At 41.0% G+C, this 65,248-nt stretch overlaps 5 protein-coding genes across 5 annotated transcripts; 1 reads left to right on the top strand and 4 right to left on the bottom strand.

Moving 5' to 3' along the window:
• Positions 1–8,323: 8,323 nt before the first annotated feature.
• On the top strand, positions 8,324–15,491 carry adra1aa (adrenoceptor alpha 1Aa; the record flags this gene model as incomplete). Its single annotated transcript, XM_080043810.1, has 2 exons — positions 8,324–9,221; positions 14,938–15,491. The coding sequence occupies 2 exons, from the start codon at positions 8,324–8,326 to the stop codon at positions 15,489–15,491; spliced, it is 1,452 nt and encodes a 483-aa protein (XP_079899936.1).
• Positions 15,492–20,553: 5,062 nt separating this feature from the next.
• dpysl2a (dihydropyrimidinase like 2a) lies at positions 20,554–29,695 on the bottom strand. The gene is made up of 14 exons (XM_080048085.1): positions 29,621–29,695; positions 26,295–26,383; positions 25,942–26,126; positions 25,603–25,767; positions 24,864–24,925; positions 24,656–24,736; positions 24,496–24,564; positions 24,270–24,390; positions 24,016–24,172; positions 23,570–23,711; positions 23,292–23,462; positions 22,934–23,113; positions 21,871–22,057; positions 20,554–20,893 (listed from the first exon to the last, which is right to left on the bottom strand). The coding sequence occupies exons 1-14, from the start codon at positions 29,660–29,662 to the stop codon at positions 20,802–20,804; spliced, it is 1,743 nt and encodes a 580-aa protein (XP_079904211.1). The 5' UTR covers positions 29,663–29,695; the 3' UTR covers positions 20,554–20,801.
• A 1,338-nt stretch (positions 29,696–31,033) lies between these two features.
• bnip3la (BCL2 interacting protein 3 like a) lies at positions 31,034–35,390 on the bottom strand. Its single transcript, XM_080039627.1, has 6 exons — positions 35,277–35,390; positions 33,967–34,237; positions 33,792–33,876; positions 33,592–33,698; positions 33,089–33,238; positions 31,034–32,490 (listed from the first exon to the last, which is right to left on the bottom strand). Exons 1-6 carry the CDS (start codon positions 35,338–35,340, stop codon positions 32,442–32,444), a joined length of 726 nt encoding a protein of 241 aa, XP_079895753.1. The 5' UTR covers positions 35,341–35,390; the 3' UTR covers positions 31,034–32,441.
• Positions 35,391–35,910: 520 nt separating this feature from the next.
• On the bottom strand, positions 35,911–48,934 carry ppp2r2aa (protein phosphatase 2, regulatory subunit B, alpha a). Its single transcript, XM_080047870.1, has 10 exons — positions 48,672–48,934; positions 48,207–48,284; positions 45,434–45,531; positions 45,059–45,224; positions 44,770–44,882; positions 43,860–44,037; positions 41,911–42,075; positions 41,064–41,233; positions 40,846–40,937; positions 35,911–39,918 (listed from the first exon to the last, which is right to left on the bottom strand). The coding sequence occupies exons 1-10, from the start codon at positions 48,676–48,678 to the stop codon at positions 39,639–39,641; spliced, it is 1,347 nt and encodes a 448-aa protein (XP_079903996.1). The 5' UTR covers positions 48,679–48,934; the 3' UTR covers positions 35,911–39,638.
• A 4,022-nt stretch (positions 48,935–52,956) lies between these two features.
• On the bottom strand, positions 52,957–59,022 carry vps33a (VPS33A core subunit of CORVET and HOPS complexes). Its single transcript, XM_080051781.1, has 13 exons — positions 58,920–59,022; positions 58,491–58,556; positions 58,195–58,322; positions 57,866–58,052; positions 57,002–57,118; positions 56,694–56,868; positions 56,279–56,472; positions 55,379–55,505; positions 55,162–55,229; positions 54,856–54,993; positions 54,592–54,729; positions 54,338–54,506; positions 52,957–53,515 (listed from the first exon to the last, which is right to left on the bottom strand). Exons 1-13 carry the CDS (start codon positions 59,019–59,021, stop codon positions 53,322–53,324), a joined length of 1,803 nt encoding a protein of 600 aa, XP_079907907.1. The 5' UTR covers position 59,022; the 3' UTR covers positions 52,957–53,321.
• Positions 59,023–65,248: the final 6,226 nt, after the last annotated feature.

Consider the following 65,248-nt stretch of genomic DNA (forward strand, 5'->3'; position numbering starts at 1 on the left):
ATGGACATTCCCCGTCGATGGATGAATCCTTATGAATTCTTTCCTCAAGCGCCGCCAGGATGTCGACATTTGTGGTTTTGGGTGAAATATCTCAACAGCTATTGGTTTGATTGCAACAAAACTTGCCAAATCTATTCATGTCCCTCAGGATAAATTGTAACAACTATTTGTGGTACCACATTTTCATCTAGCGCCATCGTCTGGTCAGAGTTTAAATGTGTCCAGTATATGGTAACTTAATTCTTCTCTGTACTGTAAGGCATACATGATGGTTGACAATTATATGTCTTTTAACTCCTTCTATCGCCACTCATCAGTCAAGTGTTTTTTTTCTCTTAAATGTGTACTTGAGGCTCAGGTTCGCTGAGTTTGTGTGTGGGTGGAGAGCCGACTGCCGGAGGAATACTCAACATGAGAGATTCATCAAGGACGACAAAGACTAACACCTTTATTTCACAGTGCCAACTCACTTCATTCCTTCGGCTTATATATAAAAATAGCTTCAAGAATATGATCACAACATCATGCTTGAGGTAGCTGTTTCCATTTTGAATTTGCCTGTGAAGTTGAAACTGATTCATAGTAATTTTTCTTCTTAAGCTATATGTGCCATTTCCCTGTTACACAAACAAATCAATGCCCTGCAGCATAACGCTCGCTGTTTGAATTGACCTGCTCTGTCGATTAAAATCTTTTATCAAAAGTCAGAACCAGAAGTAGCAAAAGGAAATCTCTTGATGTGCAATTATGGTAAATATCACTGTAAATGCCAAAGTTAGTGTGTGGATGCTTTGCTCAGGTCCGTCGCCCCCAGGACATACAATGTTTCCTCCAGTGCAGAGATATTGATTGCAGTATCTTCCAAACTCTGCAGATCACCACACTACATGCATGGGCGGCTCAGACCGGTAATTGCTTTTCCACCAGATAAGCATGACAGACCCTCACAGGATGCAAATACACAGTATACAAGCACAGAAGAAACATACTGTGGTGGGAAAATCAAGCAGAGTGATACGTGTGTAGTAGCAAAAGGTTTATTTTCAATCAATATAGCAAGAAAACTCCGCTTCAGTGGTCACTAGTTCCAACACGTGAGCATAGCAAAGAGTGACCACGTTTTCTTAAAGTCATGACATATTTAAGGACATTTGGGAGGCGTCTAACAGTGGTTTTGGAGGGGAGACAGGCTGAGAGGCAGACAGTTCTAATATACATTGTTATTGTAAAACATGGGAGGGGTCAGGTTGATCTGAGTTGGAGGAACAGGCAGGGGGGGGTAGGAGACAGGTAAGCTGGGTGGGAGAAAGGAGGGGGAGACGGTTGGGAGACAGACAGGTTTAAGATACAACAATGGCTTCAGTTCACCATAACAACAATGCAATGTTCTCAATTTGGCCAGTCATGTGAGGGGGAATGGTGGGGGGGACAGTTTGAAGATGGCACCGGGGGAGTTCTGAGCATAGTACAATAGGAGAGGTGTGGCCCGTCTGAGTGGTTTGTTGGATACGCATTTGAGGAATCTACATTTCAGTTTACAATTAAACAACATTCAATATATTTCATTACACTTACAAGTCTATACAAGATAATAACAAATGTTTCCTATTGCATTAATAAGTATTCCAACATTTGAGTCCAGAGATATATCATATGCAAAAACTGCCACTACACATACTATGAGCATCATGTCACTGCCTCATTACTCCTGTATTTAAAAAAAAAAAAAAAAAAAGTATTGGTTTGTTCCACTGACTTGATTCATAATGCAAACATAATGACACAATAATCCGTTCTTGCAGCAAATGCTTTTATTTGGAACGTGGTCTGTCTTTGTCAGTGCAAGCACAGTCATGCGTGTACAATAATGAGACACACTCGCTTTAAATGTTATGATAATTGGAACCGAAATTACTGTGAGAATTGCTTTTTTTACTTTCAAAGATGCTTCATCTTTGACATTTGCTTTTATGAAATAATTTATTTACTTCACATAGAGATTTCTTTTATTTCACTCTGTGCCATTTGCTGATGTGATCGTACTTGGTAGAGAGTTCAGAGGGTGCTTGTGGGTTTTGCTTTTGTCAAAAGGAAGTAGTTAAGTCTCAAGGATGTAACAGCAGGTACAAGGAAATGGAGCTCTGTGCAATGAAAGTCTCAATCAATGGTCAAACGTTTACTTCACAGATGGGCTAAAAATCTCTTGCTGAGATACCAGCAGCAGCCCAATTTATAGCCTCCATATATCTGGACCCAACTAGAAAACACAGAATACACTAACTGGTAACAACAAAGATTAGTCCACAGTGAGGGTGGGAGAAATCTGTCAAAAAATAGCCCAGATAAACCAACGTCCATTTGTTTTCCATTCCTGTGTTCCCACGGGTGTGTGTTAGTGTGCCTGTTTCAGCCTAATCTCTTCATCTTGTTTTTATCGAGAGAAAAAAAAGAGGGAAAGTGCAAGCGCAGGCGTTGAATAATAAAGTCCCTGGTGAAATTGCATGCCAGATAAATTGCAATTGACTGTCACGCCGCAGGCATTAGCAAATGTGTATTGACTAAGTTGTGCAACAGATGTTGATGTTGAGCAAAGAGTCTCATAGCCTTTATATAAATAAACACTGCATATTGTGTCTTTATAATAGTTCTTAATTATGTTAAGAAAGGCACCCAATGACAAGTTTACACCATGTAACACTAGAAATAATGTGCATATCAAATCACCTGTGCTCACAATATATATTTAATATTGCACCAACCAGGACAGAAGGTCACTGCAGTAATATTTTAAAAAAATAAAAAAATAAAGGGTACAGTTATAGAATATTGATACTATAATGGAAGGATACATACTTTTTGTTCACGTTATTGTTTTGGCTGGGGAACAAAATGTCAAGTCCAGGCCAAGTCTTGGTGTACTTTAATAACTGATGAATAAATGATGATAAAAAGTAGACTAGAGAAGAACCTGTGCCAATTCCTGTGCCCATTATTCTTAAGTAGAATGGAATAACACTAAATGTGGGAGAGAGCTCCTTTATCATAGCATAACTTGAGGGTTCAATGTGTGGTGGTTAGATCACTCTTAATAAGAAGAAACAGCAGGATGGAGACAGATAACCTTCGTAAGCCACACTTAACTGTTCCTTCCACTTAATCATCTTCACAACAACGGTTCTTCGTTTCCCATTCACATGACACTCAACCGACCAATAAGAAGCCAAGAGGTAGATTTATCCGATTATTGTAACTGTTTTAAAGATGCTGATAAGAAAATGTAACATGAAATACTAGACATTGTAAATATATTTTTAGTGAATTAACTCAGATATATGAATGAACTTAACTTACAAGAATAGGCTATAATGTAGGCCTATTTTAAGTTATAAACAAAGTGTAGTTTCCAGTTAGTATTTTATTGATATTCCGAATGTACCAAATATTTGATTTGTGCATTACCACAGACACTGAAATGATAAACAAACTTTTCCACTGGTGTTTCCCCGCTCTTGCACTTGGCAAAGTGAGGGGACCGCTCGTTACTGAAACATTTCTGAATGAAAAGTCAATAGACAGTGACAGTGATGTTGATGACGCAGCAGAGGCAGTGATGCTAAAGGGGGAGAGGTGATGTGAGGATGAGGACGGGGTTGGGTGGGGTGAGGGAGGATGAGTAGTTAGAAGAGAACGCTGCGACTCATTTGGTGGGCAACACCATCTGAAGAGACTTGGAGCACCTGAAGGTCGCGGGCGTTTCTTCGCGCGTCGGCGAGGACTCACCTCCGTGCCGGGCGCACTTGGCGCTCTCTCTCTTCCCCGTCTCCCCCGAGTCAGCAATCAGAGCCGTCTCCAAATGTGGCTCCGAAAAGCTGTCAGGATGTGAAAATCAAACTCAAGTTGGGTGAGTGCTGGAATTTCTTACTTTGAGTATTTATTTAGAGCATTTGGGATGGATAGTTTATTATTAGTTTATTATTAAGCTATAGTCCATTATTTCCCATTAAATTCACGCGTGTACTCATTTGCTCTGTGTGCCGGTGTTATGCAGATGTTGGATGAATCTCATTGTTTCTGACCACAGGAGCGGACTTTTGATGAAGGCTAAATAGGCTATAAATAACCTATACATGAAAAAGAGAAAAGACCTCCCGAATTGTAATATAATCATATTGTGCAGAGTTAGCCATAGATACTGATGATTTACATTCATGTTTGAATTTAATTTTAGGCTGTAATTTGTCAAGTGCTTAAGCGTGTGATTTATCTCTGTCTGAATATTAATAGAAGTCTTTCCAACCTGCGGGAGTTGCCGGTCTAAAATAGTAAGGCTGGGTCGCACTCGCACTCATCTATAGGCTAAATAGTTCAATTATAAGATTCATTTTCTAATTTAGCATGGAGAGATAGTGTATTTTATAGGCTATTAGGCTACCAATAATTTTTTTATTTTTATTAAAGTGGATGTCTCTGTCAGGTGTCAGCCACACTGTCTTCAGCTTTTAGAGCTGGGGAATTACCCAGCACGCTATTGAAGAGGTTGAGATGATATCTCAGCCAAGATTGATGTTTAGCCTCTCCTGACCAATTAGAATAACTGCAGACATGGACAGGCTGCGAGGTCTCGAGCTGTCCTCGACATTATTGTGGATTCCTGTCCTAGCTTTTAGCAGCAGCCAATTCAAAACACTGTCTGTCTGGAAAATAGCCAAGACTACTATATAACAGACTAATATGTGGGGGGCGGGGAAAACACGCCTGTAACAGGGAGAACATTTTTACGTAAACCAATGTAAAGGCAAATAACTACTAAATACCCTTGAGCAAGGCATCTCCCCTCCAGCTACTCCAATGTGGAGCTGCTATGAGCCCTCTCATCTTAACACCTGCTCTATCACTGGGTGACACCTGCTATAGATGTGTTACTCTGTATGAATATTAATCATAATCATGCTGGAAAAGAGCTGAACCATGTGTGTACTGCACCCAAAATGAAATCCCACACTCCTCAAAGGAACAAAGAAACCAACAGGTCTTTTTGGAGCCTGGTGCGACATAAGACTGGTCATTATATATTTATCTCAAAATCTTTACTTTTAATCAAAATAAGTTTTAAGATTGTATTGAAAATAGGTTTGTGAGGCTCATTGAAATCCTTCCAGCATGTAATTGGCTGCGCTTTCAAGAAATAAGTCTTTCTTCCAGTTTGAAAAAATGGTCTATAGTAAAAATACGATAAAAAGAAAGATTTCATAGAAGAAGAACAGCGAATAATCCCAGAACTTGTTTTACAACAAATCCAACAAGTTAATTTCACCCAATTCATTGTAACACTGTGTTCAATGTTAAAGTAGCAAACCGATAGCAAATAGAGACACTTATTTTAAGTGGAGCTAATCTTTCCAAAAGTGCAAAGTGATGGCGGTGTAATAAGCTCTTGCAAGTCTCCTGTGGATAAACATATAACTCTTGCTTCCATAATTTCATAAAACGCACAAGCACACACACACGCACACACACACACACACACACACACACACACACACACACACACACACACACACACACACACACACACACACACACACACACACACACCCCACCCCTGTCTACTTGAGTGGGTGGGAGAAGCTCTCAGGTGTTGCCTCATATGATGGATTCAGGCCTTGCTACAATGTGTCGTCAGAGGTCTATCAGAAAATGTTTAACAACTGTATGTCCAGTCTCGAGCAGAGGTTTGTGGGGCGCAGAAGAAAAGGTCAGCCAGTGGTTAATGTTGTGGGGAGGAGCAATGGAGGAGGAGGGGGCTGAAGACTTGAGGGGACTGCACAATGCCTCCGCCCTTAACCGTCTTTCTGTCTGCATTCGCTTTAAGCATGTTTGACCTCAGCATCGTCATGAAAAATGAGGGGGAAGCTGAGATAGATAGATACAAAGATAGATGGATAGATAGATAGATAGATAGATAGATAGATAGATAGATAGATAGATAGATAGATAGATAGATAGATAGATAGATAGATAGATAGATAGATAGATAGATAGATAGATAGATAGATAGATAGATAGATAGATAGATAGATAGATAGATAGATAGATAGATAGATAGATAGATAGATAGATAGATAGATAGATAGATAGATAGATAGATAGATAGATAGATAGATAGATAGATAGATGGAAAGATGGAAAGATAGACAGGCAAGAAACCCTCAGTGAAGAGTGTAACTCAAATGAACTTTTCATTTTGTATCAAATAAAGCAGCTTAACGAAATCCTCAAATCGCCAATGTGCCCACACTACTTTTTGCGGGTGACAACTAATCTACGAGTAGACCGATGTCATTAATCTGCTCGGACAAGATTAATTTCACATCTGTCAATGTGGAGGAGTGTGGGTGGTACCAAGGCATTGTTTCGCAGTGAAAGGATATTACACTCAAAACGAGATTATTTCATTGTCAGTGTGAGCGATTCAGGCTAAAAGCCAGAATTGCCGGAGGAGTAGAGCACAAAAACGTCATTTATCATCTTGCTTATCTTATATAAATAGATTGCAACAATGGAGAAGTATTCTGGCTTGGAACTGAAATTATTTGGATTTTTAGTCCTTCTTGAAATGTTGACAAGATTGTAGGTCTGAATAGCAAAGCATTAAAAACAAACACAAAGTACACGCACGTGTACACTCTTAATATGTTTATTTTATTTTCCTTTGTCTCATGTCTGTTTGTTCCAAAACTGCGCATCAACTATGCAGCTTAAAGCCAGCAAATAATAAGCCTAGCGTAGTAGGAGGAAACAACTAGCTAGGATTTGTCCAAATATAAAACCATTATCTGTCTACAGTGCTTTTTAAAGCGCCCAGATTTAATATTATTCTTATTTTTTAATACCAAAAAGGAGAATGTAAAAATAACCATTTGAGATTGTATTTAGCGGATTGTGCTACGGATATTTCTCAGTCAGTGACTTCCTGGACATCCTGATAGCCAGATATTTTTACCTTTTTGTAGCCTATGTTAAGCTAAGTTAATTGCCTGCTTGCTGAAGCTTCACATTTAGCCTACATGTAGTGTACATATGTGAGACTAGTATCACAAAGTGAAGTAAGCATGTTTCCCAAAATGTAAAACAATTCCTTTAAACCATTCATGAGTGTAGGCTCACTATAATACTTGAACCGACACAAATCAAATGGGAAATTGTAACATGTGTATTGTTTTGATCCTACCTGGTGATAGTGTAATATAGATCTTTTAAGAGGGATTAAGAGCAAGGTTAGGAGGTAAGGTAAGGTGTCAGTCAGTTTAAGATCAGGTAGGCCGCACAAAAACTGCAATAAAACAGACAGCAGTTGACTCTCTAGCTATTCTGGTCTGGCTCAATGCCATCTAGAGTAGTAATTGTCTGATGTTTCCCAGACGATTCAGGGAAACAGGCAACTTGTCAGTCCTAGTATCAGTTTCTGTAATCCTAAACATCACATTGTGTCTAGTCCATGAGCACAAGATGAGGCTATATGGTCACATTGATCTGACAGCAACACAAGCTCAGACAATGTCTCTCGCCCACAGCCTTGATATATCCAAGCCGTGGAAAAGAAAGAAAAAATAACAAGCAATAAAGAAAGGCAAACTAGGATAAATGATATTGTGTTTTACTCTATGTGATGGATGTGTCAATTCTCTCAAAGCAGACTCTTCTGCCTTTCTTTTCAAAGGCACTGGATACCGCTGCAGGAGCGCCCCTGCACCCAACAAGAAGAGCCCAGTTGTTGACTAATGCTCAACAGTCATCTCAGCCCAAGGAAAAACTAAAAATGTGTTTCCTCTCTCCAATATGGACATGAATAGCATTCACAAACTGCAGTTCTTTGTTCAGAGCAGAGAATAAGCAAAGCTTTGACTACACGTGTGTACTCATCTGTGTAACCCATCCATAACGCATTTCCAACAGTGTTTTTGTAACAACTGCATAATAGCAGTCAGTTTTAATATCTGTCGCATTTTCAAGATGGATTACCCAATTGCAGCGCAGTAGCTTTTCGTCTGCATATATTACACATCTGTCTCACTGTTTCCGTATGCATCCCCTGTAGTTTTATTTTTCTTGATGCGTTGCCAACATAATGGCTCATTTACTAGAGGCATCATTGTTCAAATTATGTTTTGACAAGCCTGACTTAATTTGATCATTACTCTAATGGCTGTTAAGAGAATGCCGTGATGTCCTCTCTCGCCTTTGGTGAGCTCTTCTAGATGTGCGTTTCAATCAACCTTTGCTGCGCAGGACGGTGTGGAGCATCAGCTTGGTATGGGAACAGATGGACCCTGTGCTGGACAATATGACCCCAGCTCCTCTGACACAGAACTGCTCCAACTGCAGCCAGTTTGTAGTCCCAGAGCTCAACGTGGTCAAAGCTGTGGTGTTGGGCCCGTTGCTTGGGTCCTTCATTGTGTTTGGAGTTGTGGGAAACATCCTGGTAATCCTCTCAGTAGTGTGTCACCGACACCTGCGGACGAGCACACATTATTTCATAGTGAACCTGGCAGTGGCGGATTTGCTGCTGAGCTCCACCGTCCTCCCCTTCTCTGCCATTTTAGAGATTGTGGATCGTTGGATGTTTGGACGGGTCTTTTGCAACGTTTGGGCAGCTGTGGATGTGCTCTGCTGCACTGCTTCCATCATGAGCCTCTGTGTGATCTCTGTTGACCGCTACATTGGGGTCAGCTACCCTCTGCGTTACCCAACTATAATGACAAAACGCAGGGCACTGCTGGCAGTGATGCTGCTGTGGGTGCTGTCTATCATCATATCTATTGGACCTTTGTTTGGCTGGAAAGAGCCAGCACCTAAGGACGATTCTATCTGTATGATCACAGAGGAGCCAGCCTACGCCATCTTCTCCGCTGTGGGCTCTTTCTACCTCCCTCTGGCCATCATACTGGTCATGTACTGTCGGGTTTATGTGGTAGCTCACAGAGAGAGCCAGGGTGTCAGGGAGGGCTACAAGACAGAGAAGTCCGATTCAGAGTGGGTGACACTCAGGATACACAGAGGCAACACAACTGTAACAGAAGACGAGGCCCTTCGCAACCGCACACACTTCGCCCTTCGACTGCTCAAGTTTTCACGTGAGAAGAAGGCCGCTAAGACCTTGGGCATTGTGGTTGGCTGCTTCGTGTTGTGCTGGCTGCCCTTTTTCCTGGTGCTACCCCTCAGTGAGTATTGTAGCGCTTACTTTGTCCGTTGTTCTTGATTCAGTGCAAGTCCGAGACCTGTGTTGCATTTGTCTTGGCTAAACAATCAGCATATAAAAAAATATGTCATTTGTTTACAAGATGGATGGATGGAAAATATGCTTATTTGGTTTCTTGCTCAGAGTATGGTAAGAAGATTGATATCAAGCCTCTACAGTAAATATGAATGAACAGACAGTAGCTAGTTGGTCAGGTTAGCTTAGCTTAGCATTACGACAGGAAACAGGAAGAAACAGATAATGGCTCCGTCAAAAGGTAAAAAAAAAATCTGCCCACCACCTATACTCACCTCCTCACAGAAGAGTAAAAATGTCAAATTGGTATTTTATATGGGGGGTCATTTGCCAGGTTACATCTTGGGATGGTGCAGTAACCTTTTACACTCCATAGTGACCTTTAGAGGTGCTTCATTAGCCTAGAGCCTAGAGACTCACTTCATCACAATTCCAGTCTAGGAATGACAAATAAAGCCACCCCATGGGTCTCAGACCTTATATGAGGCTCCCTTCAACACCTCACCTTTATGAACCCAAAAGCTTGTATATGCTGGTGTCAATATGGAGGGAATGTGAGAAGGAAATCCAAACCAAGCGGATATGAGATATATAAGCTCACAGTAATCCTTCAGTGTTTTTTTTGATTATTTATTCCATGCTCTCATGCTTGTAAATATAGCTGCTAACATTTGGCTTAAGCCTTTCCTGACTGGAAAATGAGGAAAAACCTCAGTTTACCAACGCTCCCTTACTAATGCTGGCATCAGGCTGTATACCAGTGTCACATAAGTCAATTACAATGAAAGACAATGAAAGATTTATCAGTGAATTACTAAGCAATGGTCTAGTTTTTGACATGCAGAGCTGGATAACTTGTCATTGTTTGATTTTGTTCATTCAAGTAAGCATTAGTTTGTCTTTGGAGAAAAACAAACTGTGGGAATGAGATCATGTCAGAGATATTTGAAGGTGAGCTCTGTGTTTATTTGTAGATTGTCCTTCTCGCTCCTTGACATTTCTGCCAGAAGTCCTTCTCATGTACTAGAAGGAAGTGTGAAGCAAGAAATCGCTCATTTGAAGAATAACCAAATGTATACATTAGGGCTGTCAAGCGATTAAAAAAATTAATCGAATTAATTACAGGCTCTGTGATTAATTAATCTAAATTAATCGCATACTTTTATGACACTTTTATACCTGTTTATAAACAGCTGTATAGCCCACTACAGTTTGTTTCTCTCTCTCTCTCTCTCTCTCTCTCGCTCTCGCTCTCCGTCTCTCTTAATTTCTGTCTCCTCCCCTCAGCCAGCTTTATACATAAACTAGTGCCAAATTTTCTCAAAAAAACAAGCAGACTAAATGACGACTTACCATCTCCCACAACAGACAGCGCTGCACTGCCACCGATGAATTGGCATAGCCTATGCCGATTCATTCACCATTTTCGTACTCATAGGCAAAAATATATTCACACACACACACACACACACACACACACACACACAGGGCGGGTGTCCGTTTATGCGAGACAGCTAGCAAACAAAATTGAGACACATAGAGGAAGATTGAGGCCCTGTTCTCACGGCAACACGAAACGGTGCAAACACGGAAAAATTCCCGCGGTTGCACTATATCATGTACATGAAAACAGCAAACGCAGGCATGAAACCGCAAGTTTTTGAGATCTACTCCCAGGGAGGATTTTTAGGAAAACACAACGGTTTTGGTTTTTTGTAAACACCGAAACCATTTCCCCTGATAACACTGACGTCACGGCTCCACTTCACGTATGCATAGTCTATAACATTTGCTGTCAAAATACCCACACGCGAATTATAAAGTTAGAAGACAACATAACATGCACGGTGTCTCCGCGGCACCATCACTGTGATCAGCGGAGAGTGTCGTGCAGGGCTCAAATATAACACTCGCCAATTTAGTCTATAGTCTATTAGTAAGTTATTGATACCATGCACCCGCCACTTTGTCTGGGGAAAGATTTGTGCTCTGCCGGTTTTTCTAGCAAAATAAACGTGTGTAGCTTCTATATGCCAGGGACAAGGCTCTCTCTACTTTAAAAAACACTATCCATAGTTCGCAGCGGTTAAGTTACTGTTCAACAAAAGGAGCATTAAGGCTACGGCTTCACAGTAAAAGCATGTCACTGGCTAAACATTAATAGCATTTCACTGGACAAACGTGAGTTGACTTTTATTTTTAAGTACGCCTAACAGGAAAGTAGCCGCTCACAAAGCCCCTTCACTACCAGCATGTCTTCTATTTTCACAAGTTCAATGCGGTGAAATAGGAGGACAGAAAGCTTGTCATTTACAATACTTGTAACCCCAAGCTTACACCAACCGCTTTATGAACGTTAGAGGCATTAATTTTTGGTTACAGTAAGGTTGTATGCATCAAATTGTACCGGAAAAGCTATCTACTACTACCTTGTACCGCCAACTGCTGGCCTGGCATGCTTACTACATCGATTTCGTCCCGTTTCCTCTGAAAACATGCGTACGGGTGAATATGTCAGATAAATTGTGTCTGAACGGGGTTTTAAAAAAAAACAAAAACGGGAAAACTGTCACGTTTTCACCGTGAGAACAGGGCCTGAGAGATAGGCCTACTGTTTTGAACCTAGCCTACATTGTTGCACCCACTAAATCAATAATGCACGGACACTGCGGAGAATAAAGTAAGATGTCTTCCTACCTTCATGCTTATTTGCCCGAAGCATCCCATAAACCGTCCATAGAGCCCTCGAGTCGGCCCCTTTCCCTGCTTCTCTCTTTACTTTTCTCTCTTTTACCCGCGCGCCTGGGCCGGCAAGCTACAGGTGCAGCTCCGCACCACTTTTGCACCGGGTCAAAGGGCATTATAGAAGTGCGATTAATCTGCGTAAATTTTTTTAATCGCCTTAATTTTTCTGTGATTAATTAATCGAAATTAACGCGTTAATTTGACAGCCCTAGTATACATATGTGCACATATTGCTCAAGATGTTAAGACGTCTACCATGGACTGCAATGTCCCCAGCTGTCCAGCTCTGTTTCATCTCTCATCTCTCACTCTCTCTCTCTTTTCTTGCCATCTTTCTGCTGTTACTATCCGCTAAAGGCATTAAATATCCCCAAAAGATATTAAAGCATGAATAAATAAAGAGCACCTTCATACCAGGTTGAAAAATAGTGTTTCAGCACTCCTTGTGATTGACCGTTTCAAGTCTGGGAGTGGCAGAGTGTTGTCAGAAGTGTTATCTGGTGCACCTGTAACCACACATAACACTGTCAAAGTGGGATACACCTCAACATCCAAGCAAATCATGGAAGTTACAGCCCTGGAGTTCAACAAAAATAGGACTGTCAGTGGATGTCATGCTTTGGGTATTAGTGGGTGTTAGCTGCACTAATCAATATTTATATGAGAACAATTGGTCAAATAACAAAGTGCAGTGTTAACGGGGTCACTCATATTGACACACACACAGATAATAATCACCCAACTCTGCAATTCTCCTCACCTCTAATGAGATTTTTAGCATCATTCAGACAGTTGTTTTGGCTTGTTGGCCTGCAACTTTGCTGTTTTGGTTTGCTCTCACCATCATCAATAGATCCATAGATGTGTTCAGCTAAGAGCTCTTAAACCCAGTGTACACATCCAGCTTAGGCAAAGTAAGCTGATGATATTAGTGGAGCATTTATCGAAATAATCTGCTATTTTTCTCAAAAGTTGGTTGGAGAACCTAAATGTAGCCTATCATGTGGACAGAAATAAATGCTAATTTTGCCCTGTGTTTGAAGCATGTTTAAAAAAAGCAAGTGTTTGCCAACAGCGTTATTAGGTAACAATACGTCCGTGGGGTGACATAGGGAAGGATTTTTACCTGCTCCGCCATTGTAGGCGAATAAACATTTACCCATCTGTTGCTCTGCGGGTGCACCGGCAGTGAGACGGGTGCTGGTTTGTAGCGTTCTTTCTTCTGATTGGATACCACTTTCGGGATCTCCAAACAATTTAATTTGCCGATTACATCCAGAGCGGGTGACTGAGAGATAGGAGGTATGAAACGCGCAAACTATATAAGTGATCACTGTATGAATATAGAGTGATATGATACTTATTTTAACCTAAATATATCGCTCACTTCACCTTTAATGCTGCTCTAACGCAATTTTTTTTCCCTAAATTGTTTTAGGATATTTCAATATCTGGCACTGGAATTCATATTTCACAAGTTGGTCCCAGTTTTACAGCAGACCATCCATGGAGGTTTCTCAAACTAATACATTACCTATTGCTTTCATTGAAGTCAAAGTCATCACAGGACAACAACCAATGATGTTTAGTTGATTTTGGACCACAAGACATTTATTAAGTCGCTGAAATACCCTTCTGTTTTCATTGAAAAGCGAATCCATCAAAAGAAATTGTTCTTTTCGGTACAGCTTAGGATAAAAAAAATATGAGCTGTACAGCCAGGGACAAAATCATTTGCTCAAACTCTGTCCACCTCTTCATTCTATCCACCTCTATCTCACAATCTCATTTTCACAAAGCCCACGTCTGTGTCTGCCACAGCTTCCCCAATAAAACATTTCACAAGACAGCTTTTCCCCTCTACCTCTGAAGAGAGATGATATATGCTGTAAAAGGACAGACTTATTGCTGCCACACCAGAAGTCTGCCATTTAATTATGGTAATGTTCCGCTGGCAGCCACCAGATACGTGAAGAGTCACCTCCATTTACAGTGTCAGACAGGCCTGCATGTGATGTGCCTGTTAAACCACTGTTACATGCTTCTTAATTAAGGATTCCACTCACGCTCCCTGCTGTGAATGCTTCCTTTCCATAAATTCACATAAACCCAACTTTTGATGCAACAGATACTTAAGTAGGTAACTGGACCTCTACAAATGTCATCTTAGGGATGGCAATATTCAGTTGGTCAGTTTAAATCTTTGTTCCAGACTGACACATCTTATTGACAGGAGGAGGATCCCTAAAGACTGACCTGTCCACGAGCGCCACCAGCAGATTGACACTTTATGGGTTGCCACAACTTTTTTGTAGACACACATGTTCCCCACAAGATGAACCCATACTGACTTTGGTTATCCCCTGACTTTTCCTCTAAAATATTGTTAAAACTATTGGATTGATTGCTGTTAATGCTACATATTAGCTATTCAAGATCACTAGAGTCTAGAAGATAGCAAACACTTTTTTTTTTGGCATTTTTATGCTTTATTGATAGTGTAGAGACAGAGTTGAAATGGGGCAGAGAGGGGAGTGACATGCAGAGAACGACCGCGGGCTGGAATCGAACCCGGGTCCGCTGCTGGCCGAGGCCCATGGGGGGGACGCCCTACCAACTGAGCTAAGGGCGCCCCCATAGCAAACACTTTTAATAAAACTGATGACAGTCCCATCAACGGCACCTGTGCGTTGTGTTAAGCTAGTAAGCAAGTCTTCACTTGTTAGTAGGTTTATCTAAGCCAGGGTGAACCTAGAACATTTTGTCTGCCTAAATCTGCATCTTTGTCATTGAGAGCATGTTAAAAAGCTTGCTAGCATAGCTGTTCACACCTGTTTTCTATTAAATGAAAAAAAATTGTTTTTGTTATTTCTTTTTTGAATTATTAATTGTCCCTTTGTGTTTTAATGTCCCTTCAGGCTCCATATTCCCCAAATACAGACCTTCAGACACTGTCTTCAAGGTCACCTTCTGGCTCGGCTACTTCAACAGCTGCATCAACCCCATCATCTACCCGTGTTCCAACCAGGAGTTTAAGAAAGCTTTCCAGAGTTTACTTGGAGGTTACTGTCTGAGAATGAAACCCCGGCCCTCACATCGTCATATGAGTGCAGGTCACATACACACACAGGGTCACATCCAACCCCTGTCTCCTGGCCTGGAAAGCAGTGGGGCCCCCTGTCGGCTCAGCGCTTCCTCCTCTATGGCCCTGTCCAGGACCCCTTCGTCTAGGGGCAGCAGGGAGTGGAGGGTCTTTTCTGGAGGCCCAACAGACAGTTCGGGGCCGGCCCAGACAAGCAGAGCTAAAGTGGCTAAACTCTGCAGCAAAAGCTTCCACCGAACCTGCTGCTGCATCTGCCGCGATGGGAGTCCCCCGCAGGAGTCAAACAGCGCCCAGCCCCCCCCTGCTGGAAACCTGCCCACCATTAAAATCCACCAACTGTCCCTGTCGGAAAAGGGAGAGCCTGTGTAAGCACTGTAATCCTCCCTCCATTAGTCATGACCCACCTGTCAAGGTCGTGGACGAGAATATATATTTCCTTTTTTTGCTGTGTTGTCAGAAAGGATGAGCTGTGTTGGAACGGTGGCTGCTTTGAAATATGAAACCATAATGTCTCAGCTCTGATATCATTCTGCAACTTTTTTCCTGGATTAAAGATCGCCAAAAACGAATACTACATTGCACCATTTTAGAAAGATGGCTTTCTAACCTTCTAAACATAAACCACTGCAGCCCTTCAAATGCCCACCAAATGCTGGAAAAGGAACCTGTAAACACCCATCCGAAGGGGACCTAAAGAAAAAAAACTGTTTAAAAAAGGGGACCAAAAGATTTCTAAATGTTTACATATTTTATATGAAGGAAGAGCAGGATGAATGTGCCACACATGTAAAGTAAAGTGTGTAAATGTGTAAAAAAGTAAAGTTTTACATATTGCATGATTTCACCAAATGTTTGAAAAATGGTGGTCAGTGGTGCTCCTGTTGTCTCCAAAGTTTGCCTAATGCTGATCCTGTTGTCAAAATGTTGTTTATGTACTGCTCTGTACACAGTAAAAAAAAAAAAAAAAAACCTTGTGTACTTACATGTCACATTACAATAAATGTGTGTGACATATTCCTAACAAGGGATCTGTGAGGATATTTTTGGCTCTTTGTTTCTTTTGGCTGCCTCACTAAATACATAGCCCCTCAAAACGTCTGGCTCACATGTTCATGTACCTCCGGGTTGTGCCAGATGGACGTCTTAATATACTTCTGTGAAATTTTAGCTGACCTTGCGGTTGCTGACCTCAATCCTGACCGGCCCCCAAGCCTCTTAAAAAATCCAGCAGATTTAGAGATGTCAGGCTAAGTCATACGCCGTCTCAGAAATTCTTCTCTCAGGCAGTGCTCTTTGTTTGAATCTTTTTTAGTTGCCGTCCACACACCAAGCTCACAGGGTCTTTATCTCGGCCATTAGCCAGGGACTCTTTTCCATGGGTTAGCCAGTGCAAAAAGTGGGAAAAACTGAGTGTGTTTATGATGTGTGCTCAAGACTGCAAAGAGTCTCACCATTTCAAAGAAGCATCAAAGGGCAAGAGGCCAACCTCTGCCAACGGCATCGATTAATTTCCCCCTGGTTACTCCTTCTATAGTAGCATGATGTACTCCCTTTGTGAGTGTGATAGGGAAGACATGCAGTCAGCCTCGTTAAGCTGATCTACCCCTCTGAGCGTTGCGCTCAGTCCTAGAAGTGGAGTTGACAGCTTTCCCACAAGGGAGGGACCCACCAGTACAGCGAGTGCTTGTCTGTGTCCGCTTTGTCATTGAACCAGCGTGTTCGTAAACCTGTAAATCACACCATCCCTGCACAGATGCCATAATGAGAGGATCTCCCAGTCTCTACCCACAAAAACTGCAGATGGTAGCCTACAAATGACCTAGTTCTCCCCTCCCTTTTATTGTCTCTCTCTATATGGAAAGTGGTGGGATTATGAACAAATCTCAGTCAGCGAAAGCGTCTGCGCCACACTTTATACAGATATATCATCTTCCAAGTGCAATAAATGGAAATGTATACCATAATTAGATCTGTGGCCTTGCGGCCGTCCGATATTGACTGGAGCAGAGTGAGAACAAACCCTGTGTGATTCATCAGTACTCCTTGATTTTATCCAGTAGCTTAATGTTTATGTATTCATGGTGTAATTATCATTAAGTGCAGAATATACATTCCCTCACTATTCTTTTAACGTTCTGACAGAGGGGGAATACATTACTGAGCCCATAATCATTGATTCTACAGGAGAATGTATGTACGCACAATTCTAAATGTATAGTTATGGTGATATTGAAGTGATGATGAGTCAGATTGAACTCAAGGCAAGCAATGCTGGTGACTCATCTTTTCCCACCTTTCTCAGGAGGGTTAGGCTTTGTACAGTCTTGCTGATGCTTTTTATTTTCTTCTTTTTTTAAAAGCTCTTACCAGTGGATAAACAAAATGTTATTACGGAATTCCCCTCTGTGGTTTAATCAGTGCGTTCATCAAGTTAATCCCCTAATTGGACAACTGTCAAACAGCCAGGGGTATTCAAAAGTCACAGAAGTGTTGTTGATGTGTGCATTCACTGTGACGTTGCCTTGCTCAGTTCATTTTACTGGAAGCCTCCCCTGAGGGGGAAGATCAACAAGATGCTGCGCCGAAGCCAAGGCTGTGCGTCACGGCTCAGTGCCTCCACCTGGTGTATCATTGCCACTCTGCATTTACACCACTCCTCTGATCCGGTGTGGTGTGACTCAACAAAGTAGTTAATTTCCAGATTTGTAATTTGGTAAAACTTTGTTTTACGTGTGGTGTTTTAGTTTTGCCTATCCGGAAATGCTTCAGAAGGTTCAAGGATTTTGTAATTCAGTACCACTGGGGACTGTAACAAGTTGATACACTTCTAAGTGATTAATTCTGATTAACTGCTAATGTGACCATGATAATATTTTAATCATCAGGTGGAAGAAAGAATCCGAGCCTGTACTCACGTAAACATTGCCATGAAACAATGGAAAAATACTCTACAAGTAAAAGTTCTGCAGATTTTAACTTACAGGTGTATTTATGATGCATTATCCACCCTCTGAACATTCAGTTATTAAAGAACCCCTACTAAAATGTTCTGAGACATATCTTTTGTGACTAATATTGTTTTTGACAGTTCAATTAACTTTCAAAGTCCAAAGGTTATCTACCTGCATTGACCCTAATTGGAAAATCTTTTATGAATATGTTTTTAATTTCAAAAGTTGAACTGCTGGACACAAAGGGCTCAAGTGTCAACCTCTTCTAAATGAAGCAGAAGCATCAAAGTGAAGTGAAAAAAAAGAAAAGCTGCAGACATTTTTTGGAGGGGGACATTAAATATTGTTTTCAAAGTTTGTACAAATGTCGACTGACTCAAAGATGAAATGATTAGATCTTTGAGGTCAGAGGTGACTGCGACCTTACATATTGTCAGGTAGCAGTGATGTTATACCATATTGTAGCTTTTTCAGAGCTTAACTTACTTTAAGCATTTCCTACCACCACTGTTCTTTCGCCGTTTGGCAATTAAGCGGTATTTCTAGTTTTAAAATGTTATCAAATGTGTTGTTACATCTCAATCAGCAAAGATACGAGTTACTGCAGCTGTCAGATAAATGGAGGAGTTAAATGAAGGTCAAAACGACAATATCTCTCAAGCTCTGATAAATAGGAATAGAAATGACAGAAAATGGGATACTTGAGTATATGTACTTGTTACTTTCCACCCCTTTAATCAGTCAGCAAGTTAATCAGCTGAAATAGAAAAAGCGTACGACAAAATACAACTAAATGGCTCCATTATCCCTATAAAAATGACCTAATTGGAATTATTTAATTGAATACTTTCCCTCAATTGATTAGGAAATTATAGGATGAATTATTTTATGGGAATTATGTATGGTTAACTTCATGTATTTAGAAAAGAAAAAAACAGTTGGTATCTTCATTTTCACTTTTTTTAATTATTATTTTAATCCACTGAAGTCAACACAGATAGGGTTATGCTGACAGGACTGATGATTTCCCCCCCAAAACCCTGGTATCCTACGAAACATACATGACTGAGAGAGTATCACACTTGCTGGGAGAGGGGCAACAACAGTGCTCAACGTCACAACTCAATAACCATTACCAAGAAACTTCCCCAAATGGAAATCACTTCACATTATAGTTTAGCTTACAAAACCTACACTTGACAAGGCAATGAGGAAGAAATAATCCAGTGTTTTACAATAGTAGCAGTGCCGCCAAACTGGCAACCTATTGCGGTTTGTTTGAATACAGTTACTACTTCGAGTGAATCTGGTGTCGACAATGTCAGGGGTGGTAATAGAAGAAAAACTGGATCATGTGGTCATTCATTCACAACACTAACACCGAGAACAGTGGACACATCATCAGCACGCTGTGAGGGGTTTCATATACACACTGAAGCGTTTTTTCATCAGGTCTCAAAGATCATGGTTTCACTTCTTTGAAGAGCCTTCATCGATACAGAGTGCTATCAATATCTTACGGTACAGGCAGGCAAGCAGTTCAATTCAACAAAGATTCTTAAACATACAGATATCCAATACAAAGAAAACGTTGCAAGCGCACATACATTTTTTTAATTAATTTTTTTTACCATTTGGTTTGTTACAGGTGCAAAACTGGGTAACTTTACTTCGACTGCTGATGCTACAAAGCTCACACGACTGTTGTGTGGAGGTGGACATCCTCTGCACCGATACAGCAGTGGTCATTTAGCACCAGGTGCAGAGAGGCTGTGGACAAAATCTCCCGTCTAGCTTCTTCATAGTGTCTGTCTGTGTTCTGAACAATATACACCCGTCTGATTATTGGAAGCTTGTTGCCCTGACAACCTCTTACCACACACGAGGAAAGAATTAAATGGTGGAATGTTTATCAAACAAAATGTCATGTGCCAGCCAGTTGTCCCCCCATATTCCGGGGGAAGTTGAATGAGTGAGAATGAGAACCCTTAAACAAACCCTCATTGAGTGCGGGCAGCGCTTTCCTAAATTACATAAAGTGATAAAGACATAAAACATTAGTTTTAAAAAAGTGCGACTGTAACGCAAAAAGGAAGACCAAGGTGAATTGTTCAGCTACAACGATACCTACACAAAAGTTAAAAACTGCAGGAACCACATTTTACACTACACATTTTTTCATGATTAGTTTTTCTGTGGCAACCATTTAACACAAATGTTTTCAACTGAGGATGGCTGTGTAACACGACCATCAGCACATTGTAAATCATTTCTGAGAAATGAATAGCGTGTTAAGAAAATGTGTTAACACCAGCAGTTTCTAAAAATTGCCTGCTCATGAAACATTTTTGTCAACTCACTGAGACAAGAGGGCAACTAAACAGCTTAAACATGTACAGAAAAGTATACAGAAAATGTAAACAAGTTAATTTCATCAATAATCAAACTGGCCTTAAAAAAAAAACAGCAAAAAAAAAAAACAGCTTCAATTCACTTGATCCTGCCATGACAATCAGAACGTGACAGGAAAGATGAAACAACATGGAATTGTGCCCTTTTTTCCTTTTTGCATGAGGTGATAGAGTGGTAGTGTGTGAATAAGAATGGATGGAGTGCTTGTGGGTGGGGTGCAGGGGGAGTCAGAGGTGACCAGATGTGATGTGACAGCAGTAAGAGTGGCCTCTGGTCTGGTGTTGCCCTGCATCCCCGACTCAGTTGAGAGAAGAGCTTAGCCGAGGCTGGTGATGTTAGCTTTTCCACCGGGGGGAGCCACGATGCGTTGAGTGTTGCGACGGGGAATGTTGTCATCAGCTTGGGCCCCTAAAAAAGGATGAGATTATATTATTAATAGGGGGTGATATGATTCCCCAAATCCTCGATTCGATTTGATGTTAAGGTCACGCTTAGTTTCTACGCTATTCTTTTTCTAATTTATTTTTTAGCACAGATGCCAATTGAGCCAAGTGACATTTTAGACTACTCTTGTCTAGTCACCATTGGTTCTGCGCCGTGATTTAATGTCATTTAATGTGTAATTCTTATTTCAAAAGATGATCTACATCGTGTCATGAGTGATATAATCTCCATAATTCCTTACTTGCAACATACAGATTTATATTGTATTTTATTACAATATAAATCTGAACATAACCTGTTTCACCAGTAAATTGGAAACAAAATTAAACAAAAGATGAAAAACCATAGAGGGTACCTGCCATATTGTGACACTGGTTTTTAAATTCAGTGTGCACTCTTCACACCTGCCTGTAGAGTTGACCTGCCATTTTTGTCATGTTGCCTGTGGACGTTGCTTGGGCATGTGGACATAAAAATCGTCTGCGGTCATCCGTGGTTATCCAAAAGTTTGTGACTGACAAAAGTAGAAGGTGCAACGACTGAGCACACTCTAATCTGACCGCAATACTGGCACTGACATTTGTTTTCAGTATGAATTAAACCGCTTTCCCAGTCCATACAAAGGGATAATCTGCGCACGCCCGTGGATATGCAATGGACATAAAACTGCTCATTTCAGAGAGGCAAGAGGGGGTCAAGTTCGGTTGACATTTCGTCATTGCCATGGTGTCTTTTAAGCTGCAGTTTGATACTATCGGCTGTAGGTAAGCGGCTCACGATCGTGACCCTAGGTTTCAAAGGTCGAGATCGTAACGGGATTTTGATCGATTTCCGACTTACAATCAAGATTGCGACACCTCTGTTATTAATACAATTTGATTTAATTATCTAGCTGTGAAAGAGGCAGACTATCAGGATTTAAAACGTGTGCTTTGACTCACCAGACAGACTGAAGTTAGACTGGTGGAGGTTGCGCACTGGCTGGGGACCAGCCTGCTGCTGCTGCTGCTGCTGCTTGGCAGGGGAAGTCTTCACTGAGGAGACAGTGGACATCACCTTGGGAGTCAAGGCCACATCGCACACCGGTCCGTCATACAGGCCCCTGGGGACTCCTCGCAACTCTGTGAGCTAAACATATGGACCCATTCATCAGAACACAACCTGTGGAGCTCAGCAATAACCCTATGTTGCCAAAAATGTACGGCTGTGTTCGGAAAGCCATACTAACATCCTACTCATACTAATTTTGACTTCAATTTGAGTATGTGACGGTTGGGTGTGCAAGAAATTCCCGGATGAGTACTAACTTCCGGGAAGATTTTGGGTATGAATCGATTCTATACTTTTCCTACTCAACCACCCCACAATGCACTGGGTCAATTCTACCCGCCCAGGAAAATGAAATATTTTCGAGCAAGTTGCTAGGCAACGACATTGTTTGGGGTCCGCGATCTGACAACTGTACGTGCAGTCATTCATAAACTCTTACAATAGATAAGAGATGAAGATAAATACCTAACAACATTAGAGTTACTAAGTGAAATGAGTGATGTGAGTCTGATAGTGGAGAGAGATCAGAACAGATCGCTGTTCCACACACCACGGCTCGTCCAGCTCAACTCACAGACAGCTGATTGCTGTCTGATGAGCCGGACAGAGAGCGTCGGAGAGATCCTCTGCCTCAAAACATAATTATAAAACAAGAAGTCCAAAACACAGATGATGAACACAGGACTGTAAAAATCTAGTTCAATGTCTAAGCTGTAGAGGGCGGTTGTACGCTAAACAGCGTATAAACTGCCTGAATCTTACAAGAAGAAGAAGAAATTCTTCATTGCTTAATTATACTTCAACTGAAAACGTTTCGACGCACCTCGCATACACAATCGATCTTTGAGTAGACAGTATGCAGTATATAGATGGTGAGTATGTAGGATGTAGGACGCTAGTATGGCTTTCCGAACACAGCCTAGGTTTGTAAAAGGGTGCAACTACTAATCTCACCCTGCTGCGGGCCTTTATCCTCTTGTACACGTGGTCAGAGAAGGGTTTGCGGTTGACGTAGCGCCCACAGCCCTCCGTAGTGTGAAGGGTGCCCTCCTCCAACACAACCTTGCCCTGGCTGATCACCACCACAGGACCTCCACGCACTTCAGTGCCCTCGAAGATGTTATACTCTACAGCCTGGCAGGAGAAGAGATTTCATTAGCAGTTTTTAAAGTGGAATTAGCATTTTAAAGCATGCCATGTGCATCACATGAAAAAATGAGGAATGTAATAAACCCTCAACATGTCTACACAACACATCAATGACTAAAGAGATTGTGGATAAGAGTCAAGCCAGACAAGGTAGCCCTCTGACCAGGTTGTGGCTCTTAGCTGAGATGATCTTGGTGACATCTGGGTCCCACAACACGAGGTCGGCGTCAGACCCCACAGCGATGCGGCCCTTGCGGGGGAACAGGTTGAAGATCTTTGCTGCGTTGGTGCTGGTCACAGCCACAAACTGGTTCTCATCCATCTTGCCAGTCACCTTTTGGGACAGAACAAATCACATAATAGCATCCAAACACACATCATTGTTGTTGTGGAATAAGTGAATTAGTGGAATGTGGGAAAAGTAGGTTGCATCAAGCTCACCACACATTTGTCCCAGATTAGGGACATCCTCTCCTCAGTGCCATTGGTGCCCTCTGGGATGAGGGTGAAGTCATCTTTGCCTACTGCACGCTGAGAAGTCTGGAAAGTGCAGTGAGCGCTACCAGTCACCTGCAAGTCCCCACTAGATAAGAAACAAAAGAGAGAATACTCAAGCTGTGTCTCATGTGCATTACGTTTAACCTTTGACCAATAACTCATAACAAAACTGGGACAAATATTTGCTGGATTTAATTTTCTTCAATCTGTTTTGTATGAAGTGCATGCCTGTAAATGGCACTGCAATGGCACTGCATCATGATTGTGGTCGTGAAGAAGAGGTACAGCTGGTACAGCTGGTAAAGCTGAAAAAGCTAACGCAGCACACGGCAGTCACACATGTCAAACTGTGCCCTAGCTATCTTTAGGTCCTGCCACAGAGCACCCACCATGACAACAGAGAGTTGAGGTAGTCGGGGGTGGTGGGATCAGGACTGAGCGGTGGAGAAGTGACAAAGGCTGCAGCCTTAGCCCAGTTCTTGCTCCAGTAATGGGTGCCATCTGTGCCCAAGCTGGCAGATATGGGCTCCCCGTAAACCACAGCGCCTATGGGAGTAGATAGGAAGACTGTCAGTTAAAAAGAAAAAAGAAGGAAGCCAGCCAGGCGTACAGTAAAGACGAGGCTGAAAGTTTATCTGTTCACCCTTTTTCCTGGCGAGGGCGATGACATCAGCGGCACTCTTGCTCATCACTTTGGTGATGTAGAGGGGACAGTTGGTCTGATTGGCTATGGTGACAGAGCGATTGACAGCCTCTGCCTCAACCTGTGTACACACACACACACACACACACAAGGACAGATTCATCAGTCTACACATAACCTTTTCTCCTTTGCCTACAGTTAATAAGAAATCCCTCCTTTGTCTTACCTCCTCTGGACGGCTGAGCACGTGGCCTTCAGGACCAGTGATACCCAGCTCAAGAATACGTCTTTGCTCCTAAAAAAATCCACACGAGGAAAATTATAATCCCGAATGGCAACAACTAGTTTACAGCTGAGACTTGACCGACTTCATGGGCTTGTGTTACCTCCGCAATGATGTCTCCATTCTCAGCATGCACCTGTGCAATGGCTCCGAGGTCTCTGATGACACTGAACACCTCATAGATCTGAAAAGAAAAAAGAAAACCACTCAGCTCGAAGGGCAGTCGTCCGCGCCAAAGACAACTTACAGCCTCGAAAAAACATGTGCTTTGACAGACAGCTCAGTGGAGCATGCAGAGCCGCAGAGCATACCTCAGAGTCAGAAAGTTGGAAAACATCCTTATAAGCCAAATAGACCAGGAAAGAGTTGACACCTGAAGATAGAAAATTTATGAGAGAAACCAGCCAAAGGCGGAATAAAGAGGGCAAAAGAGGGGAAAACCCAAAGCCAAGTAGAAAAGTAAAATCAGAAGGATACAAAATTACAAAGCAGAAAGATTCAGTGACTGATTTATGGTCTGTAAAAAGTAGAGTGGAGGGTTGTTTTCTTATCAGGGTACCGCCAGGGATCTCCAAGTTAAATTTAGGGCTTTTTTAATACCTTTTAATGCCATTTAAAATTCAATTTGACGTCAACGTTACGTCAGGCCATACTGGCAAAAGACGGAAGGATATAATGGAAATTCTGACACATTTTAAGGTACTTTTAATATGAAAATGTATTATAAACTCACAATAATATACTGACATTGATATCCTTTAACATAGATTTGTGAATGATGTGTTAACTCTCAATAAAAAAATCATAAAGTGCTTACTATTGTCACATAACAAGACCTTTCCAAGTATTAAAAGAGCAATAAAAAATGTCAGGCCTTTTTAAAGAAAATTCAATACTTTTAAGGCATTATTAGATTCAGCGCATTTTTTATACTTTTAAGACCCCTTGGGTACCCTGCTCATGCAAAGTCTGAGAACCACTTATTATTACTTAAACATAATGACTGAAATAGATTTAGACTTCAGGAGTCTGAATCTGTTGACTGCGTACCATGATCTTTCACTAGGGTCTCCATCTCTTCTTGACTGCCTTTGTTCCACTGGGTGATGTCCACATGCAGCGAGTAGTCACAGCAGGACTTGCTGTCAGCCCACTCCCTCCACATTTGGAAAGCTGCAACCAGGCCGACACCAGGCTCTGGCACCACATGGTCAACTGTGACAGCGCAAAAACAAAACAGGTTGGTAATGTGCACGGGTAAACTGAGTTATTAAATCACACGCTTGACGAAATGCACATCTGCAGCGTAGGGATCCCTGCAACACGATGACTCAGCTTTTAGATGGGTTGAAAAAGCATGTGGAAAGCTGTCTTATATAGAGCACTTACTGATCATAGTGGTGCCCCCAGCCAGGGCCGCCCTGGTGCCCTGGTAGAAGTCATCTGCCGACACCATGCCTCGGTCAGGCATCTGGAATCGGGTGTGTACGTCGATACCCCCAGGCATAACCATCCTCCCATGAGCCTCTATGATCTTCACTCCCCCGGGAACGATCAGGTTGTCTCCTATTTGCCTGAAGTATTGAATGAAGGAAACATGATGAAACTAATCTAGACCGCGAGCACCAAGGTGATTAAAAGTGTGCATGATCCTTTTGAAGATACAAACAATATTTATAGGATCAGGAGCAAGAACAAAAAGTTTAAAAAGTAGCCCAGTAAAACAAAAAATGTATACTTACTTGATGACTCCATCCTCCATGTAGATATCAGCCAAGAATGACTGATCATCGTTGACAATTTTAGCTCCTTTGATGAGGAGACGGTCACTCTGAAAGCATAGGAGACAACACTTTACATTACCCATAAACCACAAAATATTCTAGCCACCTTTAAGAGCGAGAAATCCTCTATGTTAATCCCCTTTCGCCAGTAGTCAGTTCTACAGTATAATTCAACAGTAGAGAGTTGGCCAATTTCAAAGACACATTGCTTTTTTGTTAAACTTGAAAATAACCTTGGGCCAACCTTACCGATTAATATAGCAATAAATCAATCCATTCCAACTTTCATACTGCGGAAACCGTGATTATGCGTATTTACACATGACTGACGCCACCTGGAGGGAGAGGGAACAATTCCTGAAAGAGAGACCCTCAAGTGAGAGCACAAAATCTTGAGTGGCACAATTAACTCATCTCAACCCGTATGAGATGAAAGGAGAGCGTACCCTAGCCGGCCTACTTCTCCTCCTACAGGCTTCCAGTGGGGTGTCTCTGAGGACAGTACGGAAAGCGAATGAAGACCAAAGTGGTTTAGTGGAAAACCTCACAGCCGGAACCACTCAGTTTTCTGATGTGCAGAGTGGGTGGATTCGGACAGTGGGGGATGCATTTGGTGTACAAATCGTGACTGTATTGACATGATCACCCAGGCCATTATGCTCCTGTAACTGGGTCATATAACCTATGTTCTGTTCTGCAGCTCATCACAGATGACTGCAATGAGTTGTCATATACCTGAGCTTAAAAATGGCTTTCACTGGGAAATGCATATAAGTCCTCAACTCCATAGATGAATGTATCAGAATGTAGACACACTGCTCTGCAGTAAAAACGGACCCATGGGTTTTATCGTGTACTGCACAGTCATAAAAGTGAATATTGATGGCTGAGAACTGCATGTACTATAAGCAAAGGGCTCAGTGTGAAGCAGCGTAGGTTATACTGTAATTGGAAGTAAGAACTGTGTGTTATATACACAAACGTCACTCATTTGCCAGTGTATTAGGTCCAGCGAGCTAAAAAAAATTGTGTAGTGCTAGAAATGTTTTTCTGCCATATAGCAACTGACTAGCAACGATATATTGCATATCATGATATATCACGATATATTGCGATATTCCATACAAGTTGCCTTGTCATACATAACAGCATAATATATTGATAATTGCACGGTCCAAATTGAGTTAAAACAATTTCATTCAAAACTTCTTTTCCTTTTTTTTTTGGTTTTGGCAAATTATCAAACACTGCTGCAGCTGCCATAAAATCTAAATAACAAATGCAATTCACTCTTGCACTAACTGGACAGGACACAATGAAAATTAAAAAGCATCATTGTACTTTTGTGTCTCTATACATATGATAAGGTGCATATGCATGCACAACAAGTATGCTTTATTGTCAGTGAATACAAGGAACAGAAATGTATGAGGACACAGTGAATCTTAAGAATTCTTATTAACAAAATTAATAAAACTTCAATAGTCAATATCCTAGAGGCTCACGGTTTCAACTAAAACGGGACATTATCACTTTCATAAGGGGATTTATAGTAGGACTTCACTTCTCTGTGAGTAAAACATTATTTCCAAGTTTTATCAAGATTCATCTTCTTTGGTGACACAGCAAATGCTCATTAGCAAGCATATAAACAACTGACACTGCTGCTTATAAAGAAGATTAATAGAATATTGCCTTTTCCAGCATTTGAATCATTGCTACATCTAATGATTATTTTCACCATTAATGAATGTACTTTTTACTACTTAGTTTAAAGGTTCAATTAAACACGCACGGTCAGCGAATGAGGGAGTCACATTAGCCAAAAAAAAAGTAAGTGTAAGTGTGCTCATCACGACTATTCAATCACGTTCATCTAGTTGACTAAAAAAGTATTAGTCAAATATTATCAGTAGTATGTTACTGTCATATTGCCTATCAATAAATTGAATGTCAAAATATGTATATGGTGGTAGTACTAGATATGACTGTACCAATCAATTGAACGACAAAGAGCCCCCCTGCCTGTGTTGCTATAGGCTTTGAGTACAACCTTTACAGCATTTTTATCATCCCTGCTTTAGACAAATCCAGTCACTGTTCAGGCAAACGATCTGCTTCATTCTAAACTAATAAGTGGAGACTGACTGTGAGTATCTGAGGGCCTGAGGGGCCTTCAGCAAGGTTACTGCTGTCTGCATGTTGTGTCTGAGATGTCAGGGCTCTATGTTTCTAACCCTGCCTTGACCTATGAGAGAAACCTCACAGCTGCCAAGATAACCATGTGTGCAAAAACAAAACTTGAGCCAATAAATAAAACAGGGCAATTTGATGTTATCGGAATGATCACAATCAAAGCAGTTGCTGTCTATATGCTTCAGCACTCTGGCTGTAACCGCTGCATGATGACAGCTTAGAGGAAAAAAAAAAGGCTTGGATGGTTGCTGTCCAATGACCTACTTTACAAAAGAGGTTTTACTTATTTTAACTATCCAGCAGCATCTCTACTGCAGGCCCTTAATACTGTGCTTCAGAAAGATGCTCAGTTAAGCAAAACATAAAATAAAGAAGAAGACATTAATCTGAAATCCCAATTTCCAACAGTATATCACAGTAGTGGTTAAATAGCTGTGGCATTGGAGGGAGAGGAGGGGTGTTTGTGTGTGTGTGTGTGTGTGTGTGTGTGTGTGTGTGTGTGTGTGTGTGTGTGTGTGTGTGTGTGTGTGTGTGTGTGTGTGTGTGTGTGTGTGTGTGTGTGTGTGTGTGTGTGTGTGTGTGTGTGTGGGTGGGTGTGTGTGTGTGTGGGGGGGGGGGGGGTCTAGTTCTCCAAAAAATAAAGAAAGAATTAATGAAATGTAGGGAGATGGAGGTTAGAGGATGAAAGATTGGATGATGACAGTGAAGAAAAACCTGTGTCTAAACCATGGGGTCTAAACCTGTTCACAACACCTCTACAAGCTGAGGATGCTGATAGGGTGAGATACGGCTACAATGATAGCTAATAATGCAGGAAAATACTGTTTAAGCTCAACATTAGAAATTGTCAAAGAGCTTGCTGCAAAGCCCTCTAGCTGGTTATGATTATTCCCCCGGGCTGTCAGTGCAGGGATGCTGGTGCTGCTACTGGTAGTGGCGGTGACAGCGTCAATGCAAGTGAATAGACAAGGCGGCTAAGCGCTGGCTAGCTTTCGGTCTAATCCCGAGGCTCACCCACACGTTCAAAGAAACACCCCCCCATGTGAAGTGTACACGTCGAATTTTTCAAGAAGTCAAACAATACTCACTGTAATTCGTGGAATGTTCTTCTTTCCTTGGTAGCCCGACATTTTGAAGATGCCTCAGTTAGTCTGACACAGCTGTCCCCTGCCTCTCGGCTAACGCTAGCTAGCTAGACTGGAAAACCTCAGCTGCCAGTGAAAAGGATGAATGGATGCTCTGCCTGTTGGCCAGTCGACGCCCTGGGTTATCTGTGCTCTGTCCGACAATCCCTGTCGATTAGTGGGTGACGCTTGCACGGTGCTGCCTGGCAAATTATTTGAAATGAGCAGCTATATATTTGCCTTACAATCCTATCCTTGGATTTACTGCCAGAATAGGTCCCTGAAGACTAGACAAGCACCAAGAAGAGAAGGGCCACAAAGAGGTATGGCGCATGCGCACTGCCCCGCCCTGCTCAGCCATAGCTACATGCTTCTTTGATGTGTTTTGTGTGTGGGTTACATTAATTTGAAGGGAAACCGATAGGGCATCACACACATGGGGCAGGGGACTTTAAAGGTTCCCAGGGAATACAAATAAAAACAATTATTAACAATGTATTAGGCTACAATAACTTAGTGTGAAAAACATTCATCCACTGTTCTGTAGTGGTGGTTTTACTTTGCAGTTTAATTTAGGCCTATCAGTACAGGGAACAGTCACATAAAAACCCCTTTGTTATACTTTGTGTTTCTAACATGGATATGCCTTTAATCACTGTGTGGAAAGATGGAAAAAAAATTCCATCCACTTTGAGCAATGTTACACACTTCAATGTCATGTTTCCAAAAAAAGAAAGCCTTTGCTATTTAGCACTGGTGGAATCAAATTCAACCCAATACTTGGCATTAACCAGAGCCTGGCCCTACTGTGAACAAGCACTGTTCATTCTATCAAAGGGTAAGCTGTGATATAGTCTCTTCTTTATTGTTGATAAAAGAAAAATTGAAGCAGAGGTACAATTTGGGATTTCCTTTCTGTGGTCTAAAAAAATTGAGCCTTTGATCAAAAAGTTTGCCGACTTGATCCCTGAACTGTCAAGATTAATCTGGTTGGGAAAAGCGAAAGAGTGGCACTTGCCCCTCTGTCAATACCATCATTGAGAGCCCTTGGGCAGTTAGTGGTCAACTGAAAGTACTTTGAAGTTTCTGACCTGAATAAGTAAGATATGGATTTATGTCAGTTTGTTTATGTTTACAGAGCTAGTTTATTACATTGGTTTAGGGCTATTCATTTGGAATACCTTACCTTAATTAGAAGGGAAGGATATCATTGGAAAGTTCTATATAATAGACAACAATTGTATTCATATCCTTGTACTGTATACAGTATAAAGTTAATTCGGATTTAACGATCCTCATGGCTGCTCAATAATCTGTTGTGAAGAAGTCCATACTGACGACATGTGCATTTTATTATTCATTATGACTTGAATAATGCATATGCATGCAGAGCTCTATCAACTCCCTTTTGTATTTATATCTCAGCCACTGTGTAGAGTACAAACTTTATTCAAATTCCAAAATGCTTCATATTGCACACTGATCAACTGTACATAAGCCTGCTATGATGACAGTTTATGAGTTAATATGAGTTATTAACATTAAAGCCTGAATGCATGTTAAGTGTTTGTACAACCAACAACATACATTATGGTCAGTGATTTTTCCTGTGACTCTATAATGTCACCCATGTACAATGGAAATACTGGAAATACCTTCCTCAATGTTCGTTTCTGCCACTGACACTTTGGCAATTAAAAAACAGCATAAACACATTAAGTTACTACCACGATGCTATATAATAACAATGATATAATGTGCATTCATATCAATGTATAGACATATTATACAATGTCAGAAGGTGTACATGGGTAGGATCACAGCTTTAATTATTTTTCACATCTATATTTTAAACACATCATAAAATAATAATAATAAAATCAGACTAAGATAAATCACCAATGTGCAGTGGTGAAAGATAAAAATTTGGCACTTTGCCATTGCTGCTATGCTGTTATGTAAAGAAGAGGATAAGTCTGCAAAAAGAAATAAAAATAGCATATGGCCTGGTAAATGGCCATTCAGCCTCAGTTTCACGAGCATAATATACTCAAGCAACTCCATTGTAAAAATGTGCAGCTACATACTAGATCAATGTGTAAGCTTTCCATCCTTCATAAAAAACAAAGCTTTTTTAAATGAAAACCTCTGGAGTCAACACGATGCAGCTTCTATTCTCAAAAAAGTGTGGAATTTAAAAAACAAATCCCACTATGCAGCAACCCTCTCCCACCCCTCTAATAACTGCACCTTGAATGTTTAGTTCAAAAGGTTAAGGCGATAGAAGTCCCCCTCTGTTCCTGTACTAGAGCCAATTCAATGTGTGTGTATTGCAGATATGCCACAGAGTTTTGGTTCATACACTCTGCCTACTGAGACACCAGTGGAGATATGCATTTTGGGAAAAGGCCAGATTTTCTTCAAAACAGCATAACAAGTAGAAAAACTTCAACCTGCTGTCGTACATCAAATCCTTGTCACATATTTCTGAGTTGAGCAGATATAATGTTTTCCAGCTCTAACAGGGTCTGTTATTGGCCGGGATTCAAGTTGGTGACAACCGCTGGGTACAATGTTGCGCCCTGTGTCAAAATGTGATGGGAGTGCAACCACGTTACATGTCATGTGTCTACCTCTATAAATACATCTAGAATGTGACAGAATCAAACTCTGACTGGAAGAGAAACGTGGGCGTACGATGGATGCAGAGAGAACGCTGGACTACAGGAGGATGGTTTGGAGAGTTGGAGACGGGAGAACATCCTGGCACTGCTTCAAGCTCTTTTCAGTAAGAGCTGGTGGAGGCTGTGGCAATCCTCTTCCCAATGTACACTCTAGAAAAACAAACAGAAAATGCAGAATATGCATGAAATCATAGCAGTTGCTCAAACAAACAGTGACTGCATGCTGTGCAATGCTGACAATAATGGTGTAGTAATGAAGTAAAAGCCATCAATCCAAATCAATTTATTAATGAAATAATTAAGGGGACACATTTTCATAATAAACCAGGACACCAGCTCTCTATATTGATAATAATATATATAATAATAAGCAATCCCAACAAACAGTTAAAACTTGTAGGTGATAGAGGCTACTCATGTACTCAGTGTTTTAAACTATTTACCTAAACCTTCAGAATTTTGAGGAAAAGGTTCCATTTTCCGATGCCCCAGAACTGCTGAAATTAACAATTTTCACCACTTAGACCTTTCAATAAATGTGTTCCAGGTCTGAGCACACAAGCGTCAAATGTATAAATTGCAGTCATCTTTGACACTGAAATAACAGGGCACTGATTAACTGGCATTGACACAGATCGTACTGACCCTCTACAAAAGGCACATGGCGAGTCAATAAAATACAAAACTGACACAGGAAAGTAAAAAAACATCAGCAAAGTTAGATGAGAAGATGCATATGCAGACTTACCCGATGCCAAGAGCCAGGATGTGTGAGATGAGTAAGGAAGGGATGAAGAGTTTGAGGAATTCAGCAGAGAAGATGCCGCCTTTCTTCATGACTCCACTCTTTCTCATACTGAGAGATACTGAACGTCGGGGGTGCCTGAAGTGGAACTCCCTGGGAGGAATAATTAAGTTAAGCAATTAAAGACGGAGTCAGAAATTCTGTAAAACGCTTGTTGTGAAAATCACTTTTGGTCAATATCAGTGAATATCTCTTCACTATCCGCTACTTGTCCGTACCGAGTGTGGCCTAGGCTCTCTAAACTGATATGTAAAAAAAGGGAATGTGTATTGTTTTTTTTTCAGCACGCACACACAGTATGTACAGGTAGCAGATCCCGAGAAGATATTCACTGATTTTGACAAAATTAATTCTCCAGAATTGCTGACTCCCCCTTTAATTCAGAATTATGTCAATAACATGATGATTTCACTAGTGAGTTGTTCTGGAGGTAGGAATCTGCTTACTTTGGTGGAATGTTTTCTGGCCTGCTGGACCAATCAGACACCCAGTCTGCTTCTTTATTCAGCAGGATGTCTTCCTCTCTGTCCTGCTCTAGACCATCTTCCTCTGACTGCAAATGTGCAGGAAAGGCAATTTGATTTCAGGCGGAAATAAAAAAAAAGACTTAATAGTTTCAAACTTTAGAGTTAAGATGTTGTCTTACCTGACTACCTCTCGGGCTAGGCATTTCCACATCAAAAGTAATCTGACCCTCATCATCCTGATCTGGACTTGGTGGCCTGTGAGGACTGAGTCAACAATAGTAGGATGAGGAACAAACGTTTGACAACAAAACACTTGTCTGACAGAGTAGAGCATACAAGGTGCTTTGTTCCTACCTATCACAGGACGAGCTACTCTGGCTGGACTCATGCTGCGCGTCCAGGAGGATCTTTTCCATGTCCCCATTGTGGATAGAGGAGGATGACGGCACGTGCTCCAGTCCCCCGATGATGGTTTCATCACTCTCTGACACCACCTCCAAGGTCTGCAGAGTTTCACTCATGCCGGCATTTGCGTTTATTTGGTCTGCAGATGGTGTCACCAGCAGGTCGGTCTGCGCTGCCTGGGCCCTGTTGTTACCATTCAGCTCCAGCTCTACCCAAGAACCTTGGCATCGAAAAGGTCAAGAGGGGGGAAGGAAGGGAAATTAAGCTTGTTGTGCTAAAAAGGCTAAACCAATACCACACAGTCAGGAACACACCCTTATCTGATTTCAAATGGAAACAGCTGAGCTGACATTTCCTGATGAACTGGATCCATGATAGCATGCATTTCTTTGTACCACTGCCCCACATAAACAGCCTTTTACAGAAAGGCTGGGGTTATGCAATCACTGGGCTTGGGTGAGCACAGAATGTACACTTTATGATAGCACAAGCCTAGTCTTGTGCCGGCTAAAAATAAAATGTAATGTGTTTCCACGAGGAGCGTACATGACCGATTGCACATTTTCAGACCAGAATATGAATTGCTGCTGCTCTCATGAGGGCTTGCATAACTGTAGAGTGCAGTGTGAGACTGTTTGCCCAGACATGTCGCTGTTCCAGCTGTGATGTTGTCACACACTGCGAAGTCACCGTTTTCCGTCCGAGCTTATTTAATTTTTTAAGACCTTACATGTCTTAAATGTTTATCGATGCCTGACACACATTATGCCACTTAAGTCTTTAAACCATTTTTTTAAAGATTCGTAAGTCTGCAGGCACATTGCGCTTTAACATCCTACCATTGTTTTCCTCTATAGCCTAATGAAGACTGTTCCCCTTTGAATAAATAGCAACTCGACTACTCAAGGAGTGCGAGCGATATGACCAAGTATCCGATCATTTCAAAATTATTCTCAAAAAAAGAAAAATGTATTTCGTCTTTTGTCCCAAACTTGTTTTCATTTTGGCTAGAGCCCTCCCTACGCAAACTTGCGTACGCGATTGGCTGCCAACCCCATCAATTAAACATTTGTCACAGCGCCATTGGCTGGCTCGCCGTGACGTCAAACAACATCACCCTCCACCCCTCCCAGAAGAAGAGGAAACACCATACCCGATGTTACTTTTACAATAAAATCTTGTTTGCAAAAATATTCGCTAAGAATATCTACACTAGCATTTGTCTGGCGGAGCACGTAAAAACAGACTGCGGTACGTACTGTGAAGCCCAGGCTCTTCATTATTGTTTCCCTGAGCAGCAGCAGCAGCAGCAGAGGTGGACATGTTGTTGACTGCCCAGTTTTAGTATTCATCAACATGACACGCACACAAACTGCACTGCGCATGCGCTAAAGCAGTCCAGAGTTCATATCCATATTATATACTATCTATGGTCCATATACTTCAGACCTATACTATCTATGCTTCAGACAAGAGACCGAGCCAGATGAGTGCAATTTTAGTAATTGTATGCTCATAGTAGCCACATGTAAAACTGTGATGTAGAAAGGTTTTATGATTTATGAATAAAAATAAGTATATTTGTATTAGCATTAGGTCCTGACCACATAGTCTCTGTGGTCCTCCTGACCAGTGGGTATGCTGGACATCAGGACCTAGGTGGACTGCAGGGTTTGAAGATTGAAGATAGTGGCTCCCATCACACTCCTCAGATAAGGGCTTAATCAGCTGGATGTTTTTTGTGTGCGTGAGTGTGATAAATAAATGGGAAATAGCTTACACATTTATAAAGAGTGTGTGAGGCTTAGTTTTGTAAACCTTTAAATATGTGATCATTTCACTTTATCTTCCATACACAAACCACCAAGCCATTACATCAGAATTTAGGTTTGAAATTCTTTATTACTTTTCATCTAAATTGTACTTTATTCCATTTGACAAAGAAAAACATAGCTGTACAATGAATGAACCATTTGTAGTTTTATTCTTTTTTTTTCCTCAAACAGATCACTAAAAACTCTCCAACAATCTTTATTTAAGAGCCCCTTGAACGAAATAAACAAACACGTCATACAAATTAAGGAAATTCACAAAAATAAAAAGTGCATTTATTTTCTAACTCCTGTGATACATTAGACATGTATATAATGCTGCTTCAAGTGGAAAAACCTCATAACTCCAATTAAGACCGTTTCCTTGAGATTTTCATGATCCTCTCGTCTGTAGGGCAAGTGCTGTTGACCTGAGGTTCAGGTTTAAAACCATTATAGCCACTTAAAATTCAAAAATGTGTATGATCTGCCTGTAAACAAGACAGTTTTTAATAAAGTCCTGAAAATATATATATATATTTTTTTAAATTGTTGATTTTGAAGGTACAAGGTTTTGATCACAGAGCAGCGGTGAATTCCCCTGAGCAGTCTCCTGTCTGGCATGCCAGAAATTTCAAGAAACATACTTGATTATCTTATCTCTTCTTAATGCTATAAGAAAGGCATTAGGGTTCGTATGAACATCTTTGTGGTTTACACTATAGCCTTGAACTATAGCTATGAAGACAATATGAGGGGTGATTGAAAAGATATTATTGATCAGTTTTCTTTTTTTATTAACATCAAATCTGCTCTGTCTGCAGATGGGATTATTTAAAAAATAAATAAATACCAATTTTATCTCAAGATTTTTTTCAAAAAGATGACTTTGATCAAATACTATTTCTATGCCAATATTTGGATTTTTAAACATTTCTCATATCTTCCAGGCTGTTAGGACAAACGTTATTAAACGGTGAGTAAATAATGCTTCCATTGGACAGGACAAGGCTGATTTCTGATCTCATACTTTGAATGGACAACTCTTGTTGATCGGTGGCTAAATGACTGGATCATCCTTGAACCGTGGAATGGGACAAAGGTGCCACATTATACAGGTTTACAATATGACATTAGGCAAATAACTTGAACGAGACACACACACACACATACACGACAGTAAAGAAAAGCCGTTTCCCCAAAATGACTCAAACTACTAGAGGATATAACCCAGAGCCCTGAGAGAATGATTCTCGACAGTAGCTCAACTCCACCGCATGTGGAAAAGGGTGGTTATTTTGGCGGCATCCTAATGATTGGAAATCGGTTATCTAAGGTAGTAGGAGTGACACATTGACTTACATAAACATGACCCAGTGGACCATTATGCGGCATGCCCTGAGTCAATGGCTTAACCTGTCACCAAAATGTAATTTCAAACTGTGCTATAATGAACCGCTTCAGTAGGGAAATGGCAGCATGTGGCTGAAGCATAGTGTAGCAGAGGAACAGCAGAGTTCCTTCTTTGAAGAATATACCCATGTTCAAGACTCATGAATGACCAGTTGCATACAACATTCATCTGCAAATGAAGTGCTTCACAAATTCTCCTTTTTAAATAAACAAGTCTAGATTCTCAGGAGAGAGAAGACATTTCATACAATAATTCAAAATCCGGCTGCCTAGTCAATCTCGTTGACTAGCATTACAGGGAGCCTGATCCAACATAACATGTTTAGTAAAATGCCTTTCCCATTTAGACCCACAGGGACCTATTCTTTCACAGCGAGCAAAATGATACCATCAACAAAGGCATGGCACAAAAAAAAAAAAAAGAACGCTAAAGATCCAAATTAAATGGAAACTAATTCTGAAGCACCCAAAAAAAGTTCCTACATCAAAATCAGTTACAGTCAGCCTAATTAAAAAAATAAAATAAAAATGTTATAGTGCTTAGGACTACAGGAGGTACTGACACCTGAAAATACTTTTCTTAGGACATCCCACATGAGAAACGATGCACTTCCTTGATGTCACAAAAAAAATGTCTCTTGCTTTTAACGAAAAACCTGCCGGAATAAACAAAATATCCCAAAGTCATATGAAAGAAGGGTTACCTGATGAGGCAAACTCCGTCTACAATCAGTCTGAGATAGACAGCTAAAGAAACTACAGTGATCAGACTGTAATCCTATTGCCTTAATTTATACAAAAATAAATCAGCTATAGTGATTCTTATTTTATCATCAGGTAGGTACAGTAAAAAAACATCATAAAAAAAGCTCTACAACACACTACATCTAGAAGGTAAAGCGGTCCATCGATCTGCAACTACACAGCAGGCTTTTAAATAGGGAAGCTGGCAGCGGCCCCTGACTTTGGTGCCACACACCGGGAGAGAATAAGGCTACATCACGCCATCTACCCTTTCGCAGATATAAGCTATTGTCCTGAGCTTTATATAGAGGCCCTCACATGTGCAAAGGGGACCAGTCTGACCAGGGGCACCTTGTCTGCATGACAGCTTTAAATGGACAAAACTTAGTATAGGACTGGTTTCTTTGGCATGATAAGCCCCCCCACTTAACTCCTAGAACCACAATACCTGACTAAGTGAGCTACCGTCATTTGTGTGTCCATGTTGAAGAACGTCTCTGATGGGTGTTTTTAGAAGTAGTTTAGGCCATCAACTAGAAATTACTTATAATATTACTGCTGATTATTTCCCGAAACGTAGCCATATAAATACACCATGAAAATCAACCTATAGGCTTGAAACTTTCTCAAGGTGAGTATTTCATCTCAGTGAACAACTGACACTTGATGCCAATATGTTAAGGACACTCCAGCATCACTGCATCGAGTTTCAGCTTGTCAAAAGCCATTCCGTTTACAAGCTATCCAAACAGAATCGCATTTAAAAGGTTGATTTTATGTATCTAACTCAAATCTAACTTGAGTTAGAAAGAGATTCACTGTGGATAACATGTCAAGTCAGTTTCAAGTAAGTTGCCTTTTTTGTCTGTCTTTTACAGTGGAGAATCAATGTAAACAAGAGGAGGGTGCCTTGAAGTTACACATCTAATAAATATTGGTTTGCTGTGGACTGTCATAAACCATTTATAGAGAATGAGCTTAAACATGATAAATCACTAGAATAGTCCTTTAACAGTAGCCCATAACAATGCTGTACTGTACATCAGGAAAGATGGGGAGCGAACTTGGCAACTTGACAGAATACTTGGGGGCAAATATGGAGTGTTGACAGCTTATAGTAGCAGTGCTTCAGGCCAGTACCAAAAGGAACGTGGTGACAGAAAGAAGCATGAACAATAGAAAGCATTTCCTATTCAAACTAATAATACATGGTAGCTACAAAGACTTAATTGGTAGCTATGACATACAAACAAATCATGTCACGATGGCACAAAAGGAAATAAAGAAACAAACCTGCCAAATGTGTGTATTCAACACATTTCCCTTTGGTTTGGGATGTAGTGGAGTTGCAAACGGTAGCTTGGTGTATGGAAGAAAAAAAAAAAAAACATATCACTAAGTCCAAAATTCTGGACTCAGACTAACAATACACACAGAAATGTGCTTGTGATGGCCTGCTCGGGTACAATGTATTAATGCCACTGTTTTTTTCTGAGAGTGTAAGTTGAGTCACATGTAATACTAAAATCACATAGGGCAGACCATATTAAGACTTGGGGATTTAGCCAAAGACGGACCAGTGTTGTTTGTATGCGTGTATCGGAGAAGTGGGGGCTCAAGCAGAAACTGGGATCTGAGCGGTTCAACAAAACGCTAGTTCAGTTTCTCCTGGAATATGTACAGATTGTTGGTGGTGGCCACAGCAATGATGTTGTCCAGGGGATGCCAGGCAGTGTGGAGGATCTTCTTGTTAAAGTCCAGACTGTCTACACTGATCTCATCCTTTTTGCGCTTCCCGCCTGTGCTTACTTTGCGTGGTTTCAGGACCGACCGGGGCTTGCTGTTCTCCCGCGACGCCTCTAGGGTGACGTCCTGCCGATAGCCTCGGTCAAACATCCGGAAGAAGTTGTTGTAGGAACCGGTCATCACGACACTGCAGAGGGGTGAGGTATGACAGAGAATGTCAACCAAAATTAATCAGGAATGCCACAAGTGCCTGTCATGAACTACTACCAGGGAGATGTACGGAACATCCCACCCACTCAGTGGCCTCATGGTCTGCACTGAGCTGATAACCACAGCCATTGATAAGGCCAATAAAAATCAGCCCAAAACATTTACAAGCATCACACATATTAAATGTGTTACCCTGTTCCTGTGTGTGTTGTCTTACGGCACGGCATCGTTTTTGCTCTGTGCGCCCACGTGCATCAACACCCACCAGCTCCCTTTTCAAAGCGTGTACGGCCAGCGCCGCTGGACAGCTGGAGTCGCGAGACCGAGGAGTTACCGCGGTAATTAAAAGTGACGGGCGATCGCGCTTGATAATATGATTCTGTATGTGGTATTGACACAACAACAAACGCACAGAAGGTTATTGTTCCCATCCAAACAAGTAAAAGTATGGACTTGCTCGTATGCGTCTCTGTTTTGAGATTACCTGCAGTGAACACAGTATTATTATTCTGAAAATTAACCGGATGTTTTATTGTTGTGTCAGCATCCGTGTTCCCGTCTCTTTCGATCCGTTCTGTGCTAAATTGATGCACCGAGCTAAGACATCCGGCAAAAATAGAAACTGTGTGTATTCGTTGCAGAGGGCACCGGACAGCCGGAGCTGCAATGGAGCAGAGAGACTTGCAGAACTTGTGGAAGCTCCGCTGCCGTGTCGAAGCAGAGAAGGACCAGACAGGCATCCGGTGGGATACAGCCTTTAGGAATTCCATAGGCATGATAAAGTGACTATCTACTAAAGTGATAAATTCTTAAAATTTGCTTCGACAATGCTGACACTTGTGCAACAACAGTTCTCCAGAAGGTGTCTTTTAAGCCTGAGAGCGAATATAACGTAGATATTCACCTGTCGTTCCCGTTCCAACAGCACTCAAACTTGTCAAAGATGCAATCGTTCTCGTAGAGGGAACACAGCTTACTCCTGAGATATTCATGAACCTGTTAAGACAAAGTGTTGTAGTTATAAACACATGTGCCAGAGTGGAATTTTTTTTTTATTATTATGACACCTCCATCTAGCGGAGAGAGTAGAATGATGCCTCAGGTGTTGCAGAGGTAACAGACCTGATATGTCTCTACTGGCCGTGACTCCATGTTGAGATCCCAGATTTTGACGGACAGGTAGTCGCGGGTCATCATGTAGCGTCCACTGTGGCTGAATTTTACATCAGAGATGGATGAGATGATTTCAGAAAAGAAAGAACGATTGTTTGGGTCCTCTGGCTCTTCAAACACTTGAAAAAATAAAATAAAGGAGGCATGTCGTTAATACACTATCGATTGCAATGATATACTTAAATATTTATATAGCTGTTAATTTAATGCAGCAACATATACCACTTTGTTTTAATAGTGTGGTCACTTCAGGGGCACACATGTTCTGTATGTTCTTATTCATACTTTTGTGGCAAACATTACAATATGCATAGTGTTTCAAAAAGTTTCATCTTAAAATATGAAATATCTAACAAGGAGATGTAGTGGTTTTGAAACTTGCTGCTATTGAGCTCACAGGTGTGTGTCGTGGTGGTAAATAACTGTGTGGGTCAGAGGTTAGTGCTGTTGCTTCTAAGACAACAGTGAGAGTTGGTTGTAATGAGGATTAAACCAGAGACCTTCTTAAAAAAGAAATCCCTCTACCTTCTACCACAGCACTGTCAGGTTGACTGACGTTAGACAGGAACTTTCACCTTTCACAAGGCTTGCCAGCTCACACTGGTGTATGGTGCTCCACTAATTGAGACTTCTCAGAAAACTGTAGGCTTTGTTAAAGCAGATTCCTGTTTCTAAGCTGTGAGAAAAGGTACCCCCCACCCTCCACATTCAGAAAATTTAACCTGTTTTAGTTGCATTGTCCGTCATCAAGTTTTCCCAGAGTTCCAGGCACACAGCAGAATGAATGTTAGCTTACATTTGGAGTGCTTGTCGCACAGTGCCGACGCCCTCATGTCACACAGGCGGATGGTGCCCTTGCTGCTGCTGTAGACAAAAGTGTTGCATTGGTTGGGGTGGAACTCGGCTGCTGTGATCACCTCCGTCAACTCCTCCATATTGGTTGGCTTAATGTCAACAATATCTTGAGAAAGTGAGGTTAAGGTAAAAAAAAAAAAAAAAAAAAAAAAAAAAAGCATTCTCCAGAGATAAAAATTAAGGTTTTTACGATACAACTAGTACAAACATATCCTGCTACTGTCATTTTCCGGGAGGCCAAAAAGGTATTGATGGTATTGGATGTGCAAAAATGTTCTTCAATTAAACAAAGACAAAACTGAAGTAATTGTCTTTAGTGCCAAAGATGAACAATTAAAAGTCATCGCACAGGTTAAATCTGTTATGTTAGAAACCACACACCAAGCCAGAAATCTTGGTGTTGTCTAGTGACTCAGACTTGAATTTCAAAAAACACATTAAATCAATTAACAAGTCAGCCTACTACCACCTTAAAAACATATCAAGAACTAAAGGGCCTATGTCTCAGCAAGATTTAGAAAAACGTGTCCATGCATTTATCTTTAGTAGACTTGACTACTGTTGTAACAGTGTCCTTGCAGGCCTTCCAAAAAAATCTATCAGACAGCTTCAGCTAATTCAGAACGCTGCTGCTCGAGTACTCACTAGGACCAAAAAAGTGGATCACATTACCCCAGTTCTGAGGTCTTTACACTGGCTTCCTGTCACTCAAAGAATTGATTTCAAAATATTGATGTTGGTTTATAAAGCCCTAAATGGTCTAGGGCCAAAATACATTACTGATCTGCTGATACGTTATGAACCGTTCACAGCCCTTAGGTCGTCTGGGACAGGTCTACTTACAGTCCCCAGAGTTAGGACTAAACAAGGAGAAGCAGCTTTTAGTTTTTATGCACCAAATCTCCGGAACAAACTCCCAGAAAAAAAGGTCTGCTGCAACTCTCAGCTCTTAAATCAAGTCTGAATACTTTTCTGTTTCCATTTTAACCTGTCATTTTTATTTTATTTAAATGTTCTATTTCTATTAATTCGGTTTTATTCATTCGCTTTTCTAATGTGTATTATGTATTTTAATCTTGCCCCTGTAAAGCACTTTGAATGGCCTTGTGTCTGAATTGTGCTATTTAAATAAACTTGCCTTGCCTTGATTGGCTAGGGGTCAGAAAATATTGACTTTTAAGATTAAGATTTTAAGATGTTTTAAGATCAGAACAGCATATTCTATAGGTGCTCTGAGCAAGTTAGGTGTCAACATCAACTGCCTTGTTTTGTGAATGTGTTTGTTTACAATGGGACATTAGTCACTGATAAAAATAATGTGGACCAATTTAGGACTAAAACCTTTTACATTTACATAAACTCTTTTTAGGAGTGAAACGTACATGTTAACTTAAATAAGTATGTTAGAGCAACTATGTGTAGAACGAGAATATCCCTTACTTTGGGGGACATCTGGTGGTAGTATCAAATATGACACCAAAGCACACCAACTCTGTTGTTCACTGTAAGTCGCTTTAGTCAAACTGACATGTGGTGGGCAGGTGTGGATCCTGATCAGAAAGTCAGTCAGAGCCCTTTTGAGGGACAGAACTGAACTTGCCAGGTCATGCCATTCATTGTTTCACATCAAATGTATGTTCACTTAAAATGGAGCGGTTATTTTCACTTTGTTTCCTTGATCAGACTGCACACAAACAACAATGCTACATTTCTAAACAATATTTGTTTGGTAACTGTACTGACTGAAAAGATTGCATTTCCAATTATTGTTAGCAGTCTTTTACGTCACATCTTTTTTCCCCACAGGAGAGAATTAGAATAATTTATGAATTAAATCAAGATCTACAGAACATGATGGCTGCATGGAATTCCAAAAACAGAAAAGGATACTAAAGCTGCGATCATTGATCTCCAGATTCCATAGGTTAACGCGCAGGTCATCTGCAGACAGGTAGGTCTCACAATCACTGTTGACGGAGATGGAGTTGATATGGTAGGTGTGAGCGTTGGAAAACACTCGTCTAGGGCTGGCTTCCACCATCAGGTCCATGGGCCTGAACACTGGTACCTGATGAGAGGGGCAAAGTTTGTGTCATTGTATTTTCAGGGAAAGTTGAAGATTGTGTGATCATCATATAATCCAACATAAACAAATATTTACACACATTATAAATAACATTATCTTAAAAAGAATTGGATAAGTCCAGAAAGATTCTAAATTCTAAATGCATTTCTATTTTGCTGTTACTGACGCATACAGTAACAGTCAACCGTTGTTTACACAAAGAGAGAAGGGCCTGGCTCAGTGTAAAAGGCAAGTCCGTTAATCTGCGTCTATATTTAGAAACAAATCAATAAATATAGATCAGCAGCTCCAGAAGTGGAAGGAGCACATTAAGAAGGAGAAAAATACCAAGTGAAACTAAAGCTGAAGACCCTTTTCAGAGAACAAATTTTGACATTAACAGTTAAATCAGGTTTTAAACATATCAGTTATTGCTGCGTTGCAGTAATTAAAGGAGTGGATTGTTGATGTTATAGTTACACCTGTGCTTTTGCAACATGTCAGTATGTCTGCGTGAATCGAAAACAGCTGACAAAACACAGGATTGGAGGGCAGTGGTGGGATGAAATTACAATACTTTACATGTGTTTCAACAAATTAAATTCTGATTTAATAAGCTTTTAAAAGTGCAACACAATTGGTATGAAGGCACAGCAGCATCTTAAAACAGTGCCATGGTAAAGAAAAAATAAGGCTCAACATTATTGGGACAGTGATGAAGCAATGTATACACACCCGTAGTGTTGTGACAGTATTGAAATCTCTGTATCGTCCATCTTCTTCCTTCAAATTGTAGCCCTCCGGTCTCTTGTCACGCTCACTAATTTTCCACAGCTTTATGGTTTTGTCTGTCAACGACCAAAAAAAGCACAGATCATGAAAAACTCATCTTCAGAAACAGAGGCATCTCAAATTAGATCACTCGTTGCCAAATGTGTCTCCAGAGCACATTTGGGAGGTTGTTTCACAGGCACACATTTACTACAGTGCATCAAATTATTTCGAAAACAAGTAGTCGACTAACCATTTGTGGACAAAAGGAACTGTGCAGCATTCTGCTGAGGCAACCATCGAATCTTGTTGATCTTCTCCTCGATCTCAAGGCTTTTCAGGTAGTCAAACTCAGGCTCGTGGCTCTGGAAGGTGCTGTAAACATTGTACTCTCCTCGACACTGTGGCTGATTCTTGCTCTATAACAATGACACAGAGTTAGGTTCAAGTATTATTGCGATAAAAATATGAGAGCAAGAGTGGGCCTTTCGACCCACGCAGGATCAGGTGAACAGTGGGGGTGTTTTCCCAATGGATATGGCTTCTGAATTCAGTAGAAAAGTTGGAACTAGTTTGAGCAAAATTAAGAATTTATGAAATGTAAAAAAGATAATTCACCAAAGCTTACCTCTGGCTCCTGCTGAAAGATGACAACACGACCCCCCTTGTCCCCAGTGGCTAGCAGCTCCCCAGAGTGGTTGAATTCAACAGTAGATATGATGTCAGCTGTCAATAAAGCAGAGTTATTAGAACAGCACTACATATTTAGCATTAAGTTAGCATTTGTATAATATGGTATAATTCGGAGCATGTTGTGTACATTTTAATTGTGTTTGTAGTGAAAATACTTTGCACTGGTTTGCAAAGTTTTTCTGGTTTAAGGATTCATCTCCTCCCAATGATGTACAAGGTTCTACCTATTTTCTATTCTATTGTAGAATTGCTCCTGTTTTGTCCATCAGTGAGGGCTGAAAAAGTCAACCATGAACACACAACAAAGCAGTGTGACGCTCATCTACAAACACACACACACACACACACACACACACACACACACACACACACACACACACACACACACACACACACACACACACACACACACACACACACACACACACACACACACACACACACACACACACACACACACACACACACACACACGGTGTGTTAGTGCAATGAACCTAAAAGTCTACAAAACACGCTGAGGAGAGGAGAAAAAAAAACTTGCCTTGTGCAGCTATCTGCACTTTTCAGAAACAAGCATTCTCATCAAATCCTACAACACAACAATCAATCCCTGTTTAAGAGCTGGCACTATTCTGAGCAAGTCCAATCCTTCATATAAGCTGTGGTGTTGTTCCTCTATTAACACAGCACACAAAGCGCCCCCTGATACGACCTGACTCCATACAAACGCTTTTATAAAAGCAGAAGAGGGCAGAGTGAGAGTATTTCTGCAGGAGTCAAAATGAAAAACTACTAAACAATTGTAGTGTTCAGAGATTTGTCAGCCCATGTACTGATAGGTATTGACACAAGGAGAGGCTCGCATGTATTCTTGTCTTCAGGCAAAGCTTACTGTAAACAACCGTGTAATCCTTTACACACAAATAAGATCACAATGTACTGTAAACACGCGCATTTCGGGCACTGGTGAAATTGCTCATTACACAATGGGAAAGGGGTGATTATGATCATCATGGGACTATGGGCTCTATTACTTTGCACTTAGATTAATTTTCCACACGTACTGTGTTAAAAAATGTGATATCATTGCAAGGTTCGGTTCATCCACCTTGCAATGATAACAGCTGGGAGGTTGTGTCAAACCTTAGCTCAGTAGCTTAGTATATGTTGTTGGATACATACATGTAATTTAATTTGCCTAAACATAGGGTTTGTATTTTTTCAACATTGCCCCCTGTTTTGTCCCACTTCTCAAGAATCACTGATACAACAATATCAAAAAATATTTTCAAAATGTAAATGAATAAACATTTTTTTGATATCTGACGGTTTTGACATATTTACCGTTTCTTAAACAGAACAAATAAGAGTTTTTCTAGTAGCAGTTTGGTTTTTCTGTTGATGATAGGTGCTAGTATGAACTACTTCAGAAAAATAAAATGGATCGAAACATTTCAAATAACTTCTTCAGAAATTGTAAGTCGGTGTTGACGTATCATGGTTGTGACGCAGGACTTTCAAGATTTGTAATGTAAAATATTCTAAAACTACAACACTTATCAGAGCCTGTCTGACTCTAATGTACTCTGCAGAGGGAGATTGTGACAAGAGGTCCTTCAAAGTGACAGCTACCCCTTATTTTGGCTGATTTTCTTACATTTTAATGGATTGTCTGATGGTGGTGACAAAGTGTCCCACCACTTTGAAACCATATAAAATATAAATGTGTTGAAGAAAAACAGTTTTTATTGATATGAGAGATTATTTAGTGTTGCTTTTCATGAAAAAACACTTTTTAATAATTAAAAGTACATTTTTAATAGGTTTTATTGCATATGAAATATTGAAACCTTCTCTGAGGACACACTGTTTTGGACGTCGTGAGAAGATAACAAGTGTCATATATTTGACATAATAATGATAAAATTTAATTTAAGGGGATAATTGTGCTCCAGACATTCTATTCTTAATCCCTAATAACATCTACAATTTTAAATATTTTTATTTTTAAAGATAACAGCAGTTACATATGGAAGACTGCCTTTTGTCCCGGTTCTCAAGAATCACTGATATATATATATAAAAAATAATAATAATACCCCATATAATTATCTAACCAAGCAGGCAGTTGAAAACTGCAACAGCAAAGTCTCTTTCCAGAAACAATGAATGTGGATTCTCCTAGGTTACCAAGACTGTTATTCTAGAAAGAGGCTCATGCCACCTTATGATGCTCCATGCACTACTAATGAAATATATTTGACCTCTATTGTATTGGATTTGCGATATAAGTCCGAAATTATCAGACCATCTGCGAATAGATAATGCTAATTGGGAAAGTATTTTCTTTTGACTAAGCAATTCAGACCATTTGAACTCGGGGCTTTAATGCACCGTTTCAAACACATTTTAAGTGGAAACCATGAAAACCGATTGCTCAACAAAATAATCGCGCTGGTTCAATGACTTCCGACTTGTTTACAAAATGCCTCCGTCTCTCCTGCAGAGTTAAAAACCTGCGACTGTGCAGATTCAGATTCACAAACATCACATTACACACACAAATGCACTGTGACCATTTGGGACTGTTGGCGTTTTGCAGCATTTATGCAGAACATAGATGAACGTTATCACAAAGTGTAACAGTTAGCATTAAAGCTAAGTTCAAAACAGGCTAGTAGTGTTCAGTGACCACCACATGGACTCACCTTCGGCGACATCATCATCTATCGCTCCTTTGACTTGGGAAAAGCACCACTGCACATCGCTGTTCCCACCACCGGCCCCTGCACGAAACAGATACAACTTTTAAAACACACCACAGTCAAAAAAGACAACTTTAAACGCGTTAGCCTAGTGCTAACTTAGCTAAAAATCATTTAATATAAGAACGAGGCTGAGCGTGCCTTGATACTTAATACGTGTTTTAAATGGATTAACATGTTACCTGGACCAATAATTAGTTTAAGCGTGTTTGCTGTGGGTAAACTCTCACTTTCACACTGTCACTCACTGACACACTAGCATCTTGGTGGTATCTTTAGCTTGCTAGCTAGCCTGCGCTGCTGATCCACAACTCAGTGACATACCATCATTTGCACTGAATGGGATATCAATTGTTGAATTACAATTAAACCCCAGGCTCCCCGACAGTCGTTGCTCTGTAGTTTTACCTGCCATGGTGAGCGACTCAGAAAGGGGGAGTCTCTGTAGTGGGCTCGGGCCCTGGACTCTCTCAGTGCAGACCTGGATCGGCTCGGTGGTTCTGACCGTGGAGCGGTGCACGAACAAACCCGGGAGTGCTGCTAATAACTCCGAAGAAGAAGGTACAAGTACACAACCCAGTTGGTATGTACAGCACGGAGCAGTTTCCAACCAGAGAAAGTAAACTACAATCCTCAGTGGGGAATTTCAGACTTTGCACTCTACTTTGAGATTTCCCTCGCCTCTGCCTCTCCCAGCCTTTCAAAATGGCGCAGCGCGGGTGGCGTTCAGCTAACATCAAACGGAGCGCGCGGAGGGTGCATCATGCAATTTTAATCTGACTGACTCCTGAGCTTCCACCGTCTTCTACCCCCATGCTTCAACCGACCTGGGTATGTTTTTATGCCCCGGCGTCCACAAGGTTAATTTATTCATAGCATAGCGCGTTGATCTTGCACTGACTTTTATTTTATAAAAAATGTCTGTAATAGTCTAACCCCGCCCATGTGAATTGTTTCAGTGGACGAAATCGAACTCACTCAGGGTTAGTGTTTAGCTTCACATCAAAAATGAAAACATTTAATATGAAGGAAGTTTAATTTAGAAAAAATAATTGACTAATAAAAGTTTATTTTTTATTTAATTCAAATGGTAACTAAAGATAAAAAAAAAAATCACGGGTTTGTATTGTAGGCTATTATAGTAGGCTCCTGACAGATTAAATGTAGGCATTTGCATCTTCCTCTTAAAAACTAAATACTTCTTTGGATTTCCAGCATATAGGCCTACTGTAAAAGAAAATATGGATCTTTGCTGCAGCTTTTCTCATCTGACATGAGCATATGGAGGATTCCATTGTGAAAAGGCCACCCTTGGTGCACCAAGATGTTAAAAGTGAGTTACAAACTGAAATTTAGACTCTTGGCCTAAATTTACCTGGCCTGGGCCGCAGGGAAAAAAAGTGAAGTGAACTGGACCCCTATAGATCTTTATCACAACCGGGCTGGGTATCGAAGTTCAATACTTTTCAGGCATCGACAGAAATGGCTTGGTACCATCGAGTATCGAAAATGTTTAGTATCGAAATATCTTGTCGTCCAACGTCAGAGAGCCTAGAAGGCAGCGGCATGCTTGATGTGTCAAGATCTAAAGGTGCTGGTGATTGGCTGTGGGGAGCTGCTCAGGAGGACATAGGGCATTTGTGGTAATCTGAAGGCAATTACATCTTAATTTAAGTTTTATTTATTCATATTTTGTGGAAAAAAAGGCCAATGAGCTGAACAATTTAACTTGATTTTTTTTTGCCATATTTTATAATGTCATCTTGTTAAATCTGATTTCATTCAATTAGTATCGAAAAAAGTATTGTAGGATGAGGCTCAGTTCAGTTCTCCTCACAGCAGATCCAGGTTTGAATCCAGCCTGTGGTCGTTCTCTTCATGTAATTCCCCTCTCTGCCCCATTTCATCTCTGTCTCTCTGCACTCAATAAAAGCATGGAAAAAGTATTGTTCAGGAACCTGTATCAAAGTCAAGGTATGAGTATCAACAGTGAAATTCTTTGAACGTTACCCTGCCCTACAACAGACATTTTGGATTAACTAGGGCTGTGTTCCATTCAAGTATCCGATTCCAGTAAACTATGAGGGTGTGACAGTTAGACAGAATGCACAATACTTGGTCCCTGAAGCACAGACACAGCTAAATGGAATTCAACCATCATCAATTTTCTTATTTACACCATTGCTTTTCCCATTGTGACAGGTCAACAGGTGTTGCCTTGAGGCCCAAATCATTTTTATGTATGCCGTGCTTTGCTGGCAACCATATTCAATTTCACATAGTAAACATGGGTCCTTCACGCCATCCGGGAGCCTGGGGCCCCTGGGGCAGTGGCCCGCCTGGTGGGTCAGCTTTTCTTATTCACATGAGATCCCATCAGTAGATGCAGCTTTGTTTGATTCAAGAGAAATTAGCAGTTTAACAGAAAACCATTTCTACTGACATTGTCACTGCAGTGTTGCCCTATAAACTAAAACACAGGCTATTTGTTTTACTTAATGTTCTTTCCAAGAAAAGAAAAAAAAACACACAGTTAAAGCTTTTATCAATCAAAAATACACAAGACTGTTTTTGTATGCAACACAACCATAAAAAACATACATTTATTGCTTCATTATTCTGCAACTCAGCAAATATCACTGTTTGTAGAATGCATATTGAGGCAATGGCAACAAACACATCTGATTCGAGCTGGCTTGTTTAAAATTAGTTTCACTGTGGAGTTGATCTAAATGCCAACTTAAGATCATTTACAAAAATAAATAAAACTGCACAAAAGCCGTGGGATTTACTACAACAGTGAATCAAATAAGGCAATAAATTCATGATCACTCTAGCTGTGGATATTGTGTTTGGAGACATTCATCTTTTATAGGAACTGCATAGACCACAAATCCCAAGAAGGTATGCCCAATCAACTGCATTAGTAAGCTGTGAGTGCATTTTCTGCGGTCCGTTTCCTGGTCACTTTCCCACCATGTAGTAAGTGGTCCATCGGGCTAGTAGCAAAGCCCCAAACAGCACAGTATAGCTGAAGAGAACAAATTTAAGGATTTCCTTGAAGGTCCTGAGGAAGCGGATAAACAAGGGGTCCACATCTAGAGACTCCAGCTGCATCTTCTGCCTGTGATCAAGTTGAGTCAGGTGTCCCATGTTCTCACCTCGACCCATTCTGCAAACACACAGACACACACACCTACAATTTCAGACACAACAAGATACGAAACAACTTTAATGTCCAACAAGGGTGGCCCAACAGAAAATCCATCAAAAAAAACATACAAACCTTATAGCCACACTGACCACAGACATATTTGTTCTTTGTACTTACAAATACATTCTTTTTTACGTGTTTCATATATTATTAAACACGTTCAAGTTCATTTGTATTAGACGTGCAAATTGATTTGTTGCTCGCCTAGCAGGCCACTGTTAATAATTTATCCGTAAATTGCAAAGAGTGGGTTGTGTATCGATCTGTTTTCTTTGTGGAAAGTCACAAACATACAGACTATGGAACATCTGCAACATTCACCTTTCACGGTGTCTCTTAAACTGTTGATATTTTTAGAGAGAGACTTGCTGAATGCAGTTTCTTGGGTTACATTAAATACATTTGTGCGTTTCCTTTGAAGTAGTTCATCCAACTACCGAAGTTGCAGCCAAGCTTGTATATGAACCATGTTGAAGTCTTAATAAATGATGCTGGTAAATATACAGTCGTTGTCCTGCCTCAGTTAAAAATGGAGGGGTAGTAAGTTGTCTTTTTAAAACATGTTAATAGCTAAAGGTGTAAACACAATTCAACTAAAAAGGGCTCAATTAAAAACATGTATGATAAGTTAGAAGTTATTTATATAGTAAAAAAAAAGTGAACATTTCTTACCTTGGTGTTGTTGGAGGCGGCAGGAGCTGATCAGAAAGTGGGCTCCTGTGCTTCCAGCCCTGAAGTCCAAGTTGGTGTGTGCTGCTTTCAGCGTTTCAAGCCCTTGTGGTGGAGGAGGAGCCAAAAGCAATAACATCTGAATCCCCTGGGATTGATCTAATGGGAGTATAAGTCTTCAGTGCACCTGCTCCTCAAATACAGAAACTGAAACCGTAGGGTAAAGGGTTTTACTCTTTAAAAAAAAAAATCAAAGCAGTTTCCAAGTATTTCAGTAAATGAACACAAATTAACATGGATTAACCCAAGCTAGTTCACTAGAAATATCTGAGTGCTGTCAGCAGGTTTACGCTATGTTCATAGTGTAAGGCACGGAGAAGGTATTGACTGAAAAGGAGATCAAACACCATCCTGCATGCAGACATCCTCTCCCGGAACAAGGAGCAAATGGCCTCCTAATTCAATCAGCATCCCGCACTGTCAAGTCATGTGCTGCCGGGGGCCGATCTTTCCAGACAGCACAGGGCCATTAGTGGCTGGTCGGGGGGCCTGTTACTGCGCTAATTGCTCCTTCAGAGAACTGGACCAGTGCTGACGGATACACTCCCCATCCCATCCCTGCATTTCATCTGCTGTCCCTGATCCCAATCAGCTATCCTTTCTGAAGATGATCTACTAAACAACAGGGCAAAATAGCTCCCACCACGTGACCCAAGTAATTCAAGGCTAATTTCAGTTACATCATCAATACTTTATCTATTTGTAACCCAGCAAAAAGCCACACAGAACAGAAAACTCCAAACACATGTATACATTGTAGAAGTGCCTCTTTAATCATCATCTTATACATGACATCACAAACATCCCAAAGATTTTAGTTATACATACATATATATACAGCAGCTCTAGAGTAGAGCGATGACCTCAGTTGTGGAAATGTAGCCAGAGGACAAAGGGATGTGCAATAAACAGTAGCATTAAACCAACTTAATATTATATTGTCTGAATGCAAAAATCAGAAACGTTGAATGTAAACATAATAATTTGTTTACAATAAAACTCCTGGGCACATTTAAAGAGCCCTGTGCCGTTTAGCCAGCCAGCGCTGATATGGACCTAAACAGCAGAAGTTTTCTGAAGGATGGCTTGTTTTAATGTGGCCAGGTGTATGTGACTCAGGGGGCCTGGGATTCAGGTCTGTCCATGAGAGATTTGATCCAAGTTGTGCCGTTTAAGAGTTTTGTGGTGGCTATAATATACTCCATCCCGCTGTCTTCCATCTGAGAGAGGAAACGAAGAGCGGCTATTTCTGCATACGACACTCCACCGAGGAAGAACACCAGCGTTGTCCGATTCTCCCCCTGTTGGCCTGTTTGACAGGAAAAGAACATGCATGTAACTCAAACAAAAACGTACCGGCTAAATTTGCTAAAATGGGGAAACTGTGAGCATTACAAAGGACATTTCATTATTTTACACTGATTAGGTAAATCCATTGCCTTTCTCAGTTTACCCAATAAAACAAAATGGTCATGTCCCTTCTTCTAAAGCACCACATTTTGCAAGGTGACAACACAAATTCAGCCGTCACCCTCCCCATAGATTAGAATTCTCTTTTATCACATTTTCAAATCCAATTTAAGGCTGGCATGTTGAAACAAGTATGATGCCCAAACTTGACCGTTCTAATTAGCACATTTCAAATTGAGTGTATAATTAAATATTTTTTTCCCATCAATGTAACACCTGCTGACAGTCACTGACAAAGTGTGTTGTTATCTAGCCTCCTCTTTAAAACAGAAACACGGAAAACCTACCAACACTGACAGAGCTGCTGTGGTATTGTCAGCTTAGTGCAATCAACCTGCCAATCTGCTGCTGTCCATCATATGAAACAAAGCCTGTGTCTTATCTACACAGGGCAGGCAGGGAGGGCGTCTACTTTTATTCTGTTTAGTGAGCAGCAGTGCAAACAGCGGGGCCTACTACCTTTCAAATCAAAATCAAGCTTTATTTATGTAGCACTTCTCATACACAAAAAGATAACATAAAGTGCTTAACATAAAACATAAGAGAAAAAACAGCCATATCAACCCCCCCTTTCTTCCGACCTCCCACCCTAATCCACAAACAGAGCAGTATTACTGACTGAAAATGCATTATATAAAAAAAGCAAAAAACAACAACTTACGTTTCTTGTGAAGACCAGCAGGCAGCTGCTGTCTCTCCTCAAAGTGCGGGCCCGGAAGCATCTTCAGCACCTCTTCGATGCTTCGCCAGCCGGGCCTGGCTAAGACCTGGGTCAGTCGGATGCTCAGTGGAGCGTAGCCACTGTACACGTAGGAGATGTCGTTGGGGTTCTGAGGGAATCAAAGAAATAAAGTGGAAAATCTCAAGCAAGCCGAGATTTATCCTTCGAGTGTTACTCATTCAAATAATTTGTACCTGTTCATTGGCGTCCTCCATCCACAGTTTGAGGGTTTTTCTTATGGTGGGGTAGTTATTCCTTGAGCCCGTCTGTGGCTTCAAAAGACCTGCCTTCTCTAGGTTGTTCAGTGTTAGTATGTGTTCATACCCGTAGGTCTTAAAAAAAAGAGAAGGCTTTATTAAAATCCCTCACTTGACAGTTTCAATTATTAGTTTATAGAATTGAGCAATTATTGGAAATATTCCACAGTACACAGCACTTCACCACTATTGTTAATCTACCTGAATAATCTCCCTCTTGTAGTAGTCAAACACTTTCTGTTTGAGGCCATTGTTGCAGACTGACTGCATACACACCAGACGCAGAATCTTGATCAGCGGATCCTTTTGGGCAATGCTGTCTTCAATATACGTGTTCACCTGGATAGTAAAAAAAAAACATAAATGAAATATTATTAACTCTGTCTTATTATTTTTGGGAGGATTTAATTTAACTGAAGCAAAATCATATACAACTATAGTATACATTCACGTGAGGATATTTTTTTATGACTTTAGAAAAACAACGGGTAGAAAGATGAGGAATACCTTGTCTGTGTCGACTCCGGTCATGAACTCCTGCTCCACTGTTAGATTATCAAAGAAGGCCTCGGATGCTGAAATGAGAGACATTAGTTAGATCTTGTTACATTACATTGTTACCTACAATGCTTGCAGTTATGAAAGTATGTTGCAAAGATTTGACACACATGCAAACAGAATGACATGTAGAGCAGCTTAAGAGGAAAAGAGGGGAGTTATTTACTGGTGATGTCCTTGATCAGCTCTGCTATAGAAGTGTGGTTGGCGAGCGAACTTCGTGCTGCCTGCATGTGAGGCAGCTGAGAGACAAACTGCTTTATTTCTCCCACTGTTTTGGCATTATGGCGTTCCTAAAAGAGAAAAAAATACACCACTTTACTTGCAGATCTGATCAAATGTTTAATACTGCAGCTTATAATTTACATGATTGAATCCCATTTTGATTTGTATTACCAAAAATAGTCAATCGTTTAGCACATCAGTAAATGAAATACTGTTTTGGAATTGGCTGATAATTAAAATGTACCAAAAAACATGGTTAGGAAGCTGTTGCTCCGCCCTTTATCTAATTATATTTGAACACAAGACAGTTTACCAGCAATCTGCAGTTTTTTTAAAATAAAACACAGGTGCCATACAGACCAAACAATGACACTCACACCCACACACAAAAATCAATGATGTTCCTGAAAACCTTTCTAATGCTTTTCCGACATTAGCGAAGAGCAGCCTGCTCCCCGGGGGCAAGAACACCTCTGATGATGCACCATTTGGCTTATTAACAATCCTAATACTAATGTAGTACAATAATCACTGTACCTGCATTCTGAGCCGATAGGACAATGTTAATATGTTTAGCCTTGTTAAGCTTTCTGCTTGAACATGTGGCACTTTCTCTTATCTCTGGGTGATTGTCATCACTTCCCTAACCCGGTGGATTAGTGTTATGACCTTTGTGCTAAAATGCCAAAGAGATTACAATCAGATCAGATCAGCTGGGATGTCTGGCTGTGTGGAACTTGAAGTACCAGGGCACTTAAAGTACATACAAAGAAAAGCGTTTTACACTATCATCTGTATTGACAAATCTGTGAGAGCGCCAAAGGTGAGGCAAAAGACCAACCTCAAAGGCGGCTGAAATGATCTTGGCCTTCTTGCTGAGCGCTGCTCCAACAGCGTTGAAGTTTTTGTCCCGTATTTCTGCATACAGTTCCTCTGCTGAGTTGAGCTGTAACTTCTTGGGCTCTGTGGGTAAATCTTTACTCGCCTCACCTTGCTTCTTCTGCGCAAACTTCTCAGGGGGCAACTTGACATAGCCTTTGAATCAGAGAGCAGTAAAAACATGGAAGTAGCCATTATTAAAAGAAACGAAAAAAAAATGTATGCGGACTAAAGATAACAATAACCCATTGTTTCTTTGTTTGTGTTGTTGTTTTTGCTTTGCATTATTTTATTGACAACGTCATTGGAAATGAGCGTCACCCCTTAATGATCTCTTTAAAAGATCATTGGAAGGAGTTAAAAAGGTTTATGCTTGCCATTAGTGATTCCATAGACCTCGTCAATGAGACCCTCATAGGTGAGCTGGGTTGCCAGAGGGGTGAGCAGGTCAACGTTACGGTCCAGGAGGAGCAGAGTATCGAACACGGGCAGGATCTGATTCTGACTGCCGGCAAACTCCCTCTTCATCCTCAGCATCATGTTGGCTACATGCTGAGAACAAGCAGATCATTTATCTCTCCATCGAATTCATTCACCTGGTTGCTGCCCCTCAGTAAATTATTTTATTTTTTATATATAATACTGATCCTCAGCTTTTGTAACAAAATTATTCCAGTATACTCACCCGTGCGCATTCTCCTTTCCCATATATCTGTGGAATGGTGCCATACAATGCCTGTAAGGTCATGAGGCCTTTGGCTGTGTGGTAAAGGCTGGTTTGGTCATTTTCTAAGTAGCATTCCTGTTAGAGACAATAGGGAGCAAAACATTTTTTTTTAAACATATCAGGTAAAAAAAAATGCAAAATTCTAAATATTCCTTTCTTATATTATCCTTTTTTATTTAAATGTTGTATTTTTATCCATGTTTTAAATGTGTTCCTTTTTTTGTATTTATATTCTTTATTTGATTTTAACCCTGTGAAGCACCTTGAGTGGCCCTGTGCCTGAAATGTGCTATATAAATAAAATTGCCTTGCCTTGCCTTGCCTTATAACTGAACAATAAATATCACTATGTTATGTTAAGATATTGGTTGAAATGCTTATGATTTGAAAGCTAATCTTAGAAACTATATAATAACACTTTTATATAGTACTTAACAAGGGTACTAAATGTTTCAAAGGAACAAAGGCAGAAAAGCAACAACACAGGAGTAAAACAAAGAACACCAGGGGATAAAATGATAGTCTAAAAAATGTAAAATGGCAAGAGTGGGCTGATAAATTCCTGGCAACATATTACATTTTCAGAAACCCTTTACTATTAAATAAAGTTTTAAGAATGTGGGATTTAAAAGATGCTAATAATGTAGCATGTAAAGCTATATATAATTTGGAATAACCTACTCCAGCACCTTAGACTACAGATTATATATTGGTATGTAATTGCTGATTAACAGGGGATTACAATCACTTTATAACAACAGATACTTTATTCATAGACCAGAGGAGGGGTTAATGATTCTGGCATGTACATGTTGAACACACCCTGAAGGCACTCTCATACTCCATGGAGAGCAGGTCACCATCATAGGGAATCAGGTCCAGGATATACTCGTCAATGTTGATGAAAGAGCCCAACACGCCCTGCTCCTTCAGCCGCTGTTCACACAACATGCTCCGCCGAGGCACAAACAAAATGTGGAAATCTCTTGACGAATGCATCTTGTCCTCACTAAAAGATTTTTTACAATCAAAGACAAAAGAAGCGTTAAATAATGTGGGCAGCTTGGCAAAGTGACAGAATGGGCTTGAAAACACTTGACAAAATAAAAAATGCCTTGATCACTGTTGACAATGAGATGGCAAAAACACACCTAAATACATTTTCAGCAATGATGTCCATGAGCTCCAGTCTGGGACGGACAAAAAAGATGATGTTTTTGACATCGGCAGGGGGGAGCCTGCCGCTCTTGAGGGTGAACATCTTTTCCACTTCATGTTCCTGATGACACACACAGTACACACGTGTTTGATATATTAAATTAACAAAAACCTATGCCATGGTAGATAGATTTATGTATTACTGTGCCATTGGAATAAGATGTCTTATGCTGGTATTGTCTGGTGGGTAACTTTACATGAAGAGAACCTGTGCACAGAAAACACTTACCTTCAGTAGAGAGTACTGAGCTATTAGTCCAAAGGGTCCCGTCAAATATTCATCCCAAACTATGGCCTGGAGAACAAGGGGCACAAACGGGTTTGTAACTTTACATCATTTGCATGAACTGAAAAATTATCTGTATAAGGAAATGCTTTTCTGTTAGTGTGATGCAGCTGATAGCTAAATGTTCCAATAATAAGCTGATATAGCCATCCTAAAGGCAAAAATACACCTTGAATGCAGCTAGGACCGTAGCCATACTGTCAGAAAATGTCATGTTTAAAGATATTCATACTCTAAAACATAAAACGTGCCACAGTACGTATTTATGTGCCTACACCTGACAGCCCATAGCGTCGATGCTGAGGAGAGTTAGCTTAGACTAGCTTAGGATGCCCTATCGCTGTTTGGGCCGTGCTTCTGCGTGTCCATTACCTTGCTTCCCGCACACTTGTCCAAAAACTCTCGAAGCTCCTTTCGTGCCGCTTCTCTCAAAATGTTTAAATTGACTCTACCGTAAGATAGGTGGGCAGCCATCTTTCTGTATCAGCAACACAACAAATCAGGTGACCACGGCAGCGAAACTTCAATCACGTGACCGAAGAAGATACGAAGTCAAGATAGTTCATTTTAACCCGTCATGGTACAGCCCGAAATGTATTCCCCCAGCCTATATAATGGAAACATACTGCCTGTTAGTCTGGTCTGAACATCCTACAAGGTCTAAGAGTATCATAAATAGTGCTATTTTACAGGATAGCAACCGATAGCAACCCACATGCGGCTAGCAATGGCAGCTAATTCGTGTTATGCATGCGTACACGCAGTAGCCTACAACAACTTCACTAAAAGCTGTTTTGAGGAGTATCTGAAACTACATTGTAAGTACATTGAAACTGTCACGTACATGAAAACATACATAAATACCGTACACTTTATTATATTGTGTGGACTTCTACCTGTAGCCGATGCTGTGGAATGCGAATACGGAAGTGAGAAAGGGATCCCTCTTGTTTCACATTCAGTCTTTTCCCGTGTGTAAGTAGGTGTGGCACACATGGCCTACACGGGCTGAACAGTGACAGTCTTCACTTAATTACACTAAATCTGATTCGAAACTTAAAATGGCAACATATTTACTATTGTACTCTAGGCCTACATGTTCTCTAGTCATAGCCTATAATAGACCTACACACCTTGCAGTACAGTACACTCGGCCTGGACTTTATTTCATCTTGTCCTTGCTGCAATAGTTGCCTAATCCGTTAGATGGCGCAATGTCTCTATATTAAGAGTCACAGTAGAGAGAACCGCTCATACAACTGAGACACTGACGTTAGAATTTCAGTGCAGATTAAATTGTTGCTGCAAAAACAATATATGAACCACACTATTGTGACTGGAAAGAGTCCCACACATTTGGATCATCATGCAGAAAAACATGAAGGCATTGCAGTAAGATATTAGTTTGATGCCAACTATATTTCTGAGGCCCCATATTGAGGATACAAATAAAAGGACAATTTAAAGGAAAACGATCGACTTTTAGGATGGAAATCGAAAATATGACTATAAATAAAACAACAACAACATGTAGGCCTATTTTAATAATAATACTTTGATCAACACGAGGATATGGTTGTAATGTGTAAATACTGTAAAGGGGTGTTACAAAGCACCACAGCTTGGGGATAATTCCTTTTTTTAATTACAAAAATTTGTCAATGGGGCTTCAAGGATGATGAGACCAATTTAGACACCATGCGCTGTGAGACAAACGGATCAGGTGATGACTGTCCATTTAAGCACTAGTATTATCACTTCAGATCCAGGGGTTTCCTTCCCAGGGTACCAAGGGCTTTCCATCCTCCACGCAGAAGAGAAGACGAGTTCCCACGCAGTGAGGAGATCCGCTGTGCCTCTAGTAGCAGCAGCAGCAGCAGCAGCAGCAGCAGACTACTCCTCCAGCCGGAAAAAGATATATAAATAAATAAAATAAAAAGAACGGGTTTCTGTGACAGGCACCATGCGCAATGACTAACTCCTTTGACTGATCCACGCGCTGCACAGAAATTTAGTCCGCATCATTCCCTGACAGCTCCCCGAGAGAAAGAGAGAGAGGAGGGAGAGAAGCAGGGCTGGATTCTCAGGTAAGCTTCATCATCTCCTTCGAAGGGATTTTTCCACAACATAACCACATCAATGTTATAAGAGAAAAAAAAATTGCTGCGAGGTTATTGCGTTTGGCCGGTGACACAGTGCGTTAGAAATTTTTATTTGCCAGTTGAATGAATGCAGCATTTCATTCACAAGAGAAGGTGGGACTGGAAATGATCGGTGATGAGGGGATGCATTTCAAAGCCTCTGTTTATGAATTTGAATGAACAAGTTTAGGTTGTCTTTATGAGACAGTTATTGAGTCAGTTGAGTGAAGAATTGTGGGGGATGAAATAACCATTTGTGAATGCAGTGCAACTCAGTATGCATGGAGCAGCTGCTGCTCATGGACCCTATGTGAGGTACAAATGATGTAAATGAACAATTCCTTTTTTTTAGGGAAAACATGTCTTAGTGAGAACATTGCTCTGCAGCAGAACATCCCTGTCTGTCCCTCCTGCAGAAGGTGTTGACAGTTGATTACCATCCTCTTTGGGAATTGTTGCTTTGACTTTACTACAGCATGCTTCTTTGGTGTTGTGATTATGCACTCTGTTGATTCACGGATTTGCTGATGTTAAAGATAAGGGTCTGGGTGTATTTCGACAGCCTCTGTTAAAATGTCCCCTCCTCCACCCCCTTCTTAAGGTGAATTAAAGCTAGACTTGGACTGGCCGCACTCCTGCAACACGCCGGTGCTTCCTTGTTGCAGATCTGATCGAAGAAAAAACCAACCCGGTAAGTCATGTGTGGGAGATTGTGTGCTTGCCGTCTCTGGGCGTTGCTGCAGGATTTTTATATATATTTTTTAGGAGCGCACACTGGGGCTTGACGTGACTGCTGCAGACGAGGAGGAACAACATCAGTGATGCTTCCAAATGCAGATGTGGGCAGGGCAGCAGCTTCTAACTCCAGCTGTGTCTCAGGACAGCTGATCCAGCTGCCTACTTGTTGTGTGACGTTGTTATTTCCAGAGGTGGAGGTGTGCGCCGTTAAAAAAAAAACATACACATATTGGTCCGAAAACCAGATGATGTCGTTGCTGCCGTGAAAGGAGGACAGAAGATAAGGGAGCCCCGGAGGAATCCGCCTTTCGGTTCCACCATCTCCAACCAACTCCTCCTACGAACCTGAAGCGTGGGGATTAAATGGGGGAGGGGAGAAAAGACTGAATGAATGGTGTGAGAGATATCTGCAGCTGCCTCCTCTCACATGAGCAACCACGCTGGTGTGATTGGACGACACCTTCATGCTGGTACCCCTCTCTGTCTCTATCTCTCTCTTTCTCTGTGTCTCTGCCAGCCCACTGTCCAGAGGAAAGAGATTTTAAGCCAAAGGATGGAGAGAGAGAGAGAGAGAGAGAGAGAGAAATGGGAAAAAGGTTTCTTAGGACCTGTGACATGAAAGCGAGAGATGGAGAGAGCTTGGGAAACATGGGTGTTGAGGGAAAAAGTGGGCAAAAAAGATGGAGGAATGAAGTAAGCGCTCTGCACACTAACTGCATTATTTAAAGCTGGAGGATGCAAGGCGAGTGTACTCGTAATCCAGTGTCTTTGTCTTGTCTTTCTCCTCGAACCATGTCGTCTCTGCAACCATGGCTGTTCAGAACCATTTCTATCATCGTTTCTCACAAATTGGAGTCATGTTTAACGTTATTAGAGATTATCTACTGACACTATTGCTGCAGCAATGACCCGTTCTGCACGGGCTTTGGAATTTGGCACAGGTAATGCCTATACTGCAAACACACAAACTGGTGGACACACACAGAGACACACACACAGAGACACACACACACACACACACACACACACACAGCTTTTTATCATTCTGATTTTCGTCTTCTGATCTTGCCGTTACCATGGCCACAGTTGGTAAAGGTGCACGACTTCAATGTTCCCTCACGGTCCACTCATTGAGCTTAAAACCCAAATTATCACGTTGTACTCTGGATTTCTGTTGTTTTTTTTTGCCCTGCTTTTGAGCACGTTTAAAAAAAGATGTGCTACGAGAAGCATTTGTCTGCCGTTTGAAGCCGAGCTTCAGAAGGGAGTGGCTTAATCTTCCAAATGTACATCAGCGGTGGATGAGAATGGATTTGCTAGCCTCTCTGAAACAGGTGATTAGATCTGCCAATAAACACTGTGGCATATTGGAAAAGACAGGCGTAATTAATGTGGCCTTTAAACAATGTTCCCCCAAGAGAGCAAGGAGTTAAAAATCCTAACGGAATCTAGCGTGTGATTGAACCTATAAACCTATAAGCGACATTTCTCCCCATTACCATTTGCATTGAGCTGATTGTTATCACCTCTGTGTATGTGTTGTGGCTGCAGCAATGCTCTCGCCCGAGCTCAGAGCAATGATGATTATATGAACAAACTTTGCTTTTCAAGTCACATAGCCGAGCCTCCCAACAGGGGATTTTTCATCTCAGAAGTTGGGCCAAAAGCCTATTTTTAGTGTCGCCATGTTTCCAGGGCTGAACAGGCTCATGTTTGCCAAACAGACATGGGCTAAAGACACCCAGGGGTCTTGTACCTGCTAGTATGCTGGTGGGACGGGGAGGGAGAGTCCTATATCCAGCTGGTGATTGGTGCCCGATCTTCACAGCGCAGCGACAAAGACACACAATCCAACCATCGCACTGAGGGAATCGATAGGAGATTGGGCTTGTTTCTTTATGTGTTAAGAAGAATGCAGTTTATCTAAGCAGACAGACCAGCTGTAGGTCACTTCTGGGTAGTAGGGAACAGATGCGTAGTGTCTTTACAGCAGACCTTTACTTCGCTGATTTAATGCCCCTGTCTGGTAGGACTTGTTTCTCAGAGATAAGATGAGAGGAAATTGAAGGAGCATTGGCCGGCCAATGCATCAGCAGCCAGCTCTCAAATTCTCATCCCTTACCTCTAGGGCATAACAGGGATGAATCACCATCAGCCAAAGCAAATTTTGAGACACGCTGCAGGCTCTTGCTGGAGTGCAGATGATTGAATTGAGTGCTCCATCCATGTCCAATAGACATTGAGTTCATAAAATGAGGCCTTGACCAAAGCTGAATTAAAACAAAAATATCTGAAAACAAATGTGAGTAATTGGAAATAATTCTGCTAAATTTGAGGATAATTGCTGTAAATGAGACCCAGAGGAAATGGGAAACTGCTACTTCTGTGTGTATTGTGTTGATTTAAGAATGAAAGACACAGCAGCCCCCCCCCCCCCCTAGTTTAGGTCTGTGGTATAGGGTCTACTGTGATGGCAGGGGAACAGCACGGTAGCTTGTTGGTCACTGGATGGTCTTTCCTGTTTGCTCTCCAGTCGATGCGGGGGAACTGGAGCTTTGCCTGCCGTGAGAGGATGTAGCTGTGTGTGTTTGAAACAGCTCAACACTTTCGCATTTGGTTCCACAGATGGTCCCCGTCAACTGTGTCCAATGTCTGTCTGGCTGAAAAACACGGACAATTTGTCAACGCCCCCATCCTGAAAGTCTAAGAAACTTCCAGACTGTTTCCCAAAATAGAGTTTTATCAATCTGTTCCAAAACCTCTGTGATCCTTTTCTCTCACTAAAATCCTCTGCTCGTGCTACATGATGTCAGTTAGATATTGGAGGACATATAGCTAATGCCTTGAAGAGGGGACGTGCACGGAGTGAAAGGCAATGGGGGTGGGAGTTGTAAATAATTAAAAAATGCTGAGTGATGTTTTCCTCCTGCAGTGGAGGGCTTCTTGGTGCAGTGCTTCTGCGATCTTGTCCAGGTCCAAGCCTCAGAGTGTTGCTATGTTGGCAGCATCTCCCAGCCCCTCTATAGGGGATAGATGGAGTCGTGCCATGCAACTGGGAGTGGGTGGTGTTAGTTTTTTTTCTTCTTTTTTCTGGGTGCTTCCTACCCTGTCTCCCCACACTCGCCCTGCATGCCTGGTGTGTGAGCATCTGACATGAGCAGCAGCTGAATACTGTGACGAGTTAGTTCACTTTAGTTAGCAACTAAAAAGTCCATCCCCTGCTCATATAACCCTTTTAAGTTCATTCTGTAAACTTCTTGTATTAAGGCCCAGTCAGCTATGTGGTGGTGTCAGTGCTAAGATTATACATGTTACTGTCTATGAAAACTGTCTTGAATTCCCTCTTCGACATTAGCCACCAAAAGAGAAATTAGACTCCACTGTCGGACTTGCAAAACTTGTTCAATAATGGCAAAGTTTTGGTACCAGACCTTTTGCCTGGTGAAGGTATTGCACCTACGTATATAGCACGAAACCTGGTTTGCCTGCAGGTCTAACACAACAAGTTGCAGCTATTTAACATTTCAACTTTGTTTTGCAAGTGGGACAGTGTGCGGGAGTCTACTTTTTCTTTTTTGGATGTGCTCCTTCCTCTCCTACGCACCTGTCTCAAGTAATGGAAGTGTGAAGTAATTCTCCCTATCTACATTATAACCACCAACCAGCAACCCACATGTGTCACATGAGCAGCATGTTGTACTTTTTGACATGTAGCCTATGTGTGAGTCAAGGTATTGTCAACTAAGTAAAGGTCTGTCGATGAGTCATATTTGAACAATAACATGCCATGGCTCAGATTGTCACATTTGGGGCCATCTCTTT

Source organism: Ammodytes marinus (assembly GCF_949987685.1).
Source record: "Ammodytes marinus genome assembly, chromosome: 2".
NCBI classification, from domain to species: Eukaryota; Metazoa; Chordata; class Actinopteri; order Uranoscopiformes; family Ammodytidae; genus Ammodytes; species Ammodytes marinus.

Coding starts and splice junctions, on each gene's coding strand:
- bnip3la (XM_080039627.1), bottom strand. CDS start 35,340: ATGTCCACCTCTGCTGCTGCTGCTGCTGCTCAGGGAAACAATAATGAA. Junction 33,877..33,966: donor AGTAGCTCGTCCTGTGATAG/GTAGGAACAAAG, acceptor TTGTTGACTCAG/TCCTCACAGGCCACCAAGTC. Junction 32,491..33,088: donor ATCCTGGCTCTTGGCATCGG/GTAAGTCTGCAT, acceptor TTGTTTTTCTAG/AGTGTACATTGGGAAGAGGA.
- ppp2r2aa (XM_080047870.1), bottom strand. Junction 45,225..45,433: donor TCTTTCAGCAGGAGCCAGAG/GTAAGCTTTGGT, acceptor TCATTGTTATAG/AGCAAGAATCAGCCACAGTG. Junction 44,883..45,058: donor GTTCCTTTTGTCCACAAATG/GTTAGTCGACTA, acceptor GGTCGTTGACAG/ACAAAACCATAAAGCTGTGG.
- vps33a (XM_080051781.1), bottom strand. CDS start 59,021: ATGGCTGCCCACCTATCTTACGGTAGAGTCAATTTAAACATTTTGAGA. Junction 58,323..58,490: donor CTCAGTACTCTCTACTGAAG/GTAAGTGTTTTC, acceptor GTGTGTCATCAG/GAACATGAAGTGGAAAAGAT. Junction 54,507..54,591: donor TGGAGGACGCCAATGAACAG/GTACAAATTATT, acceptor TGATTCCCTCAG/AACCCCAACGACATCTCCTA.
- dpysl2a (XM_080048085.1), bottom strand. CDS start 29,662: ATGTCGGGCTACCAAGGAAAGAAGAACATTCCACGAATTACA. Junction 24,926..25,602: donor GACCCTAGTGAAAGATCATG/GTACGCAGTCAA, acceptor TTCTATCTTCAG/GTGTCAACTCTTTCCTGGTC. Junction 24,173..24,269: donor CGCCCTCGCCAGGAAAAAGG/GTGAACAGATAA, acceptor CTACTCCCATAG/GCGCTGTGGTTTACGGGGAG.